General features: G+C 43.3%; 5 protein-coding genes across 5 annotated transcripts; all 5 read left to right on the forward strand.

Annotated features, from left to right (window-relative positions):
* Positions 1-2,557: 2,557 nt before the first annotated feature.
* Positions 2,558-9,361, forward strand: LOC130490500 (vomeronasal type-2 receptor 26-like). The gene is made up of 6 exons (XM_056864325.1): positions 2,558-2,733; positions 2,839-3,130; positions 4,264-5,115; positions 5,627-5,854; positions 6,836-6,962; positions 8,460-9,361. Exons 1-6 carry the CDS (start codon positions 2,558-2,560, stop codon positions 9,359-9,361), a joined length of 2,577 nt encoding a protein of 858 aa, XP_056720303.1.
* Positions 9,362-13,448: 4,087 nt separating this feature from the next.
* On the forward strand, positions 13,449-22,500 carry LOC130490501 (vomeronasal type-2 receptor 26-like). The gene is made up of 6 exons (XM_056864326.1): positions 13,449-13,666; positions 14,303-14,594; positions 15,510-16,316; positions 18,033-18,260; positions 19,902-20,028; positions 21,599-22,500. The coding sequence occupies exons 1-6, from the start codon at positions 13,449-13,451 to the stop codon at positions 22,498-22,500; spliced, it is 2,574 nt and encodes an 857-aa protein (XP_056720304.1).
* A 12,108-nt stretch (positions 22,501-34,608) lies between these two features.
* Positions 34,609-44,836, forward strand: LOC130490502 (vomeronasal type-2 receptor 26-like). The gene is made up of 6 exons (XM_056864327.1): positions 34,609-34,859; positions 35,566-35,857; positions 37,077-37,928; positions 38,934-39,152; positions 41,945-42,071; positions 43,932-44,836. Exons 1-6 carry the CDS (start codon positions 34,609-34,611, stop codon positions 44,834-44,836), a joined length of 2,646 nt encoding a protein of 881 aa, XP_056720305.1.
* Positions 44,837-48,345: 3,509 nt separating this feature from the next.
* On the forward strand, positions 48,346-57,529 carry LOC130490504 (vomeronasal type-2 receptor 26-like). Its single transcript, XM_056864328.1, has 5 exons — positions 48,346-48,546; positions 49,770-50,621; positions 51,627-51,845; positions 52,259-52,385; positions 56,625-57,529. Exons 1-5 carry the CDS (start codon positions 48,346-48,348, stop codon positions 57,527-57,529), a joined length of 2,304 nt encoding a protein of 767 aa, XP_056720306.1.
* A 4,016-nt stretch (positions 57,530-61,545) lies between these two features.
* On the forward strand, positions 61,546-69,832 carry LOC130490505 (vomeronasal type-2 receptor 26-like). Its single transcript, XM_056864329.1, has 5 exons — positions 61,546-61,746; positions 63,107-63,958; positions 66,689-66,907; positions 68,683-68,809; positions 68,928-69,832. Exons 1-5 carry the CDS (start codon positions 61,546-61,548, stop codon positions 69,830-69,832), a joined length of 2,304 nt encoding a protein of 767 aa, XP_056720307.1.
* Positions 69,833-71,071: the final 1,239 nt, after the last annotated feature.

Below are 71,071 nucleotides of genomic sequence, written 5' to 3' on the forward strand. Positions count from 1 at the left end.
TGGCTGCGACATTTGTCACCCCATTGATCTCCAGGGTTTATTCAGCTGATCTGGCTGGCTAGACGGAGAAAGATAACCCTTATACAAATACACACTTACAAATCTCTTCGTAGATCTCATAACTGAGATCTTTTCCCCATTCAAAATGGAAATTTTGTTTGGCTTCTACACTGATATCCAGCAGAATTTCATATATTCGGGAAAATATATATTGCCCCAGTCACCCCTTCAAAACAGATGCAAGACAACAACTTGGGTTTAACTAATTCATGTAATGAATTAAACTGATGTGCATCATATTTATATATGCTCACATGTAAATATAAAGGGACAGGAGATGCTCCTAAATGGCTGTTTGATGGGGCAAGCTCTCTCTCTCTCTCTCTCTCTCTCTCTCTCTCTCTCTCTCTCTCTCTCTCTCTCTCTCTCTCTCTCTCTCTCTCTCTCTCTCTCTCTCTCTCTCTCTCTCTCTCTCTCTCTCTCTCTCTCTCTCTCTCTCTCTCTTTCTCTCTCTCTCTCTCCCTCCCTCCCTCCCTCCTCCCCGGCTCCAGCTCTCTGGGGAGAGAGGGTGGCAATTGTTAAAATGGTTCCAGATTTTCAGGATAAAGAAATTTCTGAAATCCTCCCCGAAATCTGGATAGGAAATTGATATGAAATTTTTTGAAGTGAACACTCTAGAGACTTTTACATCCTACCTTAAAACATTTTGCCACTTTATAAGGAGATTGACTTAAATGTACTTAGAAGGTTTAGGATTGCAGTGCCAGTATCTTTTTCTCTTTTAAGTTTCTTAGTCATGAAGATAATTACATTGTCTGCATGACAACCTATCCTTCTGTCAACTAGAAAACATCACCACAATACTAATAATGCATTGGTTCATTCCCTGCACCTATAGTCTATCTGCAAGTCCTTAGATCCCATCTAGAAAAAGTTAGGTGAAATGTTGCAACCCTGTGTTCATCTAATGCAGGGTTCCCCAACGTGGTGGGGACCAGAACTCTCCAGGAGCCCATTAAGTATTTTTAGAAAGTGTTTTTTTATGCTTATGTTGTAGCACAGACAGTGGCTTTATGTAAAATGAGGGTGGAATCACAGTCAAAGTATCATGACCCCACAGGGTTTTCAAGACATAAGATGACCAGAGGTGGTCTACCATTGGCTACCTCTGAGTAGCAACCCTGGACTTCCTTGGTGGTCTTCCATCCAAGTACTAACCAGGCTCAACCCTGCTTAGTTTCCAAGATCTGACACTATCAGGAGAGAGCTTCCACCTGAAGTTGAAGATTTACTATCAGAGTTACGGATGACCTCAGGCTCTGAGATTTTGTGTCTGGCTCTGCCTCCCATGGCAGCCATTGTAGGATTTTTCTCACCACGATGTGTCAGATATCACAAAAGGCTGGGGGAGGGGTAATATAATGACAGTGGAGGCAGTAGAAACCTTTATGTTCATATGGGAAAGGAGAGCCAGCATGGTGCAGTCGTTAAGAGCGTTGGTTTGGAGCGGTGGAGTCTGATCTGGAGAACCAGGCTTGATTCCCCACTCCTACATAAGACCGTCGGAGGCTAATCTGGTGAACTGGATTTGTTTCCCCACTCCTACACACGAAACCAGCTGGGTGACCTTGGGCAAGTCACTCTCTCTCAGCATCACTTACCTCACAGGGGGGCTGTTGTGGGGAGGGGAAGGGAAGGTGATTGTAAGCCGGTTTGAGTCTCCCCTAAGTGGTAGAGAACGTCGGCACATTAAAACCAGCTCTTCTTCTTCTTCTTCCTATATGGTGCATACAGGGGGAAAAAGTTATTCTCTGGTAACCTAGTCCAAAACTATTAAAAAAATCCTGCTCCAGATCCAGATCTTCAATGCTACCTTATTTTTCTCATTGTATGGCATCATCTTCCAATGAGTAGATCCTCCTACAGCTGTTTCACTCCTTAATGCTCCAGAGAATACACACATTGAAGATGAATATCTTGTAATTATCAAACAGATTATCATTCTGCTGCTTGCCAGAGGTCCTCTTGTGCTCCTGTGGCCAAGAACAACAACAAAGTGATAATGACTGTGAAGGATTTATAAGTGTAGCCCCAATAACATCTGAAATAGTAGCAATGACAAAGGACAAAGTATTGTTTCTTGGGCCATGGCAAAAATATGGGCTTTTCCCTACTTCTAATTAGCATTCCATTCTTTGTAGTTTACCGAGACGTCGAAAATCAAAATCAACTTTATTTCTCTTTTTAAAAAGAGAGAGTTACTTTGTAAAAGGCTGGCAGCCCGGCTAGGAGCCCTACAGAGCTCTGAATACCAATGCGGTGTACCCTTTCTCCTCTGTATGTGTGGATCCTAGCATTGATAAAGGACAGATAAGACTATATTAGTTAAGCCTCTGGCACTTTATACTTCATTGTCCCATTATAGGTAGAGTAAACTCCCTGGACTCAGGATATTGTCTTCCTGGATGCTCTAATGTACTATATCAGGCTTTACATGCATGTGGTGAGATTTGTACTTGTTACAGGGACGCTAATGTTTCTGCTATTGCCATCTCACATGGGGCACAAGACCTGCACTGTTAAATATTGGGTACAGGATCCTTCCCTTATTCTTCACAAGTATCTTCAGTCAGCAGATCTCATCTTTGGTGGCATTACTTTTCAGATCCATTTCTTCTTTCCTCTAATGAGTTTCTCTGGAAGACCACCTCAAAGTCTATATGAAGATCCCAAGTAATATTTCCCCCCCCCCCATAATATAACTGTGCGAACCATATTTACTAGCAGTCCAGATGCCGCAGTAAGAACTCATGCTGTAACTTTTCATTCTCATTGTAGTTGTTTCACAAAGAATTACCAGCAAATCTTGGCCTTGGAATTTGCTACAAAAGAGATCAACGAAAATGCTCAGATTTTACCTAATCTCACTTTGGGATTCCATATCTATGATTGCTATTCAAATGCCAGATGGACTTATTATGTCACACTGCAACTTATTTCAACGAAGAATAAATTTGTCCCCAACTATAAGTGTGATAGCCAGGACAATCTAATGGCAGTCATTGGTGGACTGGACTCTGAAAACGCCTACGAGATAACAAATGTTCTGAGCATCTACACTATTCCACAGGTAGTGTGTGTGTGTGTGTAGAAACCTTAATAAAATATATTTAAAAAAAAGAAATTCACATCTTTTTTCCTGTTGTGACTGTATGGTGTGGAGACAGAAATTAGTGTCCTTTAATTCTTACACAATTGACAAGGCAATGATGCTGCATTCACATATTACTGAAAAAGCACTGGCGTCATTTATAAATTGCAGGGTCCCACAATGTTTGGGTAATGACTTTGTGAAGACGCCTTGCGCGTCTACTGGATGATACTGCTCATTTCCACATGGAGCTGCTTTTAGTAATGATACTGAAAAGCCTATTAAATTACATTGGTATACAAACATATCTGAAGGCCTAGGGAAAGAAGGTGTAATTATGGAAAACGATGCCCTGTCTCATGCACATACATCCAAAGCTCTTGCTGTTCTCTAGTAAGTTGATAAGTAAGTTCCAATGAGCATTTCTTCATCAGAGCAATCATATAAACCTGTTCCTAATACTCAATAGAAACAATTCTCTGTTTACAGACTGAAAATATTTATTCCACAAAATAAAATAGGCTCTGATGTCATTTTTGACAGTTGTCATCTATATGCTATACATTCAATGGTTGATGAGGTTGTATAGTCCTCAATCCATTGGATTACTGGAGGTGGACATTTATCTCCCGTGTTGTAATATGTGTTTTAGCAACAGTAAGGTCTCTGTTTCTCAGAGGAATCCAGTGAAATTATTTTGTAGTTTAAGGATACCAGTTTCTGCTATTTATCATGTTGTTCTAAAACATATTCGTCTTCAGAAATTGATGCCGAAGGGGTAGTTTTTGTAGTCCTCCAGCTTCCCCCCCGCCCCAGCCAAAAAAAAGTTGTGTTCTTAGTAAACCGATTGAAATCAAAATCACCAAACTATCTTGTAAACCAATAAAACAAAATGACAAACTTGAAGAGGAAGAATCTATACAGCTGGACACAGCAGTATAGGAACTGGTAACCATTTTAAAAAGGTTTAAGAAAGCAGGAGACAATAATGGGAGATAATATATTGGATTGAAAAGTGCTGTTCCACTAGAGCAACGAGACTCCCTGAACACACAATGCAATTTCATTCTGAGACTCTTCCCTTCTAATTCCACTCCAAATATATATTTTAGCTAATGTATGGCTTTGCTTCAGTGATGACGGATAACATGCGAGCAGCTTCCTTCTACCAGATGGTCCCAAGTGAAACCATTCAGTACAAGGGGATTCTCCAGTTACTTCTCTATTTCCAGTGGACATGGATTGGCTTCATTGCCTACAATAAAGAAAATGGAGAAAGGTTTCTGCAGATCATGCATTCAGTCTTTTCCCAGCATGGCATCTGTTTTGCCTTTATAGAAATGTACCCCCATTTAAATTTTGATGATATCATATATGTTGATGAATGGAGGCGGGAGCTCTATGATAAACTTTTGAATACCACAGCCACTGTTTTGATCTACTATGGAGAAACTAATTCCATGGTATTCCTGAGTAGTTTGATATATATATCAGAAATGGATTACCCAGCACAAAATCTAAAAGGCAAAGTGTGGATTCTGACAGCCCAGATGGAATTCACATTATTGGACTTCCAAAGAAGTTGGGATATTCAATTCATTCACGGTGCTCTGTCCTTTGCAATTCACTCTCAGGATGTGCTAGACTTCCACCGATTTATCCGAAGCAGAAACCCTTCCAATACAAAAAACGATGGCTTTATCAAGAACTTCTGGGAGCAGGCATTTGTCTGTATGTTTCCAGATTCTAATCTGGGCAATTCATATGAGGACATCTGCACTGGAGAGGAGAGGCTAGAAGATCTTCCTGGGACTTTATTTGAAACGAGGATGACGGGGCGCAGCTACAGCATCTACAATGCTGTGCATGCTTTGGCCCATGCTTTACATGCCATGCATTTATCAAAAAGCACAGGAATAGGGGAGGGAGAGAAAAGGAAGCTTCAGAGGCACCAGCCGTGGCAGGTAATGGCTTCAGTATTTGAATCTGTAATATGTACACCTACTTAGGTAGACTGACACATGATTTGATTCTACTGAGGCTGTCTTTAGATGATATGAAAGATTCTTTCACAGAAAAATTTGATCCATCTCTTGCCTCACTGTTCTTCAGTGTGTTTACTTCATCCCACCCACCCACCCACTTATCAGAGGGTGTAAGCCTCAGCCCTGCACTTTATAAAGCAGGGGGAATCACCTATTCTGTGGGATGAACACAGAGCACAGGAAAAAAATGACTTGGGTGTGCCCTAAATCATTATGGCAGCGCTTTGGCATTACAGAGTACCCAAGCAAAGCCTTTGACTGTTCCTAGAATCAGGCTAATATTTTATAGCTGGAATACGTAAAATGGAAACTATACATTAGTCAAAAGCAATTATTTATTGTAAGAGTCAACTCTTTGAGTGTAACAGTCAACTCTTTGTGGTCTAGTTGCATTGTTTGCTGAACAATTCTCTATTTCTAATCAATTTAGCTCCACCACTTTCTGCGAAGTATCTCTTTTAATAACAGTGCTGGTGACCAGGTTTCCTTTGACCAGAATGGTGTGTTAGTAGAAGGGCTTGATGTCATAAACTGGGTCACCTTCCCAAACCAATCTTTTGTTAAGGTGAAAGTTGGCAAGATGGATATCCAAAAACCTCCAGATCAAGCATTCACTGTCAATGAGGATGCCATTATATGGCCCAGAGAGTTTAACCAGGTAGGACTTCAATGCAGGTATTTTGCAGGTATTTTGAGAACAAGCACACAAACGTTATCAACAACTCTAGAGGATATAGCCGATCAAATCCATGAAAATCAGTGTAATTGAGAATGAAGACCTTTGTTCCATGGGCAGGAAAGTGGGCTCCAACATCAGTTAATCTTCAAATGATGATGAAAGCCCTGAACATAAATGAAGCTGCCTTATACCAAGTGAGACCACTGGTCAAGCTGCCTTAGCATTGTCTGTCTGGTAGCAGCTTTTTTTTGGCTCAGACAGAAATAGATCTTCCCCCAATACATAGCACCAGAGATTTTTGAATGAGATCAGGGATCAAGCCAGGGACTTTCCACGTACAAATCATGTTTTAACTACAAAACCATGCCCCCTATTTTTATTAGGCTTCATATAGTTGTGGTGGGGTCTTCACTCTGGGAAGTCTTTGAAACAAAGTTCAACCAATATCTGGTTGGCATTGTCTTTGTAGAAGGGCATGAATATTGAATTTCAAACCAAATTTATTAATATGGCCAACTGACCAATCACATGCCAAAACATCAAAATGTCCAGACTCAATAGTTTTTCACCGCAGTATCACAGACTGCCCACACAAATAAAGGTGTAGAATATTATGCGTGGAAAAATGTGTTGTGAACTGCAGTGAAAGACACTCTTTTTGATGAATCCTACCTTTCTTGTGGCACTCTTTGTATTATCTTTGGTTTTCTCACAGAATATCGTGGCACAACAGTGAGAAAATATCTCTTCCCCTGCGGCGTAAACGAAGGCTGGGTGCCCTCTAAATTTATGAAACCTTGGCTTCTAGATTTTATCATATAGGTCACTGCTTCAATACCGATGGCTACGATGCTTAGAAAACTAGACACAACTTATTGTGTGCCTTGTATTTGCCTGAACTTTAAGTATTTCAAGACCTTTTGTCCTGCATATCAACATTCATATTTTCCATTTGATTAGACACAGCCTTTTTCTGTCTGTACTGCCAGCTGCCAACCTGGATATAGAAAGAAAGTGAAAGAGGGCAAGCTGTTCTGTTGCTATGATTGCATTCCATGTCCTGAAGGAAAGATATCAGACAAGAAGGGTGAGATCTGGAGTGTACAGTGTTATTAACCAGTTTGGCTATATTGGTTCTTGTAGGTTATCCGGGCTGTGTAACCGTGGTCTTGGAATTTTCTTTCCTGACGTTTCGCCAGCAACTGTGGCAGGCATCTTCAGATATATAGTTTGGCTATAATTCAGAAGAATTACAATGCATTCACTGTGGTCATTGGGTCTTTTCTCCTAAATACTGTTTCATTAATATTTGGAACCTGCTACCAAAGGTGGGACTGTGCATACTGATAAACCTGAACTGAAAATAAAACATGAAATTAGCAATTTTGACAATATTCGGGTTTTTCCCCCGACAAATGTCAAAACCTGGGAAACTGCCCGAAGCTGAATAGGTGATTCCCAAAACCCTCCAACTAAAAGAACCAGCTTGAACAGATGCTGGTTGGGCTTCTGAAGAACACTCCCTCATCCACACGGATGAGCAATCTCCTTCAGAAGAGCGGCCTTGGTTGAGACTTTGGCTGGCTCCAATATCATCCCCACCCCCTCATGAAAACCTGCTTTCAAACTGAAGGTCGCCCTGAGTAGTGGCTTCGTTTGCCTGCACCATGACCATTTCTAGAAATCAGATTTTTGATGATTATATTAAAGGACTGTTCACAGGATGTCATTTGCCACCAAATGTTTTCTGTGCCTTATTTTTCGTGCATTTAAGTTGTTTTCCTAAATTTGGAAGCTAATTTACATGGAAATCATGCAAAGCTACCCAGATACGTACGGAGCCTCCTGACTTTGATGTGTGAGCCTGCCAATTGGCTCTTTCTGCCAGTCCTCAGCAACACTGACCGTCTGAACCTGAAAACCAATTGACACCTCAGCTCTCTCAAATGCCTGCAGGATAGAGTGACTCCTTTGTGGGCCCATAAAATTAGCCTCCCTGTCCCAAATTTTTAGATTAGTTATACTTGCCACAAACAGAGTACCTTAGCTTCCATGGCTAGTAGCAAGGGATTACCCCCCCCCCACACACACACACACACACAATAACACTGTCAGGGATGGAACATTTTGCTTCCACTTTGGGACTGCAGCACCCATGATCATTGTGAAGCTGTCTGTTTTGAGATTCTCACCTTTACTTCCCGCTTAATTATGCCTGCCACAAACAGACAGCCTTATTTTCCATTGCAAATAGCACTTTGTGTGTATGTCTGGATATAACTTGGGCAATGATGTTCAAATTCCTCCAATTTTGCCATTGCAAGCCCAACAATCATCCTGAGCTGGGTGCCCAGTTTTACAATGCCTCGCTTCATTTCTCGATGAATGAGGCAGCCCGCAAATAGATAACCTTACTTTGAATTGCAAATAGAATTTTACTTTAAATCTTTATGTATCTTTGAGGTTAGAAAAGTGATATTTTAAAGAAGTATTAGACATACAATTGTCATATGTTTATTGTAATAAATTAACAATTTAAGTATGTATTCCAAGAGATTTACAGCATAACTTCTCTTTTTTTCAGACATGGCTGAATGTTTACCATGCCCGAATGATCATTATCCAAACAAGGAGCAGAATTCATGCATTCCCAAAGTTGTTGTCTTCTTGTCCTATGAAGATCCCTTAGGGATGGGTTTAGCTATTGTTGCTATTTTGTTTTCTTTGAGCACAAGTGTGGTTCTAAGTACGTTTATGAAGCACCACAACACTCCAATTGTCAAAGCCAACAACAGGAGTCTCACCTATGCTCTCCTTGTCTCCCTCCTGTTCTGCTTCCTGTTTTCATTGCTGTTCATTGGCCGACCTGGAAAGGTGACCTGTCTCCTCCGACAAACGGCCTTTGCCATCATTTTCTCGGTATCGATTTCTTGTATTCTTGCAAAGACACTCACTGTCATTTTGGCTTTCATGGCTACCAAACCAGGAAGTAGGATGAGGAAGTGGGTGGGGGGGAAAATGGCCACCTCCATTGTCCTTTCCGGCTCCCTTATCCAAGGAGGTATTTGTATTGTGTGGCTGGCAACATTTCCCCCATTCCCAAATGTCAATATGTATTCAATGACTACAGAAAGCATACTGGAATGTAATGAGGGCTCACCTCCCATGTTTTACTCTGCCTTGGGCTACATGGGATTTCTGTCCATTTTGAGCTTCATTGTGGCTTTCTTTGCCAGGAAGTTACCGGACAGTTTCAACGAAGCCAAGTTTATCACTTTCAGCATGTTGGTCTTTTGCAGTGTTTGGGTATCCTTTATTCCAACTTACCTGAGTAGCAAAGGAAAATACATGGTAGCTGTGGAGATCTTCTCAATTTTAGCTTCCAGTGCTGGCTTGCTGGCTTGCATCTTTGCCCCCAAATGCTACATTATTCTTTTTAGGCCTGAGCTGAACAAAAGAGAGCAGCTAATAAAGAGAACTTATTAGAGTGGCTCAATGTCCTTCTCAATACCTAACACCTATCTACTACCATCATCATACATTCTTGACTCTTGGTTTTGGATGTTTTGAATAGATCTGAATAAAGATTTTCTTAAACAAATGTACCCATGGATATGTACAGTGGGCTAGATCTAACCTTTTTTTCTGCTATTGAAAAGGAAAGTTAACCATCCCCCCAAAATATACTGGGCATCATTGGGACAAAGACCATGTAGGATGGGGGCTGTAGGAAGTAATTAAATTGGGTGTGACTAATGAAAAAGCTGGCTGGATCAAAGTAGGGGTGTCCATCATGAAACCCCCAAACCACAGATATGCATGGAAATCAGGGCTTCCAAAGACTAGGAGGGGCCTAGAATTCCTCTGAAATTGTAACTCATCTCCAGATCCATTCACCTGGAGAAAATGGCAGCTTTGGAAGGTAGACTTTAGGGCATCACATCCCTGCTGAACTCACTCTCCTCCCCAGGCTATGCCTCAGATGTCTAGAACTTTCCTAACCCAGAAATGGCACCTGTAACAGAACATTGGTTTGGGTCAGTACAGTGATGTCCTGTAACACTAATACAAATCAGAGGTAGTTGGTATAACAAAACTCCTTTCCTTGAAACAATTCATGTTTTTGTTATTGTTTTTGTTGTTATTTTTCAAATTTGGTTATCAGCAAATTCCACTGATTTGAACCTGGGTCTCCCAGATTCTAGTCTGACACTGTAACCACTACACCAGGCTAGCGCTCATGAAAGATATGACTGTGACCCCCTTTTCCCTCACAGACCCTACCACCCTCCACAAGTTGTCACTCAGGTTCAGGACTACATGTAGGTCATGCAAACACAGTACGCTACCTGTCTTGCCTCTTTTAAACTATATGGACAGTCCTGACTCTTTCACACACAAAGTCCCCTCTCTTATTCACAGAGATGCCACCAGACAGGGTACCCCTAGATCTTTGTTTGTGTCTCTATGTGTTTCTTTCCATGAGATCATACACATCCAGACTAGAGGGTTAAACAAACAAGGAGTTAACTTTTATTTATTATACTTGTAATGAATTGGGAAGATATGATAGAGGTCTATAAAATTATGCATGGTATGAAGAGAATGGTCAGGGAGAAGCTTTTCGGAGTCATCTGCTGAAGCTGGAGGGTGAGAGAGTCAAAACAGATAAAATGAAGTATTTTCTTCACAACTTAGAAAGCTTTAAGAGGGGAGTGAACATTTTCATGGAAGATAGGGCTATCCATGGCTACTAGTCAAAATGAATATTAGCCATGATGCATACCTATTCTGTGTAAACAAACTGCTGGACTTGATGGGCCTTGGTCTGGTCCAGCATGACTTTTTTTATGTTCTTATGTTTTGAGCTGATTTTGAGGGAGAAATATATAAATATAATGAGAATTGTGTTTATTCAGTAGTGTGTGTATGTACCTACATATGTATGTATGCATGAAATTTCTTAGGCAACATTGCTATATAATTTAATAACAAACAGCCCATTCCTGAAATTATGGCGTGCAGAGTCGGTGGGGAAGAGGCCAGTGGCACCTCTTCCTAAGCTGATTTGCGCACGCCATAAAACAAAAGCAGGCGCAGCACCGCCATTCCCAGCGCTGGTGTATCCATCCAAACTGGGATAGGAAGCTGCCTAATCGGCAGCTCCTCCCCCCACCCCGCCCCTGGAATGCTCCCCTGAGCCGGCGTGGCCTCTCTACGCCGTGGCCTGCACCACGAAGAGGTCACACAGGAAGAGGGGCAAGGCGTGGTCCTGCAGCTCTCGGCTGCCGGTGGGACTGGCCTTGCCGCCAGCGTAAGTCTGTGTAATCATGGTTTTACACACACTTACGCTGGCAGCGGGGTCATAATGCCTCCTAAGAAGTTTCGGGGGCCCTTTCAGGAATGGGCTGAAAGTCTCTATTCTGAAGGGGAGACCCAAACTTAGTCCATCCTTCATCATATCTATAAACAATGGGCAAAATTTCTTTGCCTTTGTATACGACCTCCGCATATGCATCTAATCAGCATTAGGAGTAATTAGCAAAAATATGTAGGTTCACTATAGACTCTTGTTGGTACTGTAAAACAAGAGCCTATAGTGAAACTACATATTTTTGCTAATTTTTGTGGTATTAAATACTATGATGGAACATTTCCATTAGATTCTCTTTGAATGAAAGGCAAGACTCAGAAAGATGACCCTTGTACAAATAAAACTTCAAAATCTCTTCAGAGATCTCATAACTGAGATATTTTCCCCATTTAAACTGGAATTTCTGTCTGGCTTCTACACTGATATTCAGCAGAATTTCGTATATTTAGGAAAATATATGTTGCCCCAGGTACCCCTTCAAAGAAGAAACAAGACAACAGCCTGGGTTTAACTAATTCATTTAATTGATTAAACTGATCTTCATCATATTTAAATATGCTGACATGTAAATATAAAGGTACAGGAGATGCCACTAAATGGCTGTTTGGTAGGGCCAGCTTCCTCTCTCCCTCTCTCCCTCCCTCCTTCCCTGCTCCTGCTCTCTGGGGAGAGAGGGGTACAATTATTAAAATAGTCCCAGATGAAATCATCCCCCCAAAAACCTGGAAAAAAATCCCAAAACAAATCCTGAAAATTAAGGATAAGGAAAATCCCAAAATCCTCCCTAAAATCTGAAATCAATATGAAATTTTTTGAAGTGCACACCCCTATTCTACAATGAGAAATCCAGGGACTTCTCCACCCTACCTTAAAATATTTTACCGTGTAATCCTAAAAAAAATTACACCTTATAAGTGGATTGACTTCAAGGTACTTAGAAGGTTTAGGATTGCAGTGCCAGTCTCTCTTTTTTTCCCCTTTCAGTTTTTTATTCATGAAGATATTTAGGCTGTCTGTATGGCAACCTCTCCTTCCTTCACAGACAGCAACCTAAGAAAAGCATTACACAATAAAGGGGTTAATTTTATTTGTCCCAGGCCACATAGGCTACTTGGCCATTGTCTGCTTCACTCTGGCTTGACTTGCTAGGAATTTACATGACAACTATAATGAAGCATAGACGGTGCTTTTAGTGGTTGGTCATTCCTTTTCCCCAACCAACTTAGGCAGTAAGGTAGCTGTGGAGATTCACACACACCCTTCCCATGCCAATGATATATTTTTGTGCTGAGGCTTATACCGGAGAATGGAAAACAGCAACTAAGCATGATGTAGTGGTTAAGAGTGGTGGTTTGGAGCAGTGGACTCTGATCTGGAGAACTGGGTTTGATTCCCCACTCCTCCACATGAGCGGTGGAGGCTAATCTGGTGAACTGGATTGGTTTCCCCACTCCTACACATGAAGCCAGCTGGGTGACCTTGGGCAAGTTAGAGCACTCTCAGCCCCACCTAGATCATGGGGTGTCTGTTGTGGGGAGGGGAGGGGAAGGTGATTGTTAGCCAGCTTTAGTCTCCCTTAAGTGGTAGAGAAAGTTGGCATATAAAAACCAACTCTTCTTCTTCTTCTAAAGGGGAAAATCTGAAAAAAAATTAACAACCTGTACACAAGCCTCGTTTTTTGTTTGTTTGTTTGTTTTTGCTTCTGTTCTGTCTGATCATATCTTTGTCTGCAATAAACTGGGGCTGAAAACTGGGCTTGAACATAAGTGAAAGCAATGAGCAGGGTTACGTTTTACCATTATCCCTTCTGCCCCAACTATAGTGAAATTAAAGTAGCATTGTCTCAGGGCCAAATTTCTCTGGCTGACCCAGTAAAATAGAGATAAGATTTGCTATGAAATTATAACAAATGTTTTCTTCAGATGTGCCGCAGAAAACTTCTTGGAGGAGGAGATGGTCTGCTTTTTAATTATTGGAATACCTATGATTAATCTGGCTGCTTATTGGAATCCATAAGGGAATCCATAGGCTGTTTTCAAAACTGGTAATGGAGACTATAAAATTTGCTATGTATTTACCATATTCAATTCAGATATTGGCAAAGGGATAAGAGATAGAAAGGGGCATCCAGATAATTTTTAATATAGTGACTGTAGTGGTACATAAAGAGGGAGTCCAAAGAGGGGAGGACCATCCAGTATGACGCTATTAGAGGCAATGTTTCTAGTGCTGCTCCCACCCACTCTTTGCAAGACACATATTGCTGAATGTACTGCCAGTGATCCACTCCCTATACTTCACAAGTATTACCAAGAAGGTGGTGCTATAATTGGGTCAATTGGTTCTCATATCTATCTCCCTTCAGAAATTATGTCCTTCAAGGACCAGCCTAATTTCACATCATATAGCATTCCCTTGTAAGGAGCTTCTTCTTCTTCTTCACTTTCTCCTATTTGTCCATAGATGTGAGCAGACCAGTTCTATGGATTATCTAGAATTCCAGCTGTGTGAGGGAGCTTTATCACCAGTCTCCATTACAGTTCTATATTATATTTCATGAAGGAATAGATGGTGATCTTGTTATTTGCAATTTAGAAGGCACTTACTACATCTGATGAGATATTATCTACTTAAAAAAATATTGCACATTCATCAAATTTTTTGCAAGTTTCTATGTAGTGGGATGTTAAAACATCTTTCCAATGTTAAATATCTGCAGAGTCCAAACTTTAGTGAGAGGACATTGTGAGTGCTAGCAGAGGGAAGGCAGCATGATATAGTCCAATCTCATCAGATCTTGGAAGCTAATCAGGGTTGGTACTTGGAAGGGAGACCTCCAAGGAAGAGTCTGCAGAGGAAGGCAATGGCAAACCACCTCTGCTTTTCACTTGCCTTGAAAGCCCCTTGCTAGGGTCGCCATAAATCAGCTGAGATTTGACCGCACTTCACACACACATTGTGAATGCTGTGTTTTGAAGGAGGGACAACTTGTGGAGCACACCATGTCAATCATTTAATTTAGGGTTGAAAAATCTCTGTAACTCTCATTGTAGTGTACTGACTAAGAACTATCAGCATATCTTGGCCTTGGTGTTTGCTGTGACAGAAATCAATGCAAATCACCAGCTCTTGTCCAACATCACTCTGGGCTTCAACATCTATGAAAGCTATTACAATGCAAGGTGGACATATCATGCGACAATGGAACTTCTGTCCACAAAGAATAGATTTATCCCCAACTACAGGTGTGACATCCAAAACAATCTGATAGCAGTCGTTGGAGGACTTGAACCTGAAACTTCCTTCTACATGGCAACCATGCTAGGCATCTACAATATTCCACAGGTAGGGTACATTTGTGAAGCATAATGGAAGTTTAAGAAGTAATTTGTGATCACCAGACAGGGATGTAGTATAAGAGATATTTGAGAGTCATATCCTGGATAAGATAATCAAGCAATACCAATTGTTCATTACTCAGGGATAAGTTTCTTCTCTATAAATTTATTGACATCAGCATCTGTAGATGTCAAAGTCAGGAAGAAGAAGAAGAGTTGGTTTTTATATGCCGACTTCTCTACCACTTAAGGGAGAATCAAACCAGTTTACAATTGCCTTCCCTCCCCCTCCCCACAACATACACCCTGTGAGGTAGGTGAGGCCGAGAGAGCTGTGACTAGCCCAAGGTCACCCAGCTGGCTTCATATGTAGGAGTGGGGAAACAACAAAAATACCAACACATCCGAAACTAGCTGTATATGTCAGGGTTTATCTAGAACCCTTTGTGCAATTTTGATATGGAGGATTTTTGCTCTGATATAAAGAAGCATTCAATTGTGAGAACCCAAATGTGGTAGAAGTTAGCATCACACTAGGACCAGGTTCAAAATCCAACTCAGCATGAAGATAACTAGCTAGTCACTCTCTCTCAGACAAACCTAACACAAAGGTTTGGGATCATAGAACTTGCATAGACAAAAGCCATGTGGGATGCAATAAGGAGGGGAATTGGGTGACACTGTTTGAAAAAAAAGCTGTCTGGATCCATCACAGTATCTTGCCATTAAGATATAATCCATCTAATATTCTAGTTGCTGAATTAGCCCTCATATTACAAGCACATGAAAATGTGTTTATTGTTTCTCTGTTAACCTTAGTCTGTTCCTTCACCTCCTCCTCCCAAATGTTAACTACTTTTAGCTCTCTTATGGTCCCACACCAGTGATTCATGATACAGTCCCAGGACTTTCCTTTTACCAGATGGCCCCCAATGAAGCCCATCAGTACCTGGGGATTGTTCAGTTGCTTCTGCATTTTGAGTGGACATGGGTTGGAATTATCACAGTGGATGATGATAACGGAGAAAGGTTTGTGAGGACCCTGATTCCAGAGTTTTCCCTGAGTGGCATCTGCTTTGCTTTCGTAGAAAAGATTCCTCAAGTAACGTATCTCGAGCTACATATCGCTGATGTGTTGATGAAAGGAAGGAGAGTATATGAAATTATTCGGACCAGTCAAACCAATGTACTGGTCTGTTTTGGAGATACAGAGTCTATTGCAAAACTGAGAAGTTGGATGTATCTACCACATTATATAGAATATACGGCAACAGAGCCAAAAGGTGAAGTGTGGATTATGAGCGCCCAGATGGATTTCACGTCCTATTTTTTCCAAAGGAGTTGGAATCGACAAGTCTTCCATGGTGCTCTGTCCCTTGCAATTCACACAAATGAACTCCTAGGATTCCAACGATTTCTTCAGAGCAGAAATCCCATCAGGTCAAAGGATGATGGCTTCATCTGGGACTTTTGGGAACAAGCGTTCTTGTGTCAGTTTTCCGACTCACTATTAGGGAAGAAGTTTGATGACAACTGCACTGGGGAGGAGAAGCTGGATAACCTTCCCAGAGATGTTTTTGAAATGAGCATGACTGGCCACAGCTACAGTATCTACAATGCTGTCTATGTGGTGGCACATGCATTACATGCCATGTATCCATCTCTTGACAAACACAGAAGGCTGTCGAGTGGAAAGAGGCAAAAGCCTCCAGAACAACAGCCATGGCAGGTAACATTTCAAAAATAATAATAATGGAGGAGTGAGGCTATAGGTTCAAATACAGGGCCCCATCTGCACAGCATGCTCTCTCTCCATACACTTTTCACACATTCCTTCCTCTCCAAACTGACTAGAAAGTTCAAGGATTCCTTGTTTTCTGCAAGTTGCGGCCTGTGAGATAAATGCACCAGTCTGAGTTGTGGGCATTGTAAGAACACTGTGACATTTTATTCAACACAACACAAGCCTTTATTGGCATATAAAAAGGAAGAACATACATTTGGATAAGATCGAGTACAAACAAATAAAATTGGATAAAACCATCCCAAATCAGCCATTAAGGAAAGCTACACACCATTCACAACACCTGATTGCTAGCTGTAAGAACCTTGCCACTGATTCAATTATTTTTGGGTTTCGTGTGGTCATAAGATAGGATGTCCTGATTTCACCAGAGAGCCATTTCCTGTTTACAAACAGTGGGTCAATGAACTGGGATTGCCTACAAGCATAAAAGCAACAATTGAAAAGGACATGCACAAGGGATTCAATTTCACCATTCCCGCAAGGGCAAACTCTGTCCGCAAATGGGATTTTATTAAATCTTCCATATAGCAAGATGGAGGGCAGTGCATTTAGCCTGGCAAGCATATATCCTCTACGCTGTTGCGGTGCTGTTAGACACGTATAGTGCTATATATTGTCTATTTGGCCAAGGCTCCCAACTCAAGGGAGAACAGCCACTACTTGCATGGCTTCTAAGTTCCTGCATTTCTATGTGACATTTTATTGTTATAAAACATTGGACTGTTCTTCAGTAAAATTAGTAGAAACATGTTGTATAACATCATGTAATTTAAAGTTTGGTTGGGTCATGTATCCACATGACTTATAATGGGATCCTATGCTGAAAGACTGAAGTCGGAGTCCACTGATTTCAATAGTCTTCAATGGAGTAACTCTGCGCAGGATTGCCCTGTGAATGTTTAATAATTTCCTACCATTATTCTAATTTTCTGAATCACCCCAAGAGGAGTCTTTGTAATATTTTCTTGGTATTTTCTAAGGGAGAACATTCCAGAGAGAGACAGCGTGGTGTAGTGGCTAAGAGGTGGACTCTCATCTGGGGAACCGGTTTTGATTCCCCACTCCTTCACATGAGTGGTGGACTCTGGTGAACCGAGTTGATTTCCCCACTCCGCCACATGAAGCCAGCTGGGCGACCTTAGGCTAGTCACAATTCTCTGAACTCTCTCAGCCCCACCTACCACACAAGGTGTCTGCTGTGAGGAGAGGAAGGGAAGGAAATTGTAAGCCACTTTGATTCTCCTTAAAAGGTAGAGAAAGTTGGCATATAAAAACCAACTCCTCTTCTTCTTCATCTACAGACTCACTCTCTGAACTACGATAAGAATTCAAAGGACCCACATAGTAGTCTATCCCAGCAGTTCTTTTCTGATTCCTTCTCAGCTGGATTTCCATAAAAATGGAAGCAAAGAATAGAAACAGTAAAAAGAAAAGGACAGAATAGAACACCTCAGTCCTATAGAATGACTACTCTAAAAAGACTGGTCCTCTGATCTGAACCTCCATCATAACAAACAATTTGCCATCTTTAAAGCAGTATTTCACTTAGAAGCCAGAATTATCCTGCAGACCTCTTCGACATAGATAGCTGGTCTCTTTGGATTTCATGACATGCCTGTGTTTTCCTTGTTAATCTAGCTCCACTACTTTCTGAGAAGTGTCAGCTTTAACAACAATGCTGGGGAGACGGTTTCCTTTGATCCCAATGGAGAATTAGTAACTGTATTTGACATTATCAACTGGGTTGCTTTCCCAAACCAATCCTTCCGTAAAGTGAAAGTTGGGAGGATAGATGCCAAGGCCGCTCCGTGCCAAGCATTCTCCATTAATGAAGATGCCATCACATGGCACAGCAGATTTAACCAGGTAGGTTTCCAATATGGTAAGTTAGGAAAATCTTCCTAGTTTGAATGAGTACTGAGGGGCAAAGCAGATGTAACATATTAATACATGCAAGAGTTGGCTTTTAAAAACTTGGGATCCAGTAAGTTTTTCAGCTGATGAAAAAGACAGGAAGGGACCTCTGACAATCCCTTTGATCAGGCTATGCTGGGAAACATGGGACCTGCATCAACAAAAGGCATGTAGGACGGGGGCTATGGTAAGGAGGGTAATGCTGAGCAAAAAAAAAAAAAAAAATCTGTCTGGATCCATCCCACTTAGTTTATTTCCCCTGGGGGTGGGGAATCAATACGGCAAAATTTGTAACTTGGAAAATAGAATTTTGGGGAAACTTACCCAAACTTAACTTTGTGTGTGTGTGTGCCGTCAAGTCGCAGCTGACTCATGGCAACCCCTTATGGGGTTTTCAAGGCAAGAGACTGACAGGGGTGGTTTGCTATTTCCTTCCTCCTAACTTTTATCCTTTTATATACTGCAGATTGTACTATGCCAATAAAGGTATTTGAAATTTGAAAATTTGAAATTTATTGCCTTCCTCTGCACAGCAACCCTGATATTCCTTGGTGGTCTCCCATCCAAATAATAACCAGGCCAGATCCTGCTTAGCTTCCAAGATCTGATGAGCTCAAGCTATACCATGCTGCCTTCTCTCCCAAACATACCTTTACTCAGCTGCTTTTCCAAAGAAATACCTGTTTTTAAACATGACTTAAACAAAAGCATTTACCATTGCGGCTTTTCACTTACAAAGGGACTTGTTTCAAATGGGCTGCTATCTGACCTTGCTGGAGGTCTGTAATGCCGGCTAGCATTGTGCTGAAATGCTAAATAAGAGCACATAGCTTCTTTTCACCTAAGCCCTTTCAAAAACTGACATTTTTGGTTTAAAGAAAGATGCAACAGAAGGGATACTTCTTAAAGTTACTATTGATGTCAAATCAATTGAGAACTGTTTAATAATAGGAGTATAAAGCCGTATTGGATAAAAACAGAGAAAGCTAAGGAGAAATAAATATGATAAAATTAAATGGTCAGAATGAGTTAGCTCAAGACAGCTTTTTAATGTTTATAGCTTGCCTAATTCCTCTCTTTATTACAGACCAAGTCACATATGGCTTTTGTTCATGAAGGCTTTTGTCCCATGGACCTGCGCATCAAGGCTGCTATTCACTGGGGATGGGGGCTCCTCCACAGCCAGAGGGGACTTGCCTGCCACTGCTCAGTTGGCTGGCATGGGGAAATGGTGGGAAGCAGGGGCGAATGTCAGCAGCATCCTGAAATGCTGATGTCACTCCCTGCGTGCCAGGAAGCAATGTCAGCAAATCATCAAGGGGTGCCAGGGATGCTCTGGGATATGGGCAAAATGCCAGAGTGTTCCCGGCGCCCCCCCCCCTCCAGTAACATACCGGCATCACTTGCCAAAATGGCCATTTTCTCCTGGGGAACTGATCTCTGTCGGCTGGAGATCAGTTGTAATAGCAAGACATCTCCAGCTAGTACTGGGGGTTGGCAACCCATGCTTAGGAAAGTACCAGCATGCTTTTGAATGCAAACAGCTATCTGGAATCTTTAAGTAATATTGTCTTTCTTTCCATTGTGGATCAGGCACTGCCCACTTCTCTGTGTTCTGACTACTGCCCTCCAGGATTTAGCAAACGAAGGAGAGAGGGGGAGCCATTTTGCTGCTATGACCGCAATCCATGCCCTGAAGGGAAGATTTCCAATCAGAAGAGTAAGAGATGGTTTGTAATGAGAAATATGAATGCCAGATACCTGCACGCATCAGGATATCTATTACAGGAGGTATCTATTACGCCATTATTAAATGGAACTAGGTATGGCCTGAACAACCAAAAGACCAGGCCTGTATGACAGGACTACAACTCCCTCGGATAATGTGGAGAAGTGAAAGATTACTCCATTCTGAACCAATTTGAAAGAAGCCCCCACCCTGCCAGCCCTGCTTGACGCAAGAGCAGTAATCTAATTAGCTAAGAATTAATCTTTTTTTTTCTTCTACTATACAAAGCTCAGCCATGACAGGGAAGAAATGAACAATTTCAGTATTATTGGGAATGTAAGGCATATCTACACAACAAATTAAAAATGGTTGAATAGGCATTCCCTTTCTTCAGGAAACACTGGGAAAAAGGAATTCATCTCTTTAAATTAGATGTGCATTTAGAGATTCATTTACCCCCCTTGGGGAACAAATTTCCCCTTGAAAATTATACAAGCAAGGGGTTAAAGGGATTGATTTTACACATGTGTACGCACACAAACGCATGCACACACACAGCTCCCATCTGATTTAACATCTCCTTTGCAAACATTTTCAGGTCACAACAAGAGAGATTTTTTTTCATTTTTCCTTTTAATTAACGTACATAGTTATATTTTTCTGCATACATGAAGAACACCCAATTACGTAAAGACCCGTATTATATTTGCAAGTGGTTTAGGTTCATTCAGATGGAAGCCAACTAATTTACTATTAGAACTTTTTTTAAAAAAAAGAAAACTATGCCAACATAAAAGGCATTACGTGTTATGTTTGCTGGGGCATAAACGGGTACATTTTTTAAAAAATGTTGGTAGATACTGTCTGGAAACTCCATTATGTTCCTCAATTAAGATATTTTGATTGCACAAATCCACACAGCAAGAATTCTCAATTTTGCATTTATTGCCAGTGTGAATGCAAAGACATGCACATTTTTTACTCCCTTCCAGGCCTTTTCTTCCAGTGTGGTGTAGTGGTTAAGAGTGGTGGTTTGGAGCCATGGACTTTAATCTGGAGAACCAAGTTTGATTCCCCAGTCCTCCATGTGAGCAGCAGACCTAATCTGGTGAACCGGGTTGGTTTCCTCACTCCTACACATGAAGCCAGCTGGGTGACCTTGGGCTAGTCACAACTCTCTTTAGAGCTCTCTCAGCCCCACCTACCTCACAGGGTGTCTGTTGTGGGAAGGGAAGGTGATTGTAAGCCAGTTTGATTCTTCCTTAAGTGGTAGAGAAAGTTGGCATATAAAAACCAACTTTTCTTCTTCATCTTTTGAACAGCAGCATATGAATGCTTTATAATTTATAATGTATTTTATTTTATTCAATTTTTATACCACCCTTTCCCAACCAAGGGCAGGCTCAGGGCAGCTAACATCAAAAATATACAAGCATTTATATTAGACTACAGCCTAACCTCACAGTTTGCAGTGTGACACATTGTCACATTGCTAGAGATGGGAATCAAAATGGAATGTAAGAATCAACTGAAATTGCATCTCTTTCTCTTTGCTTTGCAGATATGGATGACTGTGTCACTTGCAGTCTGGAATTCTACTCCAATGCAAATCAAACTCTGTGCATTCCAAAGGTCATAACCTTCTTGTCTTATGAAGAACCTTTAGGCATTTCCTTAGTCATTGTCACTGTTTCTTTTTCTTTGACCACAGCATTTGTTCTAGCCACCTTTATGGAGCATCGTGACACACCCATAGTCAAAGCCAACAACCGGAACCTCACCTACACTCTCCTCACCTCCCTCTTGCTCTGTTTTCTTTCTTCGTTGCTATTCATTGGTCGACCTGGGGAGGTGACTTGTCTCCTCCGACAAACTGTTTTTGGCATCATCTTCTCAGGGGCCATTTCTTGTGTGTTGGCAAAAACCATCACAGTGGTTTTGGCGTTTGTGGCTACCAAGCCAGGAAGCAGAATAAAGAAATGGGTGGGGAAGAGATTGGCCCACTCTCTTGTTCTTTCCTGCTCCCTTATCCAAGGAGGTATTTGTGCTGTGTGGCTGGCAACCTCTCCTCCATTTCCAGATCTTGACATGAACTCAAAGACTGAAGAAATTATAGTAGAATGCAATGAAGCCTCGCCTACCATGTTTTACTGTGTTTTGGGCTATCTAGGCTTCCTGGCCATGGTCAGCTTCAAGGTGGCTTTCCTTGCCAGGAAGTTACCTGACAGTTTCAACGAAGCCAAGTTTATCACATTCAGCATGTTGATGTTTTGCAGTGTTTGGCTGTCCTTTGTTCCAACCTACCTTAGCACCAAAGGAAAATCGATGGTAGCTGTGGAGATCTTCTCCATCTTAGCATCTGCGGGTGGCTTGCTGGCTTGCATCTTTTTCCCCAAATGCTATATGATCTTGCTGATGCCTGAGCTGAGCAAGAGGGAACACTTCATTCGGAGAAAAACATAGAGAATTCAAATGGTTGCATTTTCTCATATAAACTCGGGCGTGTATGTGCTTGTATTTATTTATTTTTATTTATTTTTTAAATTTCTTGCCCACCCTCCCCGTCTGAGGCCAGGCTTAGGGTGAGTCACATCATTAAAATATACATGAGCCATAAAAATGTAAAACAATAAAACAATTTTAGCTAAAACCAGGAAAGTCTCAAGATGGTGCTCCAGTTCTACTGACTTGATCAAGGAGACAGGCTGTTCACCCCCTCGGATTCCAACAAATAATACAGAAGGGGGGGGAATAGGGAGGCCAGCAGAACTTGTATACACATCTGCCCTTAAGTATAGGCCTGGCAGAATAGCTCTGTCTTGCAGGCCCTGCAGAACTCTTTAAGGTCCCACAGGGCCCTGATGTCACCAGACAGAGCATTTCACCAGGCTGGATAGCTGCACACTCTTAGGGTAGGATTGTCAACCACCAGGTACTAGCTGGAGATCTCCTGCTATTACTACTGATCTCCAGCCAATAGAGATCAGTTCACCTGGAGAAAATGGCCGCTTCGGCCATTGGACTCTGTGTCATTGAAGTCCCTCCCCTCCCCAAATCCCGCCCTCCTCAGTCTCTACCTCAGAAATCTCCCACCGGTTATGAAGAGGGACCTGGCAACCCTAACTTAGGGCTGAGGACCACCAGTAGATTATTATCATCAGATCGTAATGCTCTTCGTAATGTAGTGGAATTATTTAGGGAGGTCAAAAAAAAAATTCGGTACAGTTCGGATTCGGCCGAATTTGGCCCTTGTGGGTTCGGTACGTGCTGAAGTCCGAACTCCCCCACTTCGGATCCGTTCAATTCAGCGGGAATTCAAAGTTCGGAAAAAAATTTGGCCGAATATTGCCAGTTAAAGTCCAAACAATGAGTCTCGGGCGGCTGCTGCGGGGGGAGGGGCATATTTTGAGCGGGACATCCAAAACTTTCATCATTGCTTATTTTGACCCTAAATGAAAGGACCGCCAATTTTGGTAACGATGGGTTCCCAGGGAGGCGAGATATGGAACCGGGAACCCCCCCCCCATTGCCCATCGCAAAGCATAGAATAGACCGTCCGTGACTCGGCTGCATTTGCAAGTTAGAACAAATGATGCAATGCAACACATTGGACTCAGAGAGCCCACACACGCAATTCACATACTGCATCCTGGGGTGAGGCGCGAAAGATAAGCATTGCACGACTAAAAGTGGTTGAAGGAAGGAAAATACATTGGCCCCCCTTCCTTTTTTCTGTGTGTTTTCTCCCGTCTATATCTTCCACTTTGAGTTGTGGCCGCTGCCCAGCGGCTTTTGGCAAGCCCCGGTTGCAAAGATTGGAGGGGGTCGGGGGCGAAAGTAACGCTGGATTCACGACCATTACACGCGACTTCCCCTGCCTTTCAGAATGAGGTCCGTGGTTGCCTAAGCCGTTTGATGGAGAAGATGGATCACAGGCTGCAAGCGCTGCGCTCCAGCTCGCTGTCCACGTTACGGACAGCCTAGTAACTGAGTGAAGAAGCTGCCCGCCCCAAGTGGTGGTGGGGGCTTCGGAAACATCACTGTAAGGTGATGCCCCCCCCCCGCAAAAGACGGACATCCGACTCAAAGCCCAACCTTCTTTTTAAATCAGAAAACCAGGTACCATTCGCTTAGGTGAAAGCAACCTTGTTTGACCGCTGTCAAATCTCCGGCCGCGGTCAGAGACCGAGCGCTCCCGGCCGTGAAATTGACATGTGCCAAACCCTCTGGTCCAGACCGGTGTTCGTGACAGTTCTGTCTGTGGCGACTGGCGAGGCAGAAGTACCCTACACCTCCCCAAGGAGTTGCAGTAGCAGAATAATGTTAGACCGTGAACAATTGTCCTTGTGGCGGGGTGAAACGGAAGCTCAGCCAGGCCAGCTGTCAGTCACTAACCCCAGCGCCCCAATCTCTGAGAAACGGTTTTGGGAAAGGAAGAAGGGGAGAACGGAAAGCTTTGCTCCCCCACCTCCCTCTCCCTCTCCCCCTCCCCCTCTGAGGAAGTGTTTTCTCAGTGTGCTTTAGACTTTCAAATCTCCCTCACGGCAACTCCCGCCATTCCCCATCCCCACCCCTACACGCCGCGTGTAGCTCCGCCACAGCACTGGTCCTCGTGCAAGAACATGGCGGCGAGAGCAAGACGCGCCCTGCAGTGGAGGGGCGTTGAGGTGGAGGAGATGCTGAGGATCATTGTCCGACATGGGCTGGCCTTTAAGGTGACCATCAGCGACCTCCCCCAACGCCCCTTCTTTACGAGGGTGGCGCAACTTCTCTCGCGCGGGATATGCGCGGAGGAGCACGGCCACCTGTTATAGAAAGTTCAACCTCCTCTACAACTCCCTCCTGAGATACAAGATGGAGGGGGGGGGAAAGACCACCCTACTACAACCGGCTGGTGGAGGTTTGCGATGCGTCCCACGCGGAGATGGACGTTCGTGTGGGTGAGTCAATCGCTTTACCTAGATCTTTTGTTTTGAAGTAATGGGCTTGTTTTGTTGGACTAATGACACATTAGGGACCATTAACGCACATTTACACAGTTAAATGGGAACATCTGGTCCTGCCTCAGGCTTTTATTCCAACTTCAGGTGACCTTGTAGTTCCAGGTTGAGTCACTCTCCCTTCTCAGTTTTGGATTTGCATTTGAAAGCCCTTTGACATATCCCGGGGTGTAAGCTTTCAAGAGTCCAAGCTCCCACCCTCAGACCAAGGGGATCTTAAAACATGACACTCTGCAGATCTGGTTGGTCTTCAAGTTCAAGGTGCTTATGGAATGCAATTGAATGACCTCGCCCTCCCTCATTCTCCCTTTCAGGGCACTTTCTTTTGTGGAATTCCCAACTCTAACTTCCCCTTCTCTGCATTCTGGTGAACCTCATTCACCTTTGCAAAACCACGGTTAGGGTTGCCATGTGCAGGTGAGGGTTTCCCTGGAGAATTAGGGGTGGACCATGAGGAGGGTGGGGTTTGGGATGGATAGGCAGTCCTTGGGTTAAGGTGCCATTGAGAAGACCTTTCACAGTTGCTGTTTTCAAAGTGTGCTGGAGATGCAATGTGATATCTCCAGCTACCGCCTTGAAGATGGATAACCCAAGCACTCTTCAAACCAGACCCTGCGCCCTCACACCTCCTGCCCACTTGCCATCCCTGTGTCACCTTCTCATCCCAACCTCAACTCTGCACAGGAGATTCTATCATGTTCCTACCTCCTTGCATTCCTAAGCATCAGATTCACAGGCACTCAAGCAGCGCCGTGAAGGGAGGACAATTTCATATTCTTCCCATTGTGGTAGCTGGCCAATGATGCAAGGAATTAATTGGTTTTATTTTTGCCCCCGCATCATGGACAGAGAAGGTCCAAGCTTCTCCTCCCAGCTTCATCCAAGCCTTGTGGAATAATTTTCTGAAAGTTACCACTTACTGGTTTTTGTGCTGCATGCATGTCGAATCGTTGATTATTGTGTCAGATGAGCTCTGGTCTTCCTGATAACCTAGAAAGATTTGGTTTCTCCCTTCTGAAATGTTTGCACTCTCCAAGTGAGTGCATGGTATGAACCGAAGAAGGTGAATGTGTCAAAACAGTGCTTTGTATCATGGGCCAGGTATGAGGACACCACAGGGAAGCATATAAAAGAGTTATTAATTTTTATTCAGGCGGCATCACATTCCTGGCCAATTTTAGTGCACAAGGCGGGGTACAATGTTTCCCTCAACTTGGGATCTCTCGCATTTAATGCCCCTTCTCATATCATGAGCATTTGCCCGTCATCACAGAGTGTTGATCTCCTGACCCGGGATGCAGAAATCATACCCTTAATGGAAAGTTTGGCATTTTGAGGGGTGGGTGGGGTCTCAATTGGGATGGCCACTTAAATTCCCTCCCCTTACCACTGCTCCCCCAGTGTTGTGAAGTGTTGATTGTCTCTGCCCAAAATGTTCCCTGCTTGGAGCGACGATTTAATGAACCGGCATGCTTCCAGAGCGCATCATAATGAGTGAATCAAGATCAAAGGATTCAGCAGGGTAAGACTAACCTACCTGCTGAACTTTCCAATGAGAATGCCACATTACTAAACAGTTTGAGCCAAAGTCTGGAATTGGATAAATTAACAGGGGTTGCAAGCCACCATTACAACTCGTCAAAGCGGGCAGCAGCACAACGCTAACTCACACATTCAGAGAGGAAGTCAAAGAGTGGCACTGAGTGCAATTTCTGGGTGGCCTTGCGTTATAGTAACCATGCTCCTTCTCTCTCTCCGTCTCCCCACAGAGGCGGAAAACCGAATGGCCATGGCGGGACGCCAGGGCATTCATCAGTGGCTCCACGAGCGGTGAGTATGGAGGTTACACTGGGTAGAACCGTTATAGGAAATGTTGCCATCCCCCCGTTTGCCATCATTTCACATACCTTAAAGGCCCACTTTCTGTGCCCCTTTCCATCTCCCTCCGACCCTCCCGCGGCTTTAAATACACAGTGTGTGTCTCGGACTGTGTCCTGCCCTGCAGTTAGCGGAGACACAGCGAGCCTATGAGCGTCTGCCCACACAGCATGCTTCCCCCATGAATGGCCGCTTCTACATGTCGCAATGTCATAATCTGGTCTTTATGTCAATTGAAAGTATTGATCCATTAACAAGGCCAAGAGTACAGTAGCACCATAGAGCCTTACAAAAAAAAGTGATGGGAGGGTATGAGCTCTCGTGAGCCACTGCTCACTTCTTCAGATAAGACGGTGAGCCGTGGCTCACCAAAGCTCATGCCCTCCCATCACTTATTTCTGTAAGGCTTTAAGGTGCTACTGGACTATTGCCCTTTTTGACTGCCACCAGAAGACTACTGAACAAGGTTTTCCTCTTACAGAGACCATGGCCATGGGACAGATTGCGAACTCTGGGAGGTGGTGGGAGAACTGCGTGCCTCCGGTGAGTCCTTTCAGTGATTTGACCTATCTTTCTAGATTAAGAGGGACCACAATTGAAGCCCACATTGCTTAACCCACTTAGAAGAGGCCAGGCTACCACTATCTGTGTTCTCTTCTCCAAATCTCAAATCCCCCCCCTCACCCGCACGTGACCTGCCACAGAAGCATAGCTCAACAGTTGATCCTGTACGCTTTCAAAGGTTCTATTTCTAAGAAAATTTTAAGCTACATGGCGAGCTTTGACCTGAGGAGCGCTGGGATTTTGGTGGCAGCTCAGGTCAGCCAACGCGTTGCCCACGGAAGGATTGTGACTGGCATTGCTTCCCCCCCTTTCAACATAGTAAAGTTGTGACCTGACATGTCAACACTACTGTCTCTCCCCTCCCCTCTGCAGTGGAAAACCTAGAGCAACGCGTGTTGCACCTGGAGGAGGAGCGGTGCCAACCAGAACCACGGGGAACCTGAGGAGAACACAAAGTTAAAAATTGTTTTTATCTTTCTACATGCTTGGGTTACACTGCTGTTATCATGAGGTTTTTTAAATTGTTGAGTTTGAATAAAGAAAAATTTAATCTTTTGCATTAAACACATTTACTGATTAAGACAGATTAGGTTACAGACATTTCCCCAATGTGTCCCTTTTTTAAAAAAAAGGTGAGAAGCCTCAAAGTTTAGCCTCTTTGCTCGGGCAGCTGTACAAAGCGTTTTATTTATAACAGTAATCCAATGTGGGGTTTTCAAGATTGAGAGCTAAAATTGACTAGTCCACCATGAGATGGTGATCAGACCAAGGGGGCCAACAAACACCCACGTTGAAACCATTAAGGGAAGGCCTCAGAGCAATGGGGGGGAGGGGTTTTATGGCGCCTGTGTCCAGGGCAGCCCTCTCCGGCGCAACACATCAACAAGCAGCGTGCAGACGGAGGAGCTTTTCAGTGTGCGTGCCCACGGTGTCATCACTGGCCTTCCTGTTCAGGGACCCACCCCCCAACCCACAGAAGCATGCTGAACGTTGATGGGTACGGCCCACACCATGCTGTGGGGCCTTTGGAGCTGGGGGGAAAACAGGGAACGTGTTCCTTTGGAACTAATGGGTCATGAGAGGCGTGGAAGCTCACGCAAAAGATCAGGCCCACACTTCAATTAGATGGCGCTCAGTGACGGTGGAGGCTTCCTGGATGGCTCACGCCAGAAAGGAAAATCTGACCTGTGAAGGAAAAAAAAAAGGGCACATGAAGAAGGGAAACTGATTGCCAAACAGCCCCAAGTCTGCAGAAGTTAGTCCTTCAGTAATGAGAGGTTTTTCTCCTCCTGCAAAATCAGATCGGGGACGATGCGTGATGCAAGCTTCTGGACATGAATCAGGAACAGTGGTGGGGAGCAGACCAGAAGTGGCTGCAGGCCTAATTCTTACACAGACGTTCTTCCCCCCACAGCCCACTCCCAAAAAGTAAAATGGCAAGTCATGAGCATTGCGCGTGAAGGGGTCCCCCTTATGCTCCATGTTGTTCGAAAGTGTGGAGAGAATTCCTGACCTGACACATGACTGTTGGGGGAGAAAACAGGCGGGGGAGGCCATGACTCTGATAAAGTCTCACCTTTCTGTGCCTGAAGCTTGGGTGGAGTAGAAGCCTCCAGGATGGCACCCAGCAGAAAGAAACACCAGAGCTCATCAGGGATGCAAAAAATCATACAGAGAAGGTGATTAGACAGGTGAGAGAGCTTTTTGAGTTTGAGTCATTACTCTAGATTTAGACCTCATTTTGGGTTGTCAGGGGTCAAATAAGTCTGGAGAGGGGAACTGAGGCTCTATCCTGTCCATTTTTTAATCGGGAAAGAGCGCTTCACCCAAACCCCACCGACACAGTCCACGAGGACATGCGGTGACAACACGCTTGTGCTCACCTCATGCTTCCTCAGTGTCCAGGTCGGGGAAGCCAAACAAGGGCAGGTTGACCTTTAGGAATGCCAACTGCTCAGCATGCCAGGGTGCCAGGCTTGCACGTTGTGGGCGAAGAACTTCACCCAAATGTGAAAATAGGCGCTCACTCTGGACGCTCGTTGGAGGGCAGGAGAGGAGCCTCTGGGCCACGAGAGCGAGGTCCGGCCAGACTGACTGTTTCGCGGCCCAGTAGCTCAGCGGACACGTCATCTGCGACTCGTAGGGCTCTGAAAGGTACTCCCTCACCATCGCTTCTCCCGTGTCCTGTCTCCTGCGCCTAGACAACACCTAGACAACAACACCGTCCAGAAGCCTCTTCACTAGGCCAGGCAAGGCTGTCATATCATCTCCACGTTCCTGGTACTGCTGCAGAAAGGCGCTCATCCTCGCATGGAGCCTGTGGGCCATGGGGGTGAACAGAGCCAGCGTCGCCGTGTCAGACGAGAGCATCTCTGTGCAATGCTTGAAGGGCTCAAGCACTTCCACAGTCTGAGCGATAGTCTGCCACTCACGTTGGTTGAGCTGCCGATCAGACCCCACGGAATCTGATTAGAGAAACAGTGCTCTGAGGGCCCTCTTCTGCTCCACCAAATGCTCGAGCATGGCGTGAGTGGAGTTCCAGCGCGTGTCGACGTCACTCTTCACATGGTGCTCGGGCACGCCTTCTCGGACCTGCATCTCACGCAGTGCGTAGTTGTCCTTCGGACTGCGCGAGAAGTGACTCGCAAGCTGCCGGCATTTCACCATGAGCTTCCGGAAGTTGTGAGTCGTCTCATCCTGCTTGGATTCCGGTTGGGATCCGAGGCCCAGGGAATCTTTCACCACGAGGTGGAGAAGGTGGGCCTCACAGTAGATCCGTGCCTCAACGCCCAATTGCCCTGCCGCCGCCCTGATGTTGGCGCCGCCATCCGTCACCATGAATCCCATGGTGAGTTCCCTGCCTAACCAATTCTGTATGTGTGGCTTCAGGACGGCGACTATGTTGGCCGCCGTGTGTGCCTCTGCGAACTCCTCCGCGTGTAGCATGGCCTTGCAATAGCCGGCCCGGCGCCAGTCTCCCTGCCTAACGCTGCCCACCCCACCCCCACCCACGAGGTCCTGTGGTTGCCACCAATGCGCGGTGAGGGAGATGAAAGATTCCGCATTCAGACTTGTCCAAATGTCGGATGTGAAGTGCACAGTCCCGCCGGCAGCGCGCGACAGCTGCGCCCTCACATGCGCCTTTGCGCCCTTGTACAACGATGGCACAATGGATGTTGCCATCGTATTGCGAGAAGGTAACTTGTACCAGGGCGCAAAGAATTGGATCAGTCTCCGGAAGCCAACCTTCTCTACAACACGATAGGGCATATCGTCCACGGCAATCATTTCGCCGAGCAGACAAGTGCCCTTTTTCATGGCTGCTCTGACCCCACCTCTCGGCATCCTACAGACGCCATCCCCCACACCAAACATCTCTGAAAGAGTGGTTTGGCGGCTCTTTTCTACGGGCGTCACAGCACGGGGCGCGACGGTGAGAGCACCAGACGATGGCGGTGCACTGGCCGCGGGCCCCTTTGCCAGCGAAGTACCAGCCTGTCTCTCCTCCTGGAGCAGCACCGCGTTGTGGTGCTTCCGGAGATGGTTCCGGAGTGCGGTGGTTGAGAGATGCTTGAGATCTTTCCCTCGACTCACCCGCGCCCTGCAGAGCTGGCACTTGGCAATGCGGGGATCACCCTCTGCCACCTGGAAATGCTTCCAGGCCGAGGATGTGAAGTGGCTCCCATGCGGCTTGTCCGCGGAGGTTGCCGCAGGAGCAACCTGCCTGGAGGTGCTCGGGGCAGACTCTTGCTGTCTAGGGACCTTGCGGGGAGGGGACGGCGGGGGAAGGGTTTGAGATGGCTCCAGCACCAACACAAACTCTTCCTCTTGCGACTCCTCCACCCTCTCCTCACATTCCCTAGTTCCCAAACTGCTGTTGGGAGTTGGAGAAGCAGGCAAAGTCGGTGGGCTGTCCATCGACCGTGCAAACTCCTCCACCACTCTTCTTGAAGTGGGGGTGAGATACCTCAATGCATCGGTATCAAAGCATTCAATCCCCAATTCCTCCCCAGACAGCACCCCCTCCTCCTCCTCCCACTGCTGCGTGACAGGCTCCTCCACGTCAGCAATAGGAGGAACAGGAGGAGGTATGGTCTGGACAGTAGCAGCAGTCCCTCTTCCAGTGCCAGCATCACCTGTCTTCACCTGTGCAGGAGTGGCAGCTGCGGAGGTACCCTCTGAAAAGTCGATCCGCCGCTGCACCCTGGAGGGTGCAACCGAAGCTGATCTCTGCACAGGGCGGGGGTGAGCCGAAGCCCTCCCCCTCCCCCTCCCCTCCACCCCTCTGGTCTTCTGCAGTGCTTTCCCCCCAGGGCCCCTGTTTCCTGGACGCCTGGCACTCATCTTTCCCCTTGGCAAAACCCAGAGGCAGGTGTGCTGGATCAACTCAGGTGGCACCCAAGCACGGTGGAGGGGGTGGGATGGGGGCGCGAAAGCCTCGGCGGTGAGAGGGTCCTCGCACCTCCTCACGGAGACCCCTCCTCGCCCTTCTCAAGCCAACCCGGGGGGGGGAACCCAAGCAAAGCGACCACACGCACAACTCAAAGACCCCAAGACAACCCAGAGGCAGGTGTGCTGGATCAACTCAGGTGGCACCCAAGCACGGTGGAGGGGGTGGGATGGGGGCGCGCAAGCCTCGGCGGCGAGAGGGTCCTCGCACCTCCGCACGGAGACCCCTCCTCGCCCTTCTCAAGCCAACCCGGGGGGGGGGACCCAAGCAAAGCGACCACCCGCACAACTCAAAGACCCCAAGACAACCCAGAGGCAGGTGTGCTGGATCAACTCAGGTGGCACCCAAGCACGGTGGAGGGGGTGGGATGGGGGCACGCAAGCCTCGGCGGCGAGAGGGTCCTCGCACCTCCGCACGGAGACCCCTCCTCGCCCTTCTCAAGCCAACCCGGGGGGGGAACCCAAGCAAAGCGAGCACACGCACAACTCAAAGACCCCAAGACAACCCAGAGGCAGGTGTGCTGGATCAACTCAGGTGGCACCCAAGCACGGTGGAGGGGGTGGGATGGGGGCACGCAAGCCTCGGCGGCGAGAGGGTCCTCGCACCTCCGCACGGAGACCCCTCCTCGCCCTTCTCAAGCCAACCCGGGGGGGGGAACCCAAGCAAAGCGACCACCCACACAACTCAAAGACCCCAAGACAACCCAGAAGCAGGTGTGCTGGATCAACTCAGGTGGCACCCAAGCACTGTGGAGGGGGTGGGATGGGGGCGCGCAAGCCTCGGCGGCGAGAGGGTCCTCGCACCTCCGCACGGAGACCCCTCGCGCAAGACCGTGGAACCCCAAACAAACCAACCACCCGCACAACAAAAACACCACCAAACACCCTCAAACCAGTTCCGATTGATGAACTCGGGTGGATCTCTCACAACTGCAACAATTCTGCTGGCTGGATCTCGCCACCAAAATGGCAAACACTGGGGAAGGGAGGGATGGACGGCAGGCGTTTTAAACTTTCTCTTGGCCTGTTCAAAACTTCAAATCAATGCTCTGATTGGCCAGGAGAAGAATCTGCTGGGCTACCATTGGCCGTGGGAGAAAGCGGCCGGATCAGCTCCTGCGCATGCGTCTCTGCCGAACCACCGAATTCACCGAATTTACTCGCCGAACACGCCGAACATGAAGAGTTCGGGCTCCCGGATTACTCTCATTTTGGAGTTCGGATCTGTCCGAACTGAAAAGCGCCGAATCGAGGAGAATTCAGTTGATTTTCAGTTCGGACCGAACCAAATTGACAGCCCTAGAATTATTCAAAGGGTTTATTTCAAAACTGGTGACCAGCCTCAGGATGATGGTGGGACTTGCAGTGCCAAAAATGAAGAGAACTGGAGAATTCTGGCACAGATTGGCTCCACATCATCCCTCTGCTATTTGACCCTGGCTCAAAGCTTGGACTGGCACTATATCTTGCTTTTCCTGTGCTCCAAAAATGTGCTGAGAGATACTGTTCATTGGCACATCACCTTCCCTTCCCCACAACAGACACCCTGTGAGGTAGGTGGGGCTGAGAGAGTGTGACTAGCCCAAGGACACCCAGCTGGCTTCAATGTGTAGGAGTGGTGAAACAAATCCAGTTCACCAGATCAGCATCCACCGCTCATGTGGAGGAGAGGGGAATCAAACCCAGTTCTATAGATCAGAGGGCACCGCTCCAAGCAGCGTGGAGCAGATGGAAAAAAAAGAAACTTCTAGGCTAGCCAATCAGAGAAAACCCCAGAAAATTACTGCTTAACCTCAATGATTCATCATCAAGAAGAAAAGATTCAGACAATGGTATGATTAGCGAATTTAAACATGGTTATGATATTCAGGACTACGAGCAACATCAAACAAATCACATCCTAACCCAAATAAATGTCTACCCATTCCTACCCATCATGCTAATCTGGGTCTACACATTTCGTGATAGTAGCAACAATAGGATGTTAAAAGTCATATTTGCCAGGGTTTTTTTTCCAATTGAAAATGAGACTTTATATGTATCTCACATGGGGGAAGGGTTTGGAACATTCGTGAAGGCACCAAGAAATCATAATTTGTCCAAAAGTACTTCAGTCCCTCCCTGACCTGGATGGCCCGGGCTAGCCTGAGGTCATCTGATCTCAGAAGCTAAGCAGGGTAAACCCTGGTTATTACTCAGTTGGGAGTTCACCAAGGCAAGCAAGGCAGGCAATGGCAATCCAGCTTTGTTCATCTCTTGCCTTGAAAAACCAAAGGGGTTGCCTTCACACACACACACACACAATTCAGTCCCAAGTTTGTCCAGATTTCCATCTCCCCTCCCGCTGGTGCCCTTTTGTGGCTTGTGGTCACCCCAAACCCCCTGTGCCTAGCCTTCCCTCTAAACAGCCAAGCTATAGTTTTCAGCTGTCCTGCAGAGAACTTGGAAACTCAACTTGGAAAATGTTATGATCTCCTCGGTAATTATCAGCTAGGATTAATTCTATTGCTTGTCAAAGCCCTGAAGGAATTCCAGTGGCTGTTAGAAAACTTAGCAATTAAGTCAGTGAAGTCTGCTATGAATACAAAGGTAGTGTGTTTTACTGCAACAGTAGTGTTAGGGACTAGGGATAGATGCTGCTCTACCACTCTGGTTGGGGTGTTTATCAAAATTTGTTACGATGCCAACTTTCACAGTAATGAGGAAACAAGGAAAAATTAACCTCATGATGCTGGTTCTTATCCTGTTGCCTCACACAATGTGCAAGATTCATATTGCTAACTGCATTACCAGAGATCCTCTTCCTATTCTTTATAAATCTGTTCAAAGAGGAGACTTTATAATAAGTGGAATTGCTTCTCCAATATATGTGCCATTGGAAACAATATCCTTCAAGGCTCTTCCAAATAATATATTAAATAAAATGGCCATGTAAGTAGGGGTTGATTACCCCATAACTGTAATCTGTCCTGATCATATTTGGTTACTACTAGGGATGATAATGAATCTTATTAGATTGGATTTTGCAGTCTATGTTCTCCCCCCATCTCTGCCACTCCAGCTGCTCATTGGATTAAACCCCAGACAATTGCATTTCCAATAAACAATTTTGGGGGTCACAATTTTAAAACCACACCCCATTTCCATGAAGTATAATAATTATATTACATTAGAGAATCCCATAACCCTTGACTTGTAAGTTGAATATGAAAACTTTTATCAAATTAGAAAATCACCTAAATAATTAGAATTAATTCTCAAGGAGTAAAGAGTGATCAAATCCTTAATGGGATTGAGCTGATGGTCAGTTCACATGATAAAAAGTCCATGACTGCCATAAGGACTTTTATCAGATGTGCAAACTCATAGTTTAGGTCCAACAGCACATTTCTGAGATCTAAGGGTGAAAGCCCTTAGGAGGCCAGGAAGCCGCTGTGCCAGTGTCCAGGGCCCCAACACCGGCACGAAGGCCTGGATGCAGCCGCGTTGCCTCCAAACAGTGGTGCAGGCATTCCTCTCAGGAATGCACTGTTGGACTATATCTGGGATGAGCATACAAGCAAAACCACTTCATAGAGTACAATGCCAAAACAACAGTTTTGCTTACTGAAGGATATTTCTGTGACTCTTGCCATAGCGCACAGACTAAAAAGTATCAGCATGTCTTGGCTCTGGTATTTGCTGTGAAGGAGATCAATGAAAACTTGCATCTCTTACAAAATACCACCATGGGCTACCACATCTCTAACAGCTACTTCAATGCAATAAGGATCTATCATGCCACAATGGAACTTCTGTACACAACCAGCAGATTTGTCCCCAACTACAAGTGTGACAGTGAGGACAACCTGATAGCAGTCATAGGAGGACTTGAATTTGAAACTTCCTTCTACATGGCGACTCTTTTAAGCATCTACAGAATCCCACAGGTAGGCTTTTCTTGCAGAGCATAATAACAGTTGAACAGAAGGGTTGTGAAAGACAGACTTTACCTGTTCTTAAGAGATCTAAGCCAAGAGAAACACACCATGTACTTTAATAGTAGTTCAGTGACATACGTTTGTGTAATGTCAACCATATGGGCATCTAATGTCTACAAAATGCATTGCATTTCTGCTGTGGCTTGGCCCATGTTCAAATGTCTGTTTAGAGACTGTAATATGTAATTGAGTGCCTTTAATTTCAGTACCAAGGACTGGTCCACTCGTACATGATTCTCACTTGATTATAGATCACTTCATTATCCTGTAAATTAGGTCACAATGGGTACACAAATTAGTCTGTCAATAGCAGTAGTAAAGAGCAAGAGTCCAGTAGCACCTTAAAGAATAACAACATTTCTGGAAGGGTATGAGCTTTTGTGAGCCAAAGCTCACTTCTTCAGATACAGCTAGAATGTGAATCCATCTATCCTTAAGTAGAGAAGACTGTGTCTAATTCACTCTTGAATTGAGGGGTGGATTCTTATTTTTTTCCCTCCACAGTTTGTCTGCAAACCATCACACTACAATTCTATTTGATGCCTGTTAGTGGCAGAGGAAAGTAACCTTATTAGTGAAAGGGAAAAAGGGAATAAGTGGAATGAGGCTGGGAGAGATGAACTCCTTGTTTTCTAGCAGCCTTAGACCAGATTAGAAATATATATATTAATACCAAATAATTTTGTGCATTAAAGCACCAAAATATCATATGAGGAAGGACATTATTCCTTCCTGTTAAGATAACTTTGAGAAGCCTACCTCATTTATTATGCTCCTCACTCTTTTCACAAATAAAATTATTTTCATACCATCTTTGAAAACTTTTGCAAATAGCCAAAATGAAATATGGCTTTAGAATCTGACTAAGAATGGAGTGAACCCAACCTCTATTCTACCACTCTACTGAACTAAGTGCATGTATTCAAAAAAATATAACCAAGGTAGAAGCCTTCCACAGTCTTAAGAAATCCTTCCTCCAACTTAAATGGTTGTTCTATTGGAGAAAGAGCTATTTAAGTTGAAGGAAGGATAATTAGGGCATGGTTGTATCCATCCCAATATAAATGGGAAAGTGTACAGTCATGTGAAGATTATGTGCTCATACATACATATACCTCTTTGGAAAACATTTCTATCTCATTCTCTACATCTCCTTCCCAATATTTAGCTCGCCTACAGCTCTGCCTCAGTAACGAACGATAAATTTTCAGGCCTTTCCATCTATCATATGGTCCCAAATGAAGCCCATCAATACAAGGGGATTCTTGACTTAATTCTGCATTTCAGGTGGACATGGATTGGGATCATTGTTGTAGATGAACATGGAGAAATATTTCTGCAAACCATGCTTCCTCGGTTTTCTGATAACGGCATTTGTTTGGCCTTCAAGGAAGTAGTCCTTCAAGGAACTACAATAGATTATTATGCAGACCTGGTGGATGATGGAATGAAAATATTTGATATTGTAATGAAGAGTAAAGCCGATGCAATTGTCTTTTTTGGAGATGCTGAGTCTGTCTCCTATTTGAGATGGTTAGTAAGACTATTAAATTCTGAAGACCCAAAGATAAAAAGTAAAGTGTATATTATGACAGCTCAGATGGAATTTTCAACAAATTTTTATCAAAGGTCCTGGGACCTACAAGTCCTTCATGGTATGATATCCTTTACATTTCATACAAATGAACCTCCGGGATTCCATCAGTTTCTTCACAGCAGGAAGCTTCTTCAGGCTAAAGGAGATAGCTTCATCAAGGTCTTCTGGGAACAGGCATTCCTCTGTCACTTCTTAGACTCACTGTTGGAGAAGGAGTTTGATGAAACTTGCACTGGGGAGGAGAAGCTTGGGAGCCTTCCTGGAGATGTTTTTGAAATGAGCATGTCTGGCCACAGCTACAGTGTGTACAATGCAGTTTATGCTGTGGCATATGCTTTGCATGCCATGTATTCAACCCTGTACAAACACCAAAGAATGCTGGGTGGAAAGACATGGAAATATTTGGGTCATCAGTCATGGCAGGTAAATTGTTTAAGTAATCACATGTATAAGAGAAGGAAGTATCTGGATGCCAGAACAGGACACATTCTGCACAGCAAGCCACCTCTCTAGAAAAAAAAAAATACATTACTCTCCAAACCAGCTAGAAATACCACATTTGTTCATACTCCAAGGCTACCTCTGTGACCCACTATGAATGTACAAGCATAACATCCCTGGCAAATTCAAAGCAGACATATACTGTAGGTAGCACTTTGGCTAACTTTCATTGCTGAATCTAAATCTCAGCTGATGTCAGTTCAACAGTATTTAACTCCTTATTCTCTTACATTTTATTTGATACGGGCTTGAGTACAATTGATAGGAAAATAATACTGGCATTATCAGTGGAATGGACTACAACAGAATTCTTTAAACTATAGATTGTGTCTAGTTGGGGTTGTGCATTCTATAGCTCATTCCGCATGACAGAAGCCACTTATGGTATCATCTAATGAAGAGAATTCTTTCTATAGCCTTATCCAGTCAGTACTGAGTGGTTTGAGAGGCTTAAGAAACAGCTGGTTGGGTCCAGTAGTAATTATCTGCTAATAGAAAGTACTTCTATCACTCAAATGGGAGTTTCCCGCTTCCTCTGTCCCCCTTAAACCCAATATTCTCCCAGAAATTCTGTTTCTGAGGGACAGAGACAATGAGGAACAGCATAAGGGGTGATCAGGAGTCTACTGTGGGAGATAGGAATTCATGAAAATCACACACACAAACACACAAATAGAAAATTTCTTCTGGACCCAAACTTGTGACAAATGTACTAGCATTTGGTGCATATAGCATCTTGATTTTCTGCATCAGGCTTGCATGTGAGTATGACATTTGTCGATCACTCATTGGCCAGGCTTGATTATATGAATGTGACTTCTGTAGATCTTAATGAAAGCCCAGTATTTCCCCTTTTCTGATCTGAAATTTCCTGTTGCAGATGTGAGAATGTGACATCTCTGTAATCTTATTTTCCATTTACTGTAGCTCCACCACTATCTGAGAAGAGTCACATTTAATAATAGTGCTGGAGATGAGGTTTTATTTGATGCCAATGGAGAAATAAGAACAGGATATGATATTGTGAACTGGGTCGCTTTCCCAAACCAGTCCTTTGTTAGAGTGAAAGTTGGAAGGATGGATCCTCATAGCCAAATCTTTGCCATTAACGATGATGCCATCACTTGGCCTAGTTGGTTTAACCAGGTAGGATCTGACTGTAGTTTACGTGAGCTAAAAATGAAATCTTTGAAACTAATACAATCTTAACAAATGCAATATCCTATAATAAACAACATATCTTTAATCTATGGAACATTACCACTTAAAACCATGGAAGACCAAATGTGTTTCACCATATTGATTGTCAGTAGTCCCTTTACAAAAATGTTACAGATAGAACCGTTCCTTTATAAAAAATAAATAAACACAATATACAGTATCTTCTAAATCTTTATTAAAAACAGTCAAAGACCAGCACAGCTCTTCACAATTTACCACTAAAACCCTTAGTATTAAGCTCTACCCACAAGTTTATACAAATAATAAAAAAGTTGTTTGCAATCTTTGCAAACTATAAATATTACTCTTTAAAATTATTGACCTTCCGATGTTCTCAGCAGCGTCTGACGGATTCTACAGGTCACTGCACAAAACTTGGCCGTTCTTACTGTAACCTGTGGGTTCTCGTCTATAAGCAACATTTTAGTATACTCATGAACTGTATGGCCGAAATGCCGACTACCGGTAATCCAGGGAGAGATAAACTTAGAATGAACCTCCTAATATAGTGGACAGCACAGTAGGATATGCTCCGTTGTTTCAATTTCTTTTAGAGCACAGGACAAACCCTCTCCTCCAGGGGAACTTTTCTGTATCTCCCATCCACAACTGCCAAGAGAAGAGCTTGGCATCTGGCGAGGGTGAATGCTTTCCTATATCTGAAGATCTCTAATTGGGAGAGGTAGGCGGCAGGAGCGGCTTCATATCTGGACTGTTCTGCTGATAGAAAAGTCAGTGCCTTCTCTAGATTTTTTTGGCGCTCCGTATCCAGTATCCTTTGTTTTATAGCTTGCCTTGCCTGATCATAACCCATTTCCAGTGCAGATTGAGAGGAAAAGCCCATTTCAGCCAACTGGCCTCTGACTGCCTTCAGCCACGTAGATATTAAAATATCAAAAGTGCAAATAAATTGTCAAACATGCACAACCAATATGTTGTCAAACATGCACAATCTTGACAACCAGTCAAGATTCACAGGTTTGTTTAGAAGACCTAACATATGTAAAACAAAAACAAAATGGAGAGCCAGTGTGATGTAGTGGTTAAGGCATTGGATTAGGACCTATGAAACCCAGGTTCAAATTCCCACTCCCACCATGGAAACTTGCTGGGTGACCTTGGGCCAGTCACACACTCTCAACCCTGACCTTGGCTAGTATTTGGATGGGAGACCTCCAAGGAATCTCAGGGTCATGATGCAGAGGCAGGCAATGGTAAACCACCTCTGAACATCTCTTGCCTTTAAAAACCCTACAGGGTTGCCATAAATCAGCTGTGACTTGACAGCAAAAAAAAAAAGTTCATTCACTCAGAAAGGTATAGATCTGGTTGGCACAGCACTGCAAGCAGCTGTTGTTGTTTTTTAATTACCTGCAGCAGTTCACTAACATTTTACAAATGATCCCCCCCCCCAATTTTGTTGCTTTCTGGAACTGATACGATCTAGGGTTGCTAACCTCCAGGTGGTGGCTCGAGAACAGAACCGCTGTTACAACAGATCTCTAGCTGATAGAGATCATTTCCCTTGGAGAAAATGGCTGCTTTGGCAATTGGATTCTATTGCATTGAAGTACCCTCCCCTCTCCAAACCCTGCCCTCCTCAGGCTCTACCCCCAAATGTCCAGGTATTTCCCTACCTGGATCAGGCAGCCCTAAACTGATCAAACAATGTCTAGTCAATGGCTGTAAGTAGGGTTGATCAAAAGTTCATCATGGGCCGCTTCAGCAGATTACCACTCTGTTCTCGACAGCCACAACTTCCTTCCCACTTCATCATAGTCATCCTTGAGTAGGTGCCAAATGGGTTGGGCAACAGAAGGCCTATTAGGTGGTGCAGAAGGCCTATTAGGCTTAGGCAACAGGAGATACATGGTGGTACTGGAGGCATATGTAGCCGCATCGCATATGTAGAAGCATCGCATATGTAGCAGCATCGCAGCTTTACCAGCATGGTCATCAGTTTTGTCACTGACCTTTCATGACAGAATTGCTGGCAGCAAGGGATGGGGAGGGGTGTCTGGCGTGCATGGATATTTCCAGCAGAGAGAGATGTGGGGGACCTGGCAAGGATTCCCATGCTATCCATTCCTCATATATAACCTGATACACTGCTCTGCCATGGTACATATGAGGAATGGTCTGAGGTACATTGTTGGCCTCTTCTTAGGAAGCCAAACAGTTCATCCAGGAGTTACTTATCTGCTCATGACTAGCAGGCAGGGAGTGAGCTGAGACAATGGGTTTTTTAGCCCTCTTACTTGCAAATAAGAAAATAAAGAGCGCAAGGATGTAGATATGTATGGGATGTCTCAGTTTGGAAATATTGGTTTTCGTTAATGCACTCTCAAGCCAGAGAAGGATTTTTCTACATGATTAACTGTCATGTTGCAATGGTGGTGGTGCAATTTAGCATCAAGAGACCTTGCAGTTAGCAGGGAAAATATTGTGCGAAAAGTGACAGTTGTAAAACAAGAATAGAATATATAAATAGGTTATTTTAAGTAATTAAATTTATGTGAAACAGTTAAGTCTTTTAAAAAGAGTTCAGGTAGGAATCATGTGGATTCTCTAATCATAGTTGACCCACAAGCACCAAAACGTTCAGGTTTATGCATCCCTGCAATGGCTTCTGCATGACTTCATATGAAAGTGCTATGGAACTGCAAATATTCCATTATTTTGAAGGTCATTGTTCTCATCTTACATTTATGTATTAGACAAAACCTCCTTCCGTATGCAGTGAGAGCTGCCAGCCTGGTCAAAGCAAGAAAATGAAGGAGGGTGAGCCATTTTGCTGCTATGACTGCATCCCATGTCCCAAAGGGAAGATTTCCACTCAGAAAGGTAGAGTACAGAGGATTAGATCCAAATAACTTTTCCATTGGTGAAAACAGGAGAAGGGGTCCCCTTTGACCACCCGAAAAGGCTCTGTGGATATCATGGGGCCTGCCTGACTGGATCCAAACCAGAGTTGTTGTTATTCTAGTGGTTTTAAATTTGTGTGAAAAAAGGAAACCAATGGAAGTCATTCGTCTTTTATGCAGGGACCTTTCCCCGTGGTCACCCCTGCCGACTGCTTTGGGGCTTCCTTTTGCTTATGTATCCCTTTTCTGCCCGTCAGTAGTCCCCTTGCTCTCCTCTCCCGTTTTGCCCACATATTCCAGATTCTGGCTAAAACAGCATCTGGAAAACATGGGCAAAACACACGGGGCAGGGGAGGCGACCTCTGACTGTTGGAAAAGGTATGCATAAGCAAAAGGAAGCCCCAAAGCAGTCGAGGGGGGTGACCGCAGGGAAATGACCCTGCATAAATGGCCATTGAGTTACTTCTACGTAGGGGTAGCTCCTGATTTTTTAATGGGAATATCTTGATAGGTAATCAATTTGATCCTGATTTTTAATCTCTTTTGAGGTCAGAAAATGTATGCTAGTTGGTGACCTTTCTTTAGAGTGCAATAAGAGGAGGGTGACCCAGTTCATTTTCATGGTGACCTTAGCAGATTTGTGAACCAGTTGATTAACTTGGATTTCAGGGCCATCACACTACAGTTAATCAATCCCTATATTTTAGCCTGAGAGAATCAGAAGATATAAGAAATTGTGACTCCATCTGGCCAGCGAACAGCAGGATACAACTAGTCCAATTCAGATTCAACACTACACCATGGCAGGAAATTATGATGCATAGAAGCCACATATTGTTGTGGCAAATAGCAGAAACAGCAACAGTTACCCCATCAACCTGATGAGTAAAATGATTAGGCATCTTGGATGCAGAGTGTGAGCAGGTCAGGTCCTTTGATTTGAAACACATACAGTATGCTCACCTTTGGCCTGGAAACCTTGTGGAAAGAAACATGGCTTGATTGAAAAGAAGCCATTAGGACATAGTGTAAGATGAGAAGGGCATTTATGGTGGCATCCACAAAGAAGAGGCAGAAGTGGAAAACCATAACAGCCTGAGGCCCCATGGCGTCAGGCTACCGTGAAAAAGAAGTTTCAATTAGTCAGACTTCACACCTACATTAAGGTTGCCAGTTCCAGGTTGGAAAATACCTGGAGATTTTTGGAGTGGAGCCTAAAGCGGGCAAGGTTTGAGGAGGGGAGGGTCTTCAATGCCATAGAGTCCAATTGCAAAGGAAGCCATTTTCTCCAGGTGAACTGATCTCTATTAGCTGGAGATCAGTTGTAATAGCGGGAGATCTCCAGCTGGAGTTTGGCAACCCTAACCTAGATGGAGTTGTTTGGATGAACTATAGCTCTGGAATATAAATACATGCTCCTTTTGCTATGATGCTCCATGAATGATGGTCCAATTACTTTCTTTCTCAGTGTTTTATAAAACTATCTGATGGGGATAAAATGGAGGCAGGTATCACCCTGGGCTGCTTTGGGAATGGGCAATGTACGCATCTCATAAATAAACACAAAATGTTAATTTGCTAAACTCCTTCAAAGGTGGGTAGAGAAAGTTTTCTTCCGTAGGTAAAAAATAGTGAGAGTGTCAGAAGCTTGATAGGGCCTAACTCCTCTCACCCACCCCCAAACAGTAAGCATCAATACAATGCAGGTATTCAAAGTAGGGTGAATTATTAAATCTTTCCAGAGTCTATGATCTATTCAGAACAAACATTTCAAATGATTAAATAAGGGAATATTTATGGAAAGTGGAAATTGCTTGAACTCTCTCTTTTTCTGTTTCAGACATGAATGACTGTGTCACTTGCGGAGAAGATCTCTATCCTAACATGGGACAATACCAATGCATTCCCAAATGTGTAACTTACTTGTCTTATGAAGACCCACTGGGGGGCACTTTAGCAATCAGTGCCCTTTTCTTTTCTTTAGTCATAATTTTGGTGCTAGGAATATACATGAAGAATCACAACACTCCCATTGTTAAAGCCAACAACCGGAGCATTACCTACACTCTCCTCATCTCCCTCCTGTTCTGCTTCCTTTCTTCTTTGTTATTCATTGGCCGACCTGAGAGAATGACATGTATTCTACAGCAAACGGCTTTTGGCATTGTCTTCTCCGTGTCAGTTTCCTGTGTGTTGGCCAAAACCATCACTGTGGTTCTAGCCTTTATGGCCACCATACCAGGAAGCAGGATGAGGAAATGGGTGGGGAACAAACTGTCCAACTGCCTTGTTCTCTCCTGCTCCCTCATACAAACAGGCATTTGCACTGTTTGGCTTGCCACCTGTCCCCCCTTTCCAGAGATCGATAAGCATTCAATGTCTGAAGAAATTATACTGAAATGTAATGAGGGATCTGCAAGTCTGTTTTACTGTGTCTTATGCTACTTGGGCTTCCTGGCAATTGTCAGTTTCACCGTGGCTTTCCTAGCAAGGCACTTGCCTGACACCTTCAATGAAGCCAAGTTGATTACTTTCAGCATGTTGGTGTTCTGCAGTGTTTGGTTGTCTTTTGTGCCAACCTATCTGAGTACAAAGGGGAAGTACATGGTTGCTGTGGAGATCTTCTCTATCTTAGCCTCCAGTGCTGGACTGCTGGTTTGCATCTTCTTCCCTAAATGCTATATCATTATTGTGAGGCCTGAATTGAACCACAGGGAACAGCTAATGAACAGAAAAGTACAATAACTGAAATATATGCAGACGATTAAATGGATGCACACTTGACCATAAAATAGAATGAAAAGGGGTCCTTTTCTGGGAATTGTTCTAAGTTTCTCTCTCCAATCGGTCTGAAGCAAAGGTGCTTACAGGAGGGCCCAGGGGCTCCGAAGGGTAAAGGAACCTGTGCCCTGGACTCTGGCTCATCTGGGGTAGGAGTAAGGGAATCTCTGGTCTTTCCTTCCCTGACGACGCCTAGTAACTTCAAGGATGGGGATGTGGAATCGTGGCACATAGTAGAGCACCTCTTTAGCATGCAGAAGACCTCAGGTTCAAATACGAGAATTTGTAGTTTAAAGGTAAAGTAGCAGGTGATATGGAAGTCCTTGAATTTTATATGTTTAGTTGCTTAGACATTTTAACTTACTTTCTTCAGTATAAGCTACATCAGTGTAAGCTACATCATGGTTTAAATAAACAAAATTTTCTCACATTTTATTGTTCTGCCCTCTCTTCTCTAGTTTAAGACATCGTTTTATTGATCCAATTATTGTGAATTTTTCCAGCTCGGCAAAGAGGACTACTCAATATTTACTAGCTGATAAGTGCCCTAATTTGACTGAAGCAGTTGCCGAGTATTTGGCAAATATTTTAACTAAGGGTCTTTGTACCGACAAGTAATAGTCCATTTTATTGCCTATTTTGTTCATGGTGTTTGTTGTGGAATTTTACTACCGAAGTTGTACTGATTTTGATCGGTACTGTATTATATTATTCTGCTTTCCTTTCTGCTTTTATGCCATTAAAGGTTTTGAAATTGAAATTGAACAAACATTTATTTTATTTTATGTGTTTGTTAGTTAGTTTGTATATCCATTTTAACTTACTTTCCTCCCCAGTAGAGAGCCTAAGCTACATCATGGTTTAATACTTAAATAAACAAAATAAACATCAATTAGGCCAGCTCCTGGGTTGGTCCTGGGTCTGGTGGCTCAGTCATGGCAAAAGACTGTGAGCCATGGAACAAGAACCCTTTGGATATTGCTTTTTGTCTATCACAAAATAGCTCACACCTCTGGTGATACCCAGGCTTCAATTCCTGCCCCAGGAAGCGAAACAGAACACCGGTCCAGATCTTAATCATCTGTCAACCTAGTTCCCAGTAATCCTCACATCTTGTTCTACTGGAGAGCCTCTTAGTGTTTGAAGATTTCTCGTTGCCACCAGTGGGAGCTTCGTTGTGGAGGGCCTGGGGAGGGTGATTGGTGTAACACATGAGCCTACTAATTGGCTTGTAAGGTGGAGGAGTTAATTTTGTATGCAAAAGAGGAGTGTGAAGGCAAGGAGTGTGAAAGCAACATCTCCCCATACACACGTATACATATCCATTCTTCACCAACTTTGTTGCTGTTTCTCCAAAGGAACTGTGATAATGAGGATCTTAATTGGCTTTAGAATGGAAAAGCTTTCATTTTCATTACTTTACTTTTTTAAAAAATTTGAGAGGCTGGATCATTGGATCAAGGCAAACAGGCCCTAAGAATGTCATCCCAAATAGGTTGGTTGGTGGGTAGGGAGGTTACTGGTGGAAATGAACCTCCAGCTGAAAACAGTAGAAATCCCTTCCCAGTTGACATTAGGATGTGACAGAATGGAAACAAAATTAGTAATGAACAAAAGGATCAGAATCGAAACCAAAGTGAATTGATATGCATATCCCAGCCTACCATGCTCATTTGGTTCTGTACATGAAAACACAGTGGCAGGAAAAGGATAATGGGACTTATATTTGCCAATGATTGGATTTCTAGCTGTTGGTTGGCAGACAAATATACTGAATAGATATAGGAAGGGGGAAGAAGATGATGAGTTTGTTTGGGAAAATATCCAGATTTCTATCCCCCCTCCGGTGCCATTTTGTGGCTTATTGTCACCCCAAACCCCCTGTGCCTAGCCTTCCCTCTAAACAGCCTAGCTATAGTTTTCAGCTGTCCTGCAGAAAACTTGGAAACTCAACTTGGAAAATGCTATGATCTTCTCAGTAATTATCACCTATAAGTAATTCTACTGCTTGTCAAAGCCCCAAAGGAATCCCAGTGGCTATTAGAAAACTTAGTAATTAAGATGGTAAAGCCTGCTATAATTACATTATTTGCCATTCAGAGGTAGTGTTTGGGACTAAGGATAGATACTGCCCGGTCAGTCTGGTCGGGGGTGCATCAAATCAAAATAAAGAAAACCGACTTCTTTATGATGCTGACATTCGCAGTAATGAGGAATGAAGGAAAAATTATCATTGTGATGCTGATTCTTCTCCTGTTGTTGTCTCACACAATGTGCAAGATTCATATTCCTAACTGCATTACTAGAGATCCTCTCCCTATTCTTTACAGATCTGTTCAAAAAGGCGACTTTATAATTGGGGGAATTGCTTCTCCAATATATGTGCCATCAGAACCAATATCCTTCCAGGCTCTTCCTAATAACATATTAAATAAAATGGCTGTGTAAGTAGGGGTTGATTCTCCCCCCACCCCATAACTGTTATCTATCCTGATTGTATTTGGTTACTACTAGGGATGATAATGAATCTTATTAGATTGGATTTTGCCATCAATGTTCTCCCCTCATCTCTGCCGCCCCAGCTGCTCATTAGATTAAAACCCAATCAGTTTCTTTTCTACTGAACAATTTTGAGGGGTCACACTATTAAAACCACACCCCGCTTCCATGAAATAATTATATCAGAGAATCCCATAACCATTGACTTGCAAGTCGAATATTAAAACTTTTATCAAATTAGAAAATCACCTAAAAATCAAAGTTAATTCTCCAGAAGTAAAGAGTGATCAAATCTTCAAGTACTGGAAGGGCTGTCATATAGAGGATGGTGCTGAGTTGTCTTCTGTTGCCCCAGAATGTCGGACCAGAACTAATGGGTTGAAATTATATCTAAAGTGTTGCTGTCTAGGCATTAGGAAGAACAGTAAGAGTGGTTCCTCAGTGGAACAGGCTTCCTCGGGACATGGTAAGCTCTCCTTCTCTGGGAATTTTTAAGCAAAATGCTGATTCTATGATGTTAGGCAAATCATGAGAGGGAGGGCATCTTGGCCATCTTCTGGGCATGGAGCATGGGTCACTGGGGTTATAGAGGGAGATAGTAGTGAATTTCCTGCATTTTGCAGGGGGTTGGACTAGATGATCCTGGTGGTAACCTTCCAACTCTATGATTCTATGAAATCCTAAATGGGATTGATCTGAGGAGAAGTTCACATGATACAAAGTCCTTGACTGCCATAAGGACTTTTTATCAGATGTGCAAACCCCTAATTTCGGGCCCTCGACTATATCTGGGGTGAGTGTACAAGCAAAGCCACTTCATCAAGTACAATGCCTAAACAACAGTTTTGCTTACTGAAGGATATTTTTGTGACTCTTGTCATAGCGCACAGACTAAAAACTACCAGCATGTCTTGGCTCTGGTATTTGCTGTGAAGGAGATCAATGAAAACTTGCATCTCTTACAAAATACCACCATGGGCTACCACATCTCTAACAGCTACTTCAATGCAATACGGATCTATCATGCCACAATGGAACTTCTGTACACAACCAGCAGATTTGTCCCCAACTACAAGTGTGACAGTGAAGACAACCCGATAGCAGTCATAGGAGGACTTGAATTTGAAACTTCCTTCTACATGGCGACTCTTTTAAGCATCTACAGAATCCCACAGGTAGGCTTTTCTTGCAGAGCATAATAACAGTTGAACAGAAGGGTTGTGAAAGACAGACTTTACCTGTTCTTAAGAGATCTAAGCCAAGAGAAACACACCATGTACTTTAATAGTAGTTCAGTGACATACGTTTGTGTAATGTCAACCATATGGGCATCTAATGTCTACAAAATGCATTGCATTTCTGCTGTGGCTTGGCCCATGTTCAAATGTCTGTTTAGAGACTGTAATATGTAATTGAGTGCCTTTAATTTCAGTACCAAGGACTGGTCCACTCGTACATGATTCTCACTTGATTATAGATCACTTCATTATCCTGTAAATTAGGTCACAATGGGTACACAAATTAGTCTGTCAATAGCAGTAGTAAAGAGCAAGAGTCCAGTAGCACCTTAAAGAATAACAACATTTCTGGAAGGGTATGAGCTTTTGTGAGCCAAAGCTCACTTCTTCAGATACAGCTAGAATGTGAATCCATCTATCCTTAAGTAGAGAAGACTGTGTCTAATTCACTCTTGAATTGCGGGGTGGATTCTTATTTTTTTCCCTCCACAGTTTGTCTGCAAATCATCACACTACAATTCTATTTGATGCCTGTTAGTGGCAGAGGAAAGTAACCCTATTAGTGAAAGGGAAAAAGGGAATAAGTGGGATGAAGCTGGGAGAGATGAACTCCTTGTTTTCTAGCAGCCTTAGACCAGATTAGAAATATATATTTTAATACCAAATAATTTTGTGCATTAAAGCACCACAATATCATATGAGGAAGGACATTATTCCTTCCTGTTCAGATAAAATTACTTCGAGAAGCCTACCTCATTTACATGCTCCTCACTCTTTTCACAAATAAAATTATTTTCATACCATCTTTGAAAACCTTTGCAAATAGCCAAAATGAAATATGGCTTTAGAATCTGACTAAGAATGGAGTGAACCCAACCTCTATTCTACCACTCTACTGAACTAAGTGTATGTATTCAAAAAATTATAACCAAGGTAGAAACCTTCCACAGTCTTAAGAAATCCTTCCTCCAACTTAAATGGTTGTTCTATTGGAGGAAGAGCTATTTAAGTTGAAGGAAGGATAATTAGGGTATGGTTGGATCTATCCCAATATAAATGGGAAAGTGTACAGTCATGTGAAGATTATGTGCTCATACATACATATGCCTCTTTGGAAAACATTTCTATCTCATTCTCTACATCTCCTCCCCAATATGTAGCTCGCCTACAGCTCTGCCTCAGTAACGAACGATAAATTTTCAGGCCTTTCCATCTATCATATGGTCCCAAATGAAGCCCATCAATACAAGGGGATTCTTGACTTAATTCTGCATTTCAGGTGGACATGGATTGGGATCATTGTTGTAGATGAACATGGAGAAATATTTCTGCAAACCATGCTTCCTCGGTTTTCTGATAACGGCATTTGTTTGGCCTTCAAGGAAGTAGTCCTTCAAGGAACTACAATAGATTATTATGCAGACCTGGTGGATGATGGAATGAAAATATTTGATATTGTAATGAAGAGTAAAGCCGATGCAATTGTCTTTTTTGGAGATGCTGAGTCTGTCTCCTATTTGAGATGGTTAGTAAGACTATTAAATTCTGAAGACCCAAAGATAAAAAGTAAAGTGTATATTATGACAGCTCAGATGGAATTTTCAACAAATTTTTATCAAAGGTCCTGGGACCTACAAGTCCTTCATGGTATGATATCCTTTACATTTCATACAAATGAACCTCCGGGATTCCATCAGTTTCTTCACAGCAGGAAGCTTCTTCAGGCTAAAGGAGATAGCTTCATCAAGGTCTTCTGGGAACAGGCATTCCTCTGTCACTTCTTAGACTCACTGTTGGAGAAGGAGTTTGATGAAACTTGCACTGGGGAGGAGAAGCTTGGGAGCCTTCCTGGAGATGTTTTTGAAATGAGCATGTCTGGCCACAGCTACAGTGTGTACAATGCAGTTTATGCTGTGGCATATGCTTTGCATGCCATGTATTCAACCCTGTACAAACACCAAAGAATGCTGGGTGGAAAGACATGGAAATATTTGGGTCATCAGTCATGGCAGGTAAATTGTTTAAGTAATCACATGTATAAGAGAAGGAAGTATCTGGATGCCAGAACAGGACACATTCTGCACAGCAAGCCACCTCTCTAGAAAAAAAAAAATACATTACTCTCCAAACCAGCTAGAAATACCACATTTGTTCATACTCCAAGGCTACCTCTGTGACCCACTATGAATGTACAAGCATAACATCCCTGGCAAATTCAAAGCAGACATATACTGTAGGTAGCACTTTGGCTAACTTTCATTGCTGAATCTAAATCTCAGCTGATGTCAGTTCAACAGTATTTAACTCCTTATTCTCTTACATTTTATTTGATACGGGCTTGAGTACAATTGATAGGAAAATAATACTGGCATTATCAGTGGAATGGACTACAACAGAATTCTTTAAACTATAGATTGTGTCTAGTTGGGGTTGTGCATTCTATAGCTCATTCCGCATGACAGAAGCCACTTATGGTATCATCTAATGAAGAGAATTCTTTCTATAGCCTTATCCAGTCAGTACTGAGTGGTTTGAGAGGCTTAAGAAACAGCTGGTTGGGTCCAGTAGTAATTATCTGCTAATAGAAAGTACTTCTATCACTCAAATGGGAGTTTCCCGCTTCCTCTGTCCCCCTTAAACCCAATATTCTCCCAGAAATTCTGTTTCTGAGGGACAGAGACAATGAGGAACAGCATAAGGGGTGATCAGGAGTCTACTGTGGGAGATAGGAATTCATGAAAATCACACACACAAACACACAAATAGAAAATTTCTTCTGGACCCAAACTTGTGACAAATGTACTAGCATTTGGTGCATATAGCATCTTGATTTTCTGCATCAGGCTTGCATGTGAGTATGACATTTGTCGATCACTCATTGGCCAGGCTTGATTATATGAATGTGACTTCTGTAGATCTTAATGAAAGCCCAGTATTTCCCCTTTTCTGATCTGAAATTTCCTGTTGCAGATGTGAGAATGTGACATCTCTGTAATCTTATTTTCCATTTACTGTAGCTCCACCACTATCTGAGAAGAGTCACATTTAATAATAGTGCTGGAGATGAGGTTTTATTTGATGCCAATGGAGAAATAAGAACAGGATATGATATTGTGAACTGGGTCGCTTTCCCAAACCAGTCCTTTGTTAGAGTGAAAGTTGGAAGGATGGATCCTCATAGCCAAATCTTTGCCATTAACGATGATGCCATCACTTGGCCTAGTTGGTTTAACCAGGTAGGATCTGACTGTAGTTTACGTGAGCTAAAAATGAAATCTTTGAAACTAATACAATCTTAACAAATGCAATATCCTATAATAAACAACATATCTTTAATCTATGGAACATTACCACTTAAAACCATGGAAGACCAAATGTGTTTCACCATATTGATTGTCAGTAGTCCCTTTACAAAAATGTTACAGATAGAACCGTTCCTTTATAAAAAATAAATAAACACAATATACAGTATCTTCTAAATCTTTATTAAAAACAGTCAAAGACCAGCACAGCTCTTCACAATTTACCACTAAAACCCTTAGTATTAAGCTCTACCCACAAGTTTATACAAATAATAAAAAAGTTGTTTGCAATCTTTGCAAACTATAAATATTACTCTTTAAAATTATTGACCTTCCGATGTTCTCAGCAGCGTCTGACGGATTCTACAGGTCACTGCACAAAACTTGGCCGTTCTTACTGTAACCTGTGGGTTCTCGTCTATAAGCAACATTTTAGTATACTCATGAACTGTATGGCCGAAATGCCGACTACCGGTAATCCAGGGAGAGATAAACTTAGAATGAACCTCCTAATATAGTGGACAGCACAGTAGGATATGCTCCGTTGTTTCAATTTCTTTTAGAGCACAGGACAAACCCTCTCCTCCAGGGGAACTTTTCTGTATCTCCCATCCACAACTGCCAAGAGAAGAGCTTGGCATCTGGCGAGGGTGAATGCTTTCCTATATCTGAAGATCTCTAATTGGGAGAGGTAGGCGGCAGGAGCGGCTTCATATCTGGACTGTTCTGCTGATAGAAAAGTCAGTGCCTTCTCTAGATTTTTTTGGCGCTCCGTATCCAGTATCCTTTGTTTTATAGCTTGCCTTGCCTGATCATAACCCATTTCCAGTGCAGATTGAGAGGAAAAGCCCATTTCAGCCAACTGGCCTCTGACTGCCTTCAGCCACGTAGATATTAAAATATCAAAAGTGCAAATAAATTGTCAAACATGCACAACCAATATGTTGTCAAACATGCACAATCTTGACAACCAGTCAAGATTCACAGGTTTGTTTAGAAGACCTAACATATGTAAAACAAAAACAAAATGGAGAGCCAGTGTGATGTAGTGGTTAAGGCATTGGATTAGGACCTATGAAACCCAGGTTCAAATTCCCACTCCCACCATGGAAACTTGCTGGGTGACCTTGGGCCAGTCACACACTCTCAACCCTGACCTTGGCTAGTATTTGGATGGGAGACCTCCAAGGAATCTCAGGGTCATGATGCAGAGGCAGGCAATGGTAAACCACCTCTGAACATCTCTTGCCTTTAAAAACCCTACAGGGTGCCATAAATCAGCTGTGACTTGACAGCAAAAAAAAAAAGTTCATTCACTCAGAAAGGTATAGATCTGGTTGGCACAGCACTGCAAGCAGCTGTTGTTGTTTTTTAATTACCTGCAGCAGTTCACTAACATTTTACAAATGATCCCCCCCCCCAATTTTGTTGCTTTCTGGAACTGATACGATCTAGGGTTGCTAACCTCCAGGTGGTGGCTCGAGAACAGAACCGCTGTTACAACAGATCTCTAGCTGATAGAGATCATTTCCCTTGGAGAAAATGGCTGCTTTGGCAATTGGATTCTATTGCATTGAAGTACCCTCCCCTCTCCAAACCCTGCCCTCCTCAGGCTCTACCCCCAAATGTCCAGGTATTTCCCTACCTGGATCAGGCAGCCCTAAACTGATCAAACAATGTCTAGTCAATGGCTGTAAGTAGGGTTGATCAAAAGTTCATCATGGGCCGCTTCAGCAGATTACCACTCTGTTCTCGACAGCCACAACTTCCTTCCCACTTCATCATAGTCATCCTTGAGTAGGTGCCAAATGGGTTGGGCAACAGAAGGCCTATTAGGTGGTGCAGAAGGCCTATTAGGCTTAGGCAACAGGAGATACATGGTGGTACTGGAGGCATATGTAGCCGCATCGCATATGTAGAAGCATCGCATATGTAGCAGCATCGCAGCTTTAGCAGCATGGTCATCAGTTTTGTCACTGACCTTCCATGACAGAATTGCTGGCAGCAAGGGATGGGGAGGGGTGCCTGGCGTGCATGGATATTTCCAGCAGAGAGAGATGTGGGGGACCTGGCAAGGATTCCCATGCTATCCATTCCTCATATATAACCTGATACACTGCTCTGCCATGGTACATATGAGGAATGGTCTGAGGTACATTGTTGGCCTCTTCTTAGGAAGCCAAACAGTTCATCCAGGAGTTACTTATCTGCTCATGACTAGCAGGCAGGGAGTGAGCTGAGACAAAGGGTTTTTTAGCCCTCTTACTTGCAAATAAGAAAATAAAGAGCGCAAGGATATAGATATGTATGGGATGTCTCAGTTTGGAAATACTGGTTTTCGTTAATGCACTCTCAAGCCAGAGAATGATTTTTCTACATGATTAACTGTCATGTTGCAATGGTGGTGGTGCAATTTAGCATCAAGAGACCTTGCAGTTAGCAGGGAAAATATTGTGCGAAAAGTGACAGTTGTAAAACAAGAATAGAATATATAAATAGGTTATTTTAAGTAATTAAATTTATGTGAAACAGTTAAGTCTTTTAAAAAGAGTTCAGGTAGGAATCATGTGGATTCTCTAATCATAGTTGACCCACAAGCACCAAAACGTTCAGGTTTATGCATCCATGCAATGGCTTCTGCATGACTTCATATGAAAGTGCTATGGAACTGCAAATATTCTATTATTTTGAAGGTCATTGTTCTCATCTTACATTTATGTATTAGACAAAACCTCCTTCCGTATGCAGTGAGAGCTGCCAGCCTGGTCAAAGCAAGAAAATGAAGGAGGGTGAGCCATTTTGCTGCTATGACTGCATCCCATGTCCCAAAGGGAAGATTTCCACTCAGAAAGGTAGAGTACAGAGGATTAGATCCAAACAACTTTTCCATTGGTGAAAACAGGAGAAGGGGTCCCCTTTGACCACCCGAAAAGGCTCTGTGGATATCATGGGGCCTGCCTGCCTGGATCCAAACCAGAGCTTTTGTTTATTCTAGTGGTTTTAAATTTGTGTGAAACAAGGAAACCAATGGAAGTCATTGGTCTTTTTTATGCAGGGACCTTTCCCCATGATCACCCCTGTCGACTGCTTTGGGGCTTCCTTTTGCTTATGTATCCCTTTTCTGCCCGTCAGTAGTCCCCTTGCTCTCCTCTCCCGTTTTGCCCACATATTCCAGATTCTGGCTAAAAGAGCATCTGGAAAACATGGGCAAAACACACGGGGCGGGGGTGGCGACCTCTGACTGTTGGAAAAGGTATGCATAAGCAAAAGGAAGCCCCGAAGCAGTCGAGGGGGGTGACAGCAGGGAAATGACCCTGCATAAATGGCCATTGAGTTACTTCTACGTAGGGTAGCTCCTGATTTTTTAATGGGAATATCTTGATAGGTAATCACATTTGGTCCTGATTTTTAATCTCTTTTGAGGACAAAAAATGTATGCTAGTTGGTGACCTTTCTTTAGAGTGCAACACGAGGAAGGTGACCCCGTTCATTGTCATGGTGACCTTAGCAGATTTATGAACCAGTTGATTAACTTGGATTTCAGGGCCATCACACTACAGTTAATCAGTCCCTATATTTCAGCCTGAGAGAATCAGAAGATATAAGAAATTTTGGCTCCATCTGGCCAGCGAACAGCAGGATACAAACAGTCCAATTCAGATTCAACACTACACCATGGCAGGAAATTATGCTGCATAGAAGCCACATATTGTTGTGGCAAATAGCAGAAACAGCAACAGTTACCCCACCAACCTGATGAGTAAAATGATCAGGCATCTTGGATGCAGAGTGTGAGCAGGTCAGGTCCTTTGATTTGAAACACATACAGTATGCTCACCTTTGGCCTGGAAACCTTGTGGAAAGAAACATGGCTTGATTGAAAAGAAGCCATTAGGACATAGTGTAAGATGAGAAGGGCATTTATGGTGGCATCCACAAAGAAGAGGCAGAAGTGGAAAACCATAACAGCCTGAGGCCCCATGGCGTCAGGCTACCGTGAAAAAGAAGTTTCAATTAGTCAGACTTCACACCTACATTAAGGTTGCCAGTTCCAGGTTGGAAAATACCTGGAGATTTTTGGAGTGGAGCCTAAAGAGGGCAAGGTTTGAGGAGGGGAGGGTCTTCAATGCCATAGAGTCCAATTGCAAAGGAAGCCATTTTCTCCAGGTGAAATGATCTCTATTAGCTGGAGATCAGTTGTAATAGCGGGAGATCTCCAGCTGGAGTTTGGCAACCCTAACCTAGATGGATTGTTGGGTGAGCTATGGCTCTGGAATATAAATACATGCTCCTTTTGCTATGATGCTCCATGAATGATGGTCCAATTACTTTCTTTCTCAGTGTTTTATAAAACTATCTGATGGGGATATAATGGAGGCAGGTATCACCCAGGGCTGCTTTGGCAATGGGCAATGTACGCATCTCGTAAATAAACACAAAATGTTACTTTGCTAAACTCCTTCAAAGGTGGGTAGAGAAAGTTTTCTTCCCTATGTAAAAAATAGTGAGAGTGTCAGAAGCTTGATAGGGCCTAACTCCTCTCACCCACCCCCAAACAGTAAGCATCAATACAATGCAGGTATTCAAAGTAGGGTGAATTATTAAACCTTTCCAGATTCTGTGATCTATTCAGTACAAACATTTCAAATGATTAAATAAGGGAATATTTATGGGAAGTGGAAATTGCTTGAACTCTCTCTTTTTCTGTTTCAGACATGAATGACTGTGTCACTTGCGGAGAAGATCTCTATCCAAACATGGGACAATACCAATGCATTCCCAAATGTATAACTTACTTGTCTTATGAAGACCCACTGGGGGGCACTTTAGCAATCTGTGCCCTTTTCTTTTCTTTAGTCATAATTTTGGTGCTAGGAATATACATGAAGAATCACAACACTCCCATTGTTAAAGCCAACAACCGGAGCATTACCTACACTCTCCTCATCTCCCTCCTTTTCTGCTTCCTTTCTTCTTTGTTATTCATTGGCCGACCTGAGAGAATGACATGTATTCTACAGCAAACGGCTTTTGGCATTGTCTTCTCCGTGTCAGTTTCCTGTGTGTTGGCCAAAACCATCACTGTGGTTCTAGCCTTTATGGCCACCATACCAGGAAGCAGGATGAGGAAATGGGTGGGGAACAAACTGTCCAACTGCCTTGTTCTCTCCTGCTCCCTCATACAAACAGGCATTTGCACTGTTTGGCTTGCCACCTGTCCCCCCTTTCCAGAGATCGATAAGCATTCAATGTCTGAAGAAATTATACTGAAATGTAATGAGGGATCTGCAAGTTTTTTTTACTGTGTCTTATGCTACTTGGGCTTCCAGGCAATTGTCAGTTTCACCGTGGCTTTCTTAGCAAGGCACTTGCCTCACACCTTCAATGAAGCCAAGTTGATTACTTTCAGCATGTTGGTGTTCTGCAGTGTTTGGTTATCTTTTGTGCCAACCTATCTGAGTACAAAGGGGAAGTACATGGTTGCTGTGGAGATCTTCTCTATCTTAGCCTCCAGTGCTGGACTGCTGGTTTGCATCTTCTTCCCGAAATGCTATATTATTATTGTGAGGCCTGAATTGAACCACAGGGAACAGCTAATGAACAGAAAAGTAAAATAACTGAAACATATGCAGACGATTAAATGGATGCAGTCTTGCTCATAAAATACAATGAAAAGGGGTACCTGTCTGGGAATTGTTCTAAGTTTCTTTCTCAAATAGGTCTGAAGCAAAGGTGCCTCCAGGAGGGGCCAGGGGCACCGAAGGGTAAAGAAACCTGTGCCCTGGACTCTTGCTCATCTGGGGGATGAGTAGGAGAATCTCTGGTCTCTCCCTCCCTGAGCATGCCTAGCATCTTCAAAGATGGTGATGTGGAATAGGGGCTCATGGTAGAGCACCTCTTTTGCATGCAGAAGATCCCCGGTTCAACCACCAGAATTTCTGGTTTAAAAATAAAGTAGCAGGTGATATGAAAAGCTTCGAGTTTATTTTATTTAATGTGTTTGTTAGTTTGTTTAGACATTTTAACTTACTTTTCTCCTCCGTAGAGAGTCAGTATAAGCTACACCATGGATTAATATTTAAATAAACAAAAATAAAATATGCCAGCTCTTGGGTTGGGCATGGATCAAGGGGGTTGGCTCACTCAAGGCCTCAGACTGTGAGCCATGAAACAAGAGCCCTTTGGATCTTGCTTTTTGTCTCTCACAAAATGGCTCACATCTCTGGCGACAACCAGGTTTCAATACCTGCCCAAGGAAGCGAAACAGAATGTCAGTCCAGATCTTAAGCATCTGTCAAGCTAGTTCCCATTGATCCTCACACCTTGCTCTACTGTGGAGCTTCTTAGGGTTGGCACATTCCTCCTTGCCACTGGCAGGAGCTTTGTTGGGGGGGGGGCTGAAGTGGTTGATTGGTGCAAAAACATCACTTCCAGGTTAACCCTGGAAATGACAGGGATGGTCTAGCACATTCCTCCCAAATCTCTATGGTTTCCATAGAGTTTTTGGAGGAATGTGCTAGAGCATCTCCATCACTTCAGAGTAAACCTGGAAGTTACATTAATCACCTCCCCCTTCAGCTGGCCTGCTTCCACCCACTAGCCTGCTGAGGGGTGGCGGTAGCCCCCTTAATTGGTGGGCAATTGCCCACTGTTACCTGGTAAGTGGCAATCTTAGAGCCACTGCTAGTCAGAGTTGACTCATGTGCATGGTTGGAAGGCTGCCATGCTGCTTGAAGTGGGGCAAACAGAGGACCAGATATTGGCATTCCTGAGCCTCCTTGTCCATTCTCCCTTTGACATTTAGATGGCCTGTTTTTCTATGTGGAAGCTAAGATTTTCACCTTCTAATGGTAAAACGAAAAAGAAATGCACACACACATACACAAACACACACACACACATGAAGATCAAGGGAAGAAGTTCTCTTCTCATCTAAAAGCAACCTTTGTGGGGAAAGATTGCTTTGGATGTTATATGTGTGTGTGTGTGTAAAGTGCTGTCAAGTCGCAGCCGACTTATGGCGACCCCTTTTTTGAGGTTTTCATGGTAAGAGACTAACAGAGGTGGTTTGCCAGTGCCTTCCTCTGCACAGCAACCCTGGCATTCCTTGGTGGTCTCCCATCCAAATACGAACCAGGACTGACCCTGCTTAGCTTCTAAGATCTGATGAGATCAGCCTAGCCTGGGCCATCCAGGTCAGTGCTTGGATGTTATATATATATGAATATATGGTGTCATTAGTGCAGAACGGGTTCCCCACTCCTCCACATGTAGCCTGCTGGGTGACCTTGGGCCAGTCACAGTTCTCTCAGAACTCTCTCAGCCCATGTGGAGGCCAGCAATAGCAAACCACCTCTGAAACACCCTTGCCTTGAAAATCCAATAGGGTCATACCACATCATTCATGAACCTACAAATTGGCTTGTAAGGTGGAGGAGTTGATTTCGTTTGCAAAAGAGGAGTGTGAAGACAAGAAAAGGTGACATCTCTCCCTCTCCCCACACACGTATCCATTCTGTGCCAACTGTGTACCTGTTTCTCCAAAGGAACTGTGATAATGAGGATCTTAATTGGCTTTAGAATGGAAAAGCTTTCATTTTCATTCCTTTGCTTATTTGAAATTTTAGCAGACCCTAAGAATGTCATCCCAGTTAGGTTGGTTGGTGGATAGGGAAGTTACTGGTGGAAATGAGCCTCCAGCTGAAAACAGTGGAAATCCCTTCCAAATTGACATTAGGATGTGACAGAATGGAAACAAAATTAGTAATGAACAGAAGCGATACCAAAATGATTTGACATGCATATCCCAGCCTACCATGCTCATTTCGTTTTGTACATGAAAACACAGTGACAGGAAAAGGAGAATGGAAGTTATATTTGCCAATGAATGGATTTCTAGCTGTTGGTTAGCAGACAAATATACTGAATAGATATAGGAAGGGGGAAGAAGATGATGAGTTTGTTGGGCAAATATCCAGATTTCCATCCCCCCCCCCGGTGCCATTTTGTGGCTTATTGTCACCCCAAACCCCCTGTGCCTAGCCTTCCCTCTAAACAGCCTAACTATAGTTTTCAGCTGTCCTGCAGAAAACTTGGAAACTCAACTTGGAAAATGTTACGTCTCCTCTGTAATTACCAGCTATAACTAATTCTACTGCTTGTCAAAGCCCCAAAGGAATCCCAGTGGCTATTAGAAAACTTAGTAATTAAGATGATAAAGTCTGCTATAATTACATTATTTGCCATTCAGAGGTAGTGTTTGCGACTAAGGATAGACACTGCCCGGTCAGTCTGGTCGGGGGTGCATCAAATCAAAATAAAGAAAACCGACTTCTTTATGATGCTGACATTCACAGTAATGAGGAACGAAGGAAAAATTATCATCGTGATGCTGATTCTTCTCCTGTTGTTGTCTCACAAAATGTGCAAGATTCATATTCCAAACTGCATTACTAGAGATCCTCTTCCTATTCTTTACAGATCTGTTCAAAAAGGCGACTTTACAATTGGGGGAATTGCTTCTCCAATATATGTGCCATCAGAACCAATATCCTTCCAGGCTCTTCCTAATAACATATTAAATAAAATGGCTGTGTAAGTAGGGGTTGATTCTCCCCCCACCCCATAACTGTTATCTATCCTGATTGTATTTGGTTACTACTAGGGATGATAATGAATCTTATTAGATTGGATTTTGCAGTCTATGTTCTCCCCTCATCTCTGCCACCCCAGCTGCTCATTAGATTAAACCCCAATCAGTTTCTTTTCTAATGAACAATTTTGAGGGGTCACACTATTAAAATCACACCCCACTTCCATGAAATAATTATATCAGAGAATCCCATAACCGTTGACTTGCAAGTCGAATATTAAAACTTTTATCAAATTAGAAAATCACCTAAAAATCAAAGTTAATTCTCCAGAAGTAAAGAGTGATCAAATCTTCAAGTACTGGAAGGGCTGTCATATAGAGGATGGTGCTGAGTTGTCTTCTGTTGCCCGAGAACGTCTAAAGTGTTTATATATCTAAAGTGTTTCTGTCTAGGCATTAGGAAGAACAGTAAGAGCAGTTCCTCAGTGGAACAAGCTTCCTCGGGACATGGTAAGCTCTCCTTCCCTGGAAATTTTTAAGCAGAGGCTAGATAGCCATCTGTCAGCAATGCTGATTCTATGATGTTAGGCGAATCATGAGAGGGAGGGCATCTTGGCCATCTTCTGGGCATGGAGCGTGGGTCACTGGGGTTATAGGGGGAGGTAGTAGTGAATTTCCTGCATTTTGCAGGGGGTTGGACTAGATGATCCTGGTGGTAGCCTTCCAACTCTATGATTCTATGAAATCCTAAATGGGATTGATCTGAGGAGCAGGTCACAGGATACAAAGTCCTTGACTGCCAAAAGGACTTTTTATCAGATGTGCAAACCCCTAATTTCGGGCCCTCGACTATATCTGGGGTGAGTGTACAAGCAAAGCCACTTCATCAAGTACAATGCCTAAACAACCGTTTTGCTTAGTGAAGAATTTTTTTGTGACTCTTGTCATAGCGCACAGACTAAAAACTACCAGCATGTCTTGGCTCTGGTATTTGCTGTGAAGGAGATCAATGAAAACTTGCATCTCTTACAAAATACCACCATGGGCTACCACATCTCTAACAGCTACTTCGAAGCAATATGGATCTATCACGCCACAATGGAACTTCTGTATACAACCAGCAGATTTGTCCCCAACTACAAGTGTGACGGTGAGGACAACACAATAGCAGTCATAGGAGGACTTGAATTTGAAACTTCCTTCTACATGGCAACTCTTTTAAGCATCTACAGAATCCCACAGGTAGGCTGTATATGCAGAGCATGATGGGAGTTGAACAGAAGGGTTGTGAAAGACAGATTTCACCTGTTCCTAGGAGATCTAAACCAGGAGAAATACGCATTATACTTTAAGAGTACTCAGTGACATACTTTTTATGTGTAATGTCCACCATATGGACATCTGATGTCCCCAAAATGCATTGCATTTCTGCTGTGTCTTGGTCTTTCTTCAAATGTCTGTTTAGAGAATGTAATATCTAATTGAGTGCCTTTAAAGCCAATACCAAGGACTAGTCCACTTGTACATATTCCTCACTTGATTATAGATCACTTCATTATCCTTTAAATTAGGTCACAATGGGTAGCCATGTTAGTCTGTCAAAAGCATTTGTAGTCCGTTACCATCTTAAAGACTAACAACATTTCTGGCAGGATATGAGCTTTCATGAGCCATAGCTCACTTCTTCAGCTACAGCTAGAATGTGAGTCCATCTGTCATTAAGTAGAGATAATTGTGTGTCTAGTTCACTCTTGAATTGACAGGTCGATTCTGAATTTTTTTTTCTTACACAGTTTGTCTGCAAACCATCACACTACAATTCTATTTGAGGCCTGTTAGTGGGAGAGGAAAGTAACCATATTTGTGAAAGGGAATAAGTGGGATAAATCTGGGAGAGATGAACTCCTTTTGTTCCAGCAGCCTGAGACTAGGGTCGTCTGAGTAAACCCCTCATTTTCCGGGGTAAAAAAATGCCTCAAGGGGTTGCTTTACCGCAGTTTCAATAATGCAAATTAAATATTTTTTTTTTTAAAAAATTGAACTGACAGTATGGTGGGGAGAGGGAACGATGGTTCCAGGAAAACATCAGAAATATATTTGTAATACCAAATAATTTTGTGCATTTAAGAACCAAACTACTATATGAGGAAAGACATTATTCCTTCTTGTTCAGATAAAAGTACTTCGAGCAGCCTACCTCATTTATATGCTCCTCACTCTTCTCACAAATAAAATTATTTTGATACATTCTTTGAAAATCTTTGCAAACAACCAAAATGAAACATGTATTTGGATTCTGACTAAGAATGGGGTGAATCCAATCTCTATTCCACCCCAAATATTTATACCCAAACTTTCCTTTGGGCTGAAGTTTGAAGCCTTCCATGGTGTTGAACTTTGAACCCTTCCTCCAACTTAAACGGCTGTTCTATTGGAGGAAGAGCTATTTAAGTAGAAGGAAGGATAATTAGAGGATAGTTCGACCCATCCCAATATAAATGGGGAAGTGTACACTGATGTACAGATTATGTGCTCATACACACATATACCTGTTTGGAAAACTTTTCTATCTCATTCTTCATATCTTCTCCCCAATATTTAGCTTGCCTACAGCTCTGCCTCAGTAATGAATGATAAATGTTCAGGCCTTTCCATCTATCATATGGTCCCAAATGAAGCCCATCAATACAAGGGGATTCTTGACTTAATTCTACATTTCAGGTGGAAATGGATTGGGATCATTGTTGTAGATGAACACGGAGAAAGATTTCTGCAAACCATGCTTCCTCAGTTTTCTGAGAACGGCATTTGTGTGGCCTTTAAGGAAGTATTCCTTCAAGCCACTACAATAGATTATTATATGGAAGTGGCGGAGGATGGACTGAACATATTTGATGTTGTAATTAATAGTAAAGCCAATGCAGTTATCTTTTTTGGAGATGCTGAGTCTGTCTCATATGCAAGATGGTTAGTAAGACTATCAAATTCTGAAAACCAAAAGATGAAAAGAAAAGTGTACATTATGACAGCTCAGATGGACTTTACAACAAATTTTTATCAAAGGACCTGGGACCTACAAGTCCTTCATGGTATTATATCCTTTACTTTTCATACAAATGAACCACCAGGATTCCACAAGTTTCTTCAAAGCAGGAAGCCTCTTCAGGCTAAAGGAGATAGCTTCATCAAGGTCTTCTGGGAGCAGGCATTCCTCTGTCACTTCTCAGACTCACTGCTGGAGAAGGAGTTTGATGGAAATTGCACTGGGGAGGAGGAGCTTAAGAACCTTCCTGGAGATGTTTTTGAAATGAGCATGTCTGGCAACAGCTACAGTGTGTACAATGCTGTTTATGCTGTGGCACATGCTTTGCATGCCATGTATTCATCCCTTTATAAACACCAAACAATGACGGGTGGAAAGACATGGAGATATTTGAGTCATCAGTCATGGCAGGTAAATGTCATCAGTAATCACATGTATAAGTGAAGCAAGTATCTAGAGGCCAAAAGAGGACACATTGTGTACAGCAAGCTATGTTTCTAGAAAAAAGAGGCTACAAATTACTTGCTAAACCAGCTAGAAATTTTACATTTGTTCATACTTCAAGGCTAGCTCTGTGACGCACTATGAATATACAAGCCTAACATTCCTGGCAAATTCAAAGTAGACATATAGGTAGTACTATGGCTAACATTCATTGTTGGATCTTAGACGCAGCTCATGTCAGTTTAACAGAATTTAACTGTTTCTTCTCTTACATTTTATTTCATTTGGGCTTGAGTACGATTGATAGGAAAATAATGCAGGCATTATAAATGGAACTGACTACAACAGAATTCTTTAAACTACGGATGGTACCTAGCTAGACTTGTGTATCCTATACTTAATTCCTCATGACAAAAGTCACTTATGGTATCTTCTAATAAAGAGAATTCTTTCTACAGCCTTATCCATTGTGGTATTTTTTGGCAATACTGAGAGCTTTGAAAGAATGAAGAAAGAAACAGTAGGGTCCAGTACTAATTATCTGATAATAGAAAGTACGTCTATAAGCCAAATGGGTGTTTCCTGCTTCCTCTCTCCCCCTGAAGCCCAATATCCTCCCTGAAATGCTGCAGGACAGGGACAATCAGGAACGGCATAAGGGGTGATCAGGAGTCTGCTGTGGGAGAGAGGAATTCATGTTTAAGGGCAGCTTTTGACTCAGTGCCTAGAGGCCGAGTGTGGGCTAAATTAAAAACCACAACCATAGATAAGAGATTACTTTGGCTGATTTTTAAGCTTTATGAGAACCCTACCGCTCAGGTCCGTTGTGGAGTTGAAGGCCAACTTACTAATAGTATTCACCTCTTAAAGGGGGTGAAGCAAGGTTGCCTTTTGGCCCCCATGCTGTTTAATTTTTATTTTAATGATGTGATTCCGTTTATTCAAAAGACAGCTTATCATGCACCAATATTAGCTGGTCATGAGGTTCCCATTTTGCTTTATGCGGATGATACAGTCCTTTTGTCTAGATCTGAGGTGGGCCTTCGTAAGACTATTAATAGGTTTATTGATTATTGTAACCAGGAGGGTCTATCAGTTAACTATAGTAAATCAAAAGTAATGGTTTTCTCAAAGAAGATCAAAGTAAAACGAAATCTATGGAAAGTTGAGGGGGGTGAATTAGAGATGGTGTCCCAATTTAAATATTTGGGAGTTACTTTTAGTCAAAATTTGTCTTGGAAACCTCATCTTAGCTTGGCAAATAAAACTGCCAAAGTTAATTCGAATGCTTTGTTAAGATTCTTTTATTCCAGGGGAGGCCAATATGTTCCTATGGCTATTACAGCTTTCAATGCCAAAATAATCCCTCAGTTTCTATTTGGAGCTCCCATTTGGATTAATGAAATCACGGAGTCTGTTGACAATATACTTATACATTTTCTGCGGCGTTTGACAGGCTCTCCAAAGTGTGTGGCGGGAACGGCACTTAGAATGGAACTTGCACAGTGTTCTTTTGAATCTAGGGCCTGGATTGCTGCCTTCAAATTAAGGCTGAAGGTTCTCTACTCAACTCCTAACATCCAAGGGGGCCAGTTACATAGATTAAAGGAAGATAACTACAGAGGGACGTGGGGAAGACATATAGATAGTAAACTGGTACTGCTTGACCTTCCACCATTAGTTCTTAACAACTTAAACTTTTCTGAAGCACTTAAATTAGTAAGGTCAAGGGTGAGAAATCTTGAGTGTGTTAGCACTACATTCCGCGCTAGGCGCGTATGTTCTACCCTTGCACTGGGGATTCCCCCTCCTGAGTTTGTGCCCTCTTATGTGAGCTTGCTGACAATCCCAAGCCATAGACGTGCCTTTATGCTTGCCAGATTAAATGCTTACCCAACTGCAGAGATGTCAGGTCGTTTTGCGAAAACTCCATACTCAGATCGAGTTTGTGAATGTAAATCTGGAGATATTGGGACTTTACACCATCTCTTATTGTTTTGTCAGCACTGGTCAGCTCCTCGGTTGCGTTGGATCACCCCAATATTGTCTAAATACAAACTTCCCTTGGAGTCCTGGGTGATATCCCACATAATGGGAGATATTCATCCTGATATCACTAGTTCTGTTGCAAGATTTTTGGCGGAGGTGATGTCGCTCAAACGTCAAAACAAAACAAGCACGTAAATTACGAGTTGAATGTTGAAACAGATTTTGTGATTTCAATGAGACTGGTTCAGGGGGAATATATTGTTATGGTATTAGTGATGCTATGTTTAGTAATTGTTTCTACTGTGTTTTAACCTTAAGTATACGTTGGGTGTTGTAAATTGATTATGTGTTGTTGTATTATGTATTATTGTTATGGTTAAGCTCAAGACCTTTGGTCAAAGGAGCTAGTAAATAAATGGAATGGAGAGGAATTCATGAAAATCACACAAACACACAAATAGAAAATTACTTCTGGACCCAACCTTGTGACTAATGTAGTAGCATCTGGTGCATATAGCATCTTGATTTTCTGCCACAGGCTGGCATGTGAGTAGGACATTTGTTGATCACTCATTGGCCAGGTTTGATAACATGAATGTGACTTCACTAGACCCTAATTAAAGTCCAATATCTCGCCTTTTCTGATTTGAAATTTCCGGTTTGCAGTTGTGAGAATGTGACATCTCTGTGCTTTTATTTTCCATATAGCTCCACCACTATCTGAGAAGAGTCACTTTTAATAATAGTGCTGGAGATGAGGTTTTCTTTGATACTGCTGGAGAAATAAAAACAGGATACAATATTATGAACTGGGTCGCTTTCCCAAACCAGACCTTTGTTAGAGTGAAAATTGGGAGGATGGATCCTCATAGCCAAATGGTTGCCATTAATGATGATGCCATCATGTGGCCTAGTTGGTTTAACCAGGTAGGATCTGATTTTAGTTAATCTGAGAAATCTTTCTGCAGTGGCAAATTCTGCTCCTTGCTATTATTTATAATGGTATTTACAAAAGAGGGAGGAGAGATAAACCTCCAACAAACACACAAATATGCCCAACCAGAAAAGAGCAATGAGCAAAAACTTACTTAGCTAAAAATAAGGTCTTTGAAACTAATACGATCTAGGGTTGCCAGTCTCCAGGTGGTGGCTCGAGATCTCCAGCTATTACAACTGATCTCCAGTCAAGAAGAAGGAGAAGGAGAAGGAGAAGGAGAAGGAGAAGGAGGAGGAGGAGGAGGAGGAGGAGGAGAAGAAGAAGAGTTAATTTTTCTGTGCCGACTTTCTCTACCACTTAAGGCAGAATCAAACTGGCTTACAATCGCCTTCCCTTCCCTTCCCCTCCCCACAACAGACATCCTGTGAGGTAGATGAGGATGAGTGAGCGTGACTAGCCCAAGGTCCCCCTAGTGGCTTTGTCTGTAGGAGTGGGGAAACGAATTCAGTTCACCAGATTAACCTCCGCCACTCTTGTGGAGGAGTGGGAAATCAAACCCAGTTCTCCAGATCATAGTCCACCACTCTAAACCACCACTCTTAACCACTACAGTTCCCCTGGAGAAAATGGCCGCTTTGGCAATTGGACCCTATGGCATTGAAGTCCCTCCCCTCTCCAAACACTGCCCTCATCAGGCTCCACCCCTCAAATCTCCAGGAATTTCCCAACCCAGAGTTGGCAACCCTCAACTGATCAAATAATGGCTGTAAGTAGGGTTGTAAGTAGGGTTGATCAAACGTTCATCATGGACAGCTTCAGCAGATAAGCACTCTGTTCTTGACAGCCACAATTGCCTCCCCACTTCACGGTAGTCATCCTTGAGTAGATGCCAAACTGGTTGGGAAATGGGTGGTGCAGGAGGCTTATTAGGCATAGGCAATAGGAGATTCATGGTGGTACTGGGGGTATACCTATGAGCATAGCAGCTTTAGCATCAGTTTTGTATGGGCATCAGTTTTGGTGACACAAGTTGTTGCAGTAAGGGGAGGGGTGCCTGGTGTGCATGGATATTATCAGCAAGGAGAGATGTGGGAGGCCTGGCAAGGAACTGCAATGCTGTTTGACTATCCATTCCTCAGTTATAACCTGATACACTGCTCTACCATGGTAAATATGAGGAATGGTCTGTGGAACATTGTTGGCCTATTCTCAGGAATCCCAACAATTCATCCAGGATTCTCTGCTTGTGACTAGCAGGCAAGGAGTGAGCCGAGACAGCATGTTTCTGAGCCCCCTTACTTGCAAATTAGAAGATAAAGAGCTCAAGGTTATAGATATGTAAGAGTTTTCACAGTATGGAAATACTGGTTTTCATGAATGCGCTCTCAAGCCAGCTATGGGTTTTTCTATATGTTTAATTGTCGTGTTGAAATGCTGCTGTTTCAATTTAGCATTAAGAGACCTTGCAGTTAATGGGGAAAATATTGTGCTAAAAGAGACAATTGTGAAAGAACCATAGAAGATATAAATAGATATACTTTAGGTAATTAAATTTATGTGAAACAGTTAAGTCTTTTTAACGAAGTTCAGATAGGAATCATGTGGATTCTCTGATCATAGTTGACCCACGGGACCCAACATGTTCAGGTTTATCCATTCCAGCAATGGCTTCTGCATGACTTCTTACGAAAATATTACAGAACTGCAAATATTGCATGTTCATTATTCTAAAGGTCATTATTCTGATCTTTCATTTATGTATTAGACAAAACCTCTTTCCGTATGCAGTGAGAGCTGCCAGCCTGGTCAAAGCAAGAAAAGGAAGGAGGGTGAGCCATTTTGCTGCTATGAGTGCATCCCATGTCCCAAAGGGAAGATTTCCACTCAGAAAGGTAGAGTACAGAGGATTAGAACCTGTGATCTATTCAGTACAAACATTTCAAATGGTTAAATAAGGGAATATTTATGGGAAGTGGAAATTGCTTGAACTCTCTCTCTTTCTTTTAACAGACATGAATGACTGTGTCATTTGCAGAGAAGATCTCTATCCAAACATGGGACAATACCAATGCATTCCCAAATGTATAACTTACTTGTCTTATGAAGACCCACTGGGGGGCACTTTAGCAATTTGTGCCCTTTTCTTTTCTTTCAACGCAATTGTGGTCCTAGGAATATACATGAAGAATCACAACACTCCCATTGTTAAAGCTAACAATTGGAGCATTACCTACACTCTCCTCATCTCCCTCCTGTTCTGCTTCCTTTCTTCTTTGTTATTCATTGGCCGACCTGAGAGAATGACATGTCTTCTACAGCAAACGGCTTTTGGCATCATCTTCTCTGTGTCTGTTTCCTGTGTGTTGGCCAAAACCATCACTGTGGTTCTAGCCTTTATGGCCACCAAACCAGGAAGCAGGATGAGGCAATGGGTGGGGAACAAACTGGCCAACTGCCTTGTTCTCTCCTGCTCCCTCATACAAACAAGCATTTGCACTGTTTGGCTTGCCACCTGTCCCCCCTTTCCAGAGATGGATAAGCATTCAATGTCTGAAGAAATTATACTGAAATGTAATGAGGGATCTGCAACTCTGTTTTACTGTTCGTTATGCTACTTGGGCTTCCTGGCAATTGTCAGTTTCACCATGGCTTTCCTAGCAAGGCACCTGCCTGGCAGCTTCAATGAAGCCAAGTTGATTACTTTCAGCATGTTGGTGTTCTGCAGTGTTTGGTTATCTTTTGTGCCAACCTATCTGAGTACAAAGGGGAAGTACATGGTTGCTGTGGAGATCTTCTCTATCTTAGCCTCCAGTGCTGGACTGCTGGTTTGCATCTTCTTCCCAAAATGCTATATTATTATTGTGAGGCCTGAATTGAACCACAGGGAACAGCTATTGAACAGAAAAGTAAAATAACTGAAATATATGCAGACGATTAAATGGATGCAGTCTTGCTCATAAAATACAATGAAAAGGGGTACCTGTCTGGGAATTGTTCTAAGTTTCTTTCTCAAATAGGTCTGAAGCAAAGGTGCCTCCAGGAGGGGCCAGGGGCTCCGAAGGGTAAAGAAACCTGTGCCCTGGACTCTTGCTCATCTGGGGGATGAGTAGGAGAATCTCTGGTCTCTCCCTCCCTTACCAAGCCTAGCATCTTCAAAGATGGTGATGAGGAATAGTGGCTCATGGTAGAGCACCTCTTTTGCACGCAGAAGATCCCAAGTTCAACCACCAGAATTTCTAGCTTAAAAATAAATTAGCGGGTGATATGAAAAGCTTCAAATTTATTTTATTTTATGTGTTTGTTAGTTTGTTTAGACATTTTAACTTACTTCCCTCCCCAGAAGAGAGCCATATAAGCTGCACCATGGTTTAATATTTAAATAAACAAAAAGAAAATATGCCAGCTTTTGGGTTGGGCATGGATCAAGGGGGCTGGCTCACTCAAGGCCTAAGACTTTGAGCCATGAAACAAGAACCATTTGGATCTTGCTTTTTGTCTCTCACAAAATGGCTCACATCTCTGGCGACAACCAGGCTTCAATACCTGCCCCAGGAAGCGAAACAGAACATCAGTCCAGATCTTAAGCATCTGAAAAGCTAGTTCCCAATGATCCTCACACCTTGTTCTATTGTGGAGCCTCTTAGGGTTGGCACATTCCTCTTTGCCACCGGCGGGAGCTTTGTTGTAGGCTGGGGAGGTTGATTGGTGCAAAAACCTCTCTTCCAGGTTAACCCTGGAAATGACAGGGATGGTCTAGCACATTCCTCCCAAATCTCTATGGTTTCCATAGAATTTTTGGAGGAATGTGCTAGAGCATCCCCATCACTTCGGGGTAAACCTGGAAGTTACATTAATCACCCCCCCTTTTCAGCTGCTTCCACCCACTAGCCAGCTGAGGGGTGGCGGTAGCCCCCTTAATTGGTGGGCAATTGCCCGCTGTTACCTGGTATCTGGCAATCCTAGAGCCACTGCTAGTCAGAGTTAACTCATGTGCATGGTTGGAAGGCTGCCATGCTGCTTGAAGTGGGGCAAACAGAGGACCAGATATTGGCGTTCCTGATTGCTGCTTGACCTTGGGCCAGTCACAGTTCTCTCAGAACTCTCTCAGCCCATGTGGAGGTTAGCAATAGCAAACCACCTCTGAAAGACCCTTG

This window comes from Euleptes europaea, chromosome 18, assembly GCF_029931775.1.
Source record: "Euleptes europaea isolate rEulEur1 chromosome 18, rEulEur1.hap1, whole genome shotgun sequence".
Lineage (NCBI taxonomy): Eukaryota > Metazoa > Chordata > Lepidosauria > Squamata > Sphaerodactylidae > Euleptes > Euleptes europaea.

Bases quoted from the DNA above. Each gene is read 5' to 3' on its own strand.
- LOC130490500 (XM_056864325.1), top strand. From the start codon at position 2,558: ATGGGGCACAAGACCTGCACTGTTAAATATTGGGTACAGGATCCTTCC. The intron at 3,131-4,263 runs GTAGTGTGTGTG...TATATATTTTAG, and splicing joins GCATCTACACTATTCCACAG to CTAATGTATGGCTTTGCTTC. The intron at 6,963-8,459 runs GTGAGATCTGGA...TCTTTTTTTCAG, and splicing joins AAAGATATCAGACAAGAAGG to ACATGGCTGAATGTTTACCA.
- LOC130490501 (XM_056864326.1), top strand. From the start codon at position 13,449: ATGACGCTATTAGAGGCAATGTTTCTAGTGCTGCTCCCACCCACTCTT. The intron at 14,595-15,509 runs GTAGGGTACATT...TCCTTTTACCAG, and splicing joins GCATCTACAATATTCCACAG to ATGGCCCCCAATGAAGCCCA. The intron at 20,029-21,598 runs GTAAGAGATGGT...TTTGCTTTGCAG, and splicing joins GAAGATTTCCAATCAGAAGA to ATATGGATGACTGTGTCACT.
- LOC130490502 (XM_056864327.1), top strand. From the start codon at position 34,609: ATGCCAACTTTCACAGTAATGAGGAAACAAGGAAAAATTAACCTCATG. The intron at 34,860-35,565 runs GTAAGTAGGGGT...CTCTTGCCATAG, and splicing joins ATATTAAATAAAATGGCCAT to CGCACAGACTAAAAAGTATC. The intron at 35,858-37,076 runs GTAGGCTTTTCT...CCCAATATTTAG, and splicing joins GCATCTACAGAATCCCACAG to CTCGCCTACAGCTCTGCCTC.
- LOC130490504 (XM_056864328.1), top strand. From the start codon at position 48,346: ATGGGCTACCACATCTCTAACAGCTACTTCAATGCAATACGGATCTAT. The intron at 50,622-51,626 runs GTAAATTGTTTA...CATTTACTGTAG, and splicing joins TGGGTCATCAGTCATGGCAG to CTCCACCACTATCTGAGAAG. The intron at 51,846-52,258 runs GTAGGATCTGAC...CGATGTTCTCAG, and splicing joins GGCCTAGTTGGTTTAACCAG to CAGCGTCTGACGGATTCTAC.
- LOC130490505 (XM_056864329.1), top strand. From the start codon at position 61,546: ATGGGCTACCACATCTCTAACAGCTACTTCGAAGCAATATGGATCTAT. The intron at 63,959-66,688 runs GTAAATGTCATC...TTTTCCATATAG, and splicing joins TGAGTCATCAGTCATGGCAG to CTCCACCACTATCTGAGAAG. The intron at 66,908-68,682 runs GTAGGATCTGAT...TTTATGTATTAG, and splicing joins GGCCTAGTTGGTTTAACCAG to ACAAAACCTCTTTCCGTATG.